The 72,089-nt window shown below is 38.7% G+C and overlaps 1 protein-coding gene across 1 annotated transcript; it reads right to left on the reverse strand.

Annotated features, from left to right (window-relative positions):
* Positions 1 to 10,271: 10,271 nt before the first annotated feature.
* On the reverse strand, positions 10,272 to 56,707 carry LOC138074323 (medium-chain specific acyl-CoA dehydrogenase, mitochondrial). The gene is made up of 12 exons (XM_068966449.1): positions 56,593 to 56,707; positions 53,322 to 53,409; positions 47,045 to 47,142; positions 46,862 to 46,931; positions 45,633 to 45,733; positions 44,771 to 44,851; positions 33,243 to 33,373; positions 31,025 to 31,133; positions 28,738 to 28,878; positions 28,084 to 28,179; positions 12,800 to 13,048; positions 10,272 to 11,195 (listed from the first exon to the last, which is right to left on the reverse strand). The coding sequence occupies exons 1-12, from the start codon at positions 56,620 to 56,622 to the stop codon at positions 11,124 to 11,126; spliced, it is 1,266 nt and encodes a 421-aa protein (XP_068822550.1). The 5' UTR covers positions 56,623 to 56,707; the 3' UTR covers positions 10,272 to 11,123.
* Positions 56,708 to 72,089: the final 15,382 nt, after the last annotated feature.

Raw genomic sequence — 72,089 nt, forward strand, 5'->3', positions numbered from 1 at the left:
GTTATGGGGGGGAAAAAACACCCACTCACGTTCTACGTTCTGAATACTATTTGTTATATTCATAAAAAACATATCCGAGCTGTTTCAATTTCTAAGACAAATCACTTTTTAAAGAATAAGCAACTGATATTTCTGCATAACCTATTTTCTGCAGACCCTACGATGCTACCAAAAACTGAAATAATACTGTATGTGTGTGTGTTTGCGTTTGCACATGCATATGAATTTATTAAACTCCCTGACACATCCTAAACTGTACACATATTCTAAGGATGGCTGTGTATGATTTGGAAGATAATAAAGCATCGGGTCCCATCACTTCATGGCAAATAGAAGAGGAAAAGGTAGAAGAGGGATGGATTCTATTTTGTTGGGCTCCAAAATCACTGTGGACAGTGACTGCAGCCATAAAATTAAAAGATGCTTGCTCCTTGGAAGAAAAGCTATGACAAACCTAGACAGCATAATAAAAAGCAGAGACATTACTTTGCTGACAAAGCTCTGTATAGTCAAAACTATGATTTTTCCAGTAGTCATGTATGGATATGAGAGTTGGGCCATAAAGAAGGCTGTGTGCTGAAAAATTGATGCTTTCAAGCTGTGGTTCTGGAGAAGACTCTTATGAGTCCTTGGACAGCTAGAAGTTCAAACCAGTCAATCCTAAAGGAAATCAGTCCTGAATATTCACTGGAAGGACTGATGCTGAAGCTGAAGCTCCAGTACTTTGGCCACCTGATGGGAAGAGTTGACTCATTGGAAAAGACCCTGATGCTGGGAAAGACTGAGGAGAAGGGAGGGGATGACAGAGGATGAGATGGCTGGATGGCATCACTGACTCCATGGACATGAGTTTGGGTGAACTCTGGGAGTTGGTGATGGACAGGGAGGCCTTGTGTGGTGCGATTCACGGGGTTGTAAAGAGTCTGACACGACTGAACAATTGAACTGAACTGAACTGAAACATTACTTCTTTAAAGAGACCAGTCCTATTGATGGAAAAAAATGCCTACTTTGTAGACGAAGAATAGAAGGAATTGTGTAATTCACAAAGATACCCCAAATGCCTTCATTAAAGAAAATGAACAAACACATTAATATCAGTGATTACGTTAACATTGTGTTTACTTAAGGCATTAATTGGGACTTCCCTGGTGGCTCAGATGGTAAAGCGTCTGTCTACAATGTGGGAGACCTGGGTTCGATCCCTGGGTGGGGAAGTTCCCTGGAGAAGGAAAAGGCACCCCACCCCAGTACTCTTGCCTAGAAAATCCCATGGACGGAGGAGCCTGGTTTCCATGGGGTCACAAAGAGTCTGACATGACTGAGCGACTTCACTTTCACTTTCAAGGCATTAATTAGTATCAGTGATAATGATTCCTCATATTCTTAGATATCCAACACATTATTCATTTCTCCTTTGGCTGCTACATGGGAAAAATCAGAGGGACTAGTTTTTATGTAGTGACTTACAAGAAAAATAGATTATTCATTAAGATAATAGGTGAATGTTAAATGGAGGCATTGTTGCTTCACTGTTTATTTTTCCTGATGGTTTATTTTCTTTATTGTTCCTTTTTTTGTTTGTTTGTTTACAATGTAATGTCTTCATGTGAAGTTGAGGGTATAATGAGTGTGAATATCAATATCTTTACTGGATATATCAATACACTAAGTGGAAGTTTAGCACATAATAATTTATGTGGCCTCTTGTACTTAACTTTTCATATGGGCTAGTGCATCATGAAGCTAAGTAAAGAATTAATAATTTCTTCTTAGAAGTCACAAGTGATTTGTTTTGCTTATTAAAAGTAAATCTACTGCTAGAAAATTGGGATACTTGTTATTCGTTCCTAAATATCTTTCCTTGAATATTAAAATCTACTTATTTTATGTTAGCTTCTTTGACAAATTATTTTCTGTTATCTTTAGATTTCTTCACTTGCCACTGTGTTCCATTTATTCATTCACTCACTGTATTACAAAAGGTGTGATCAAGACTACTAACAAGAGATAAACCATTCAGTTTGAAGCTAGCTTCTACTTGCCAAAATAAATCACTGCAAATGGTGACTGCAGTCATGAAATTAAAAGACGTTTACTCCTTGGAAGAAAAGCTATGACCAACCTAGACATCATATTAAAAAGGAGACACATCACTTTGCCAACAAAGGTCCATATAGTCAAAGCTATGGTTTTTCCCGTAGTCATATATGGATGTGAGAGTTGGACTGTAAAAGAAGGCTGAGCACTGAGAATTGATGCTTTCAAGCTGTGGTGCTAGAGAAGACTCTTGGAGAGTCCCTTGGACTGCAAGATCACACCAGTCCATCCTAAAGGAAATCAACCCTGAATATTCACTGGAAGGACTGATGGTGAAGCTGAAGCTCCAATACTTTGGCCACCTGATGCAAAGAGTTGACTCAGTAGAAAAGACCCTAGTGCTGGGAAAGATTGAGGGTAAGAGGAGAAGTGGGCAGTTATCATCTCATGTACATTAATTTGAGCAATCTCCAGGAGATAGTGAAGGGCAGTGAAACCTGACGTGCTGGAGTCCATGGGGTTGCAAAGAGTTGGACACAACTTAGCAACTGAACAACAAAAATGCTGCCTGATTCTGATATTTCAGGGGCTTAAGCCTGAAGAAGCCCAGACTTTAGGACAAACAAACAAATAACGTAGCTGTAGATCTTGTATTTTCTAGTTTATGGTCTTATAGTTTGTACAAATGATGACAGAGTATCTGGTTGCTGGCTGGCTGTTTCTCTTTTCATTCCAACTGTTTTGGTTGTAAACACATTTTAGTAAGGCAAGAGTTATGAAGCAGAAATCTTGAGAATCTTTACTTTCAGGCTACTAAAGCTCTCTGACCCCTCTTTTCCTCAAACACCTGAATTTTTATTGTCTGTTATTCTGTTCTCTAAATTCACAGTATAAAATCCAGGCTTATTTTCAATGATCATATATCAAGCGTCTAGAACAGTGCTCACTAAATTACATAATAGGTGTTAAACAAAGACCTTCTGAATGAATGGATTTTTGAATAACTCTGCCAGTTACTGAGCTAAGCACTTTATATACACTATTTTATTTAATCACTAGGGCCACCCTGGGACACATGCATTAACCTCTTTTTATTGAGGACCACAAAGATTAAATAACTTGTCCAAAGTTACAGAATAAATGAAGTAGTATATGAAGCCAGGATTTATCCTCAATTTATATGTAACTCTAAAGGCTCAATTTCTCAAAGCTGGGTTTGAATGGGAAGAGAACTAAGCTGCTTTAGGACCTAACTAGGTTGAAAGTACGTGGAAGAAGAGACACTGATTTTGGATTTAGTATAAGGAGCAGAGGCAAATAATTAGCATTTAGGGAAACTGCTTCAATTCGCTTTGCTTCTAGTCCTATGGGGACAGAAATAAACGCTAATGGTTATCAGAAGAGAAATAAGAGACCCCACAGTCTGAGCTCTATGGATGAGAAAACATGGGTTAGTATCTTTCCTCTAAATTCATTGCTATACTTATCTCAGTGGTAAACAGTGAGGGTTTTGTTTTTATCCCCTTAATGTTGTTGGGTTTTTTTTTTCTTTTTTCATTTAAATGCTTTCTTTTCCCTAGATTCTACTGGTGTAGAAAGTATTGGTAAAATTATTTATGAGAAGTATATCATCTATACACAAACATTTACCAATTTAAATCTGAGGGAAAGATACAGATTTCTGCCAGTATTACCATCCTTGGAACACAGCCACGTTCGTTTACACATTGTCTATGGCTCCTTTCACACCGTAACAGCGAACTTGGGAAGCTGCAACAGAGATCATATGCCTGCTAAACTGAAAATATTTACTCTGGCACTTTGCTGCTGCTGCTGCTAAGTCGCTTCAGTTGTGTCCGACTTTATGCAACCCCATAGACTGGACTATGCAGCCCACCAGGCTCTGCCGTCCCTGGGATTCTCCAGGCAAGAACACTGGAGTGGGTTGCCATTTCCTTCTCCAATGCATGAAAGTGAAAAGTGAAAGTGAAGTCGCTCAGTCGTGTCCAACTCCTAGCGACCCCATGGACTGCAGCACACCAGGCTCCTCCGTCCATGGGATTTTCCAGGCAGGAGTACTGGAGTGGGGTGCCATTGCCTTCTCCAACTCTGGCACTTTACAGAAGGAAATAACAAAACAAATATTAATAAAATATAAGTTTCCGGATTTCTTGCATCAGTTCTATCATTTTTCTTGATATATTTGAAAATACATTCTCTAAATTCTAGAACAAGCTATCTAAGGTTTTTGTTCTTGTTGATCATATAACTAAAAACATCTCAACGGCTTAAGTCCAAGGAAAATATGGTCTTCAATCTACTAAACAGATATCATTAATTCAAGCAAACATATTCTAGTAGAATTAACACCCATTTACTAGTTATTAAATACTAGAAGATTTTAGTAGCATTGAGATGTCAGTCATGAAATCCTAAAAGAGTTTAGCATAAAAGTTGAGAGGAAAGAAATTTTTTGATTTATGTTTTTAGTATCTGAGTTAACAAGTTAAAGTTTACGGAACTGTTTGGAACAAGGAAAACAACATTCACACATTCACATACCAAACAGACAAAAAAGCAATAATTGTACACTGTCATTACTTTCCAATTTCTCCTTTATATATTAATTACCAAGTAGTAAAACCTGGAACATTTGCTTTTGATCTTCCAAGCAAACAAGTCTGATACATAAAAAAGAAAACTTCAAACTTATTACACATTTTAAAATTGTGTAATCTATTTTCCCTCTCCCATCAAAAGATTAGTTGGTTTGTAACTCATAAAAGATCACACTTTATTTCACAAAATTAAAAAGAAAAAAAACCACAACTCTTCATTGTATATATACATGATATGAAAATCCTTTTTATAATACAGCCCAATACAGAAATCTTTTAAGTTCCTCAAAGGAATATTTAGATGTTCCTCATGTTTCACAAACAAAGTGATAGGCTATACTATTCAGAATGACACTTAGAAAAGAATTTTAGCAAGTTAATAAAAACAAGTATAGAAACACGCTGCAAAGGAAACAGGAGAAAGACTGAGTACAAAATGAGGTAAACAACTTTTTTTCTTTAAATATTTTATTTCAAGAAGTCAATTTCTACATTAAAAGATGAGCCAATCCAAGACACTATTCATTAACATTTCATCAAAAGCACATAGTTCATTTAACTTAGATTTTAACAGGGCTCTCAACTTAAACATCTCTACCTACACTTTTCATATCTTTGATCTAAAACTTCCTACATGAAAATTTTAAGATATTTGTTTCCCAGAAGCTTTTCCTTAAAACAAAAAAAATATTTCCACATTAACGGTTTCATATTTTCTCAAAATTAAATTTGCTACATTAAGAAGTGGAAACCTATCCATGAATCATTTCTATATACTATTAAATTTTAAGCCTAAGGCTTTTTCCATTTTTCTCTAAATTTCATTAAAAAAACACAAACACTATAGTCACACACATTTTAGTAAAACAAAAATTTCTTGTCCACACGTTTGAAGGAATTAGGTTTCAAATGTTATATATAAGAAAGCACACTACTCTCTTTAAGGGTGAGAACTTTCTGTGGCAACTGACATAAGCATGATATTAGCAATGAAATTATATAAAACACTTGATTTTTAAAAATTGTATTGTATCTTTTTAATATGGAATGAAAGCAAATCTGATCACACGTCTATAATCAGACCTGTGATCTCTTTCTTAAAATATCAGTCATCAGATAATCTCTAATAGTAAAACAATCCACAGTATTTCAAATTGCAAATAAATGTTTCCTACCTTGCCTTCTTCTCTTTCTACTGACTCCATTCCAGCCTTCAGATCCATGAGGCACTTCAATATACTTACATTTGTCCGTACTTCACTTATGTAACAAGTTCATTCTGGTTACTTGTGACTAAAATCTCTTAATTGATAATCATATAATCGCTCAACATATCATCAAAGGTACTTTAATATTTTCATTATATGGCTTTAGAATACAATTAAATGTCTAGAAGCTTTATGTAGGTGAATTTTTTAACTTAGGTAAATGCAAATTTACATTTGGAACATACATATTACATGTAACTTGTAATTTCAATGTTCAGTTCAGTTCAGTTGCTCAGCAGTGTCCGACTCTTTGCCACCACATGAACCGCACTGCGCCAGGTCTCCCTGTCCATCACCAACTCCCGGAGTCCACCCAAACCCATGTCCATTGAGTGGGTGATGCCATCCAACCGTGTCATTCTCTGTCGTCCCCTTCTCCTCCTGCCCTCAATCTTTCCCAGTATCAGGGTCTTTTCTAATGAGTCAGCTCTTTGCATCAGGTGGCCAAAGTATTGGAGTTTCAGCTTCAACATCAGTCCTTCCAATGAACACCCAGGACTGATCTGATTTAGGATGGACTGGTTGGATCTCCTTGCAGTCCAAGAGACTCTCAAGAGTCTTCTCCAACACCACAGTTCAAAAGTATCAATTCTTTGGCACTCAGCTTTCTTTATAGTCAAACTCTCACATCCATATATGACCACTGGAAAAACCAAGAGGAACTAAAAAGCCTCTTGATGAAAGTGAAAGAGGAGTGAAAAAGTTGGCTTAAAGCTCAGCATTCAGAAAACAAAGATCATGGCATCTGGTTCCATCACTTCATGGGAAATAGATGGGGAAACAGTGGAAACAGTGTCAGACTTTATTTTTTGGGGCTCAAAAATCACTGCAGATGGTGACTACAGCCATGAAATTAAAAGACGCTAACTCTTGGAAGGAAAGTTATGACCAACCTAGATAGCATATTGAAAAGCAGAGACATTACTTTGCCAGTAAATGTCTGTCTAGTCAAGGCTATGGTTTTTCCACTGGTCATGTATGGATGTGAGAGTTGGACTGTGAAGAAAGCTGAGCGCCGAAGAATTGATGCTTTTGAACTGTGGTGTTGGAGAAGACTCTTGAGAGTCCCTTGGACTGCAAGGAGATCCAACCAGTCCATTCTGAAGGAGATCAACCCTGGGTGTTCTTTGGAAGGAATGATGCTAAAGCTGAAACTCCAGTACTTTGGCCACCTAATGAGAAGAGATGACTCATTGGCAAAGACTCTGATGCTGGGAGGGATTGGGGGCAGGAGGAAAAGGGGACGACAGAGGATGAGATGGCTGGATGGCATCACCGACTCAATGGACGTGAGTCTGAGTGAACTGCGGAAGTTGGTGATGGACAGGGAGGCCTGGCGTGCTGCGGTTCATGGGGTCACAAAGAGTTGGACACGACTGAGCAACTGAACTGAACTGAACTGAACTGAAGAGGAAATGTATTTGGTCTTTGTGCTCAGTCCCTGGGTGAGCTTGTAACCAAAATTGTGGTGTGCCTGTTGCCACTCAAAAGCCAATAAAGAAGAAAGTTGGGTAGAAAACAATAAATGCTGGAGAGAGTGTGGAGAGAAGAGAACCACCCCCCCATACTGTTGGGAATGTAAATTGGTACAGCCACCATGGAGAACAGTATGGAGGTTCTTTATAAAACTAAAAATACAGCTAAACCTATGACCCTGTATTCCCATTCTGGGGCATATATCCAGAGAAAACATGATCCGAAAAGACACACGCACCCCAATGTTCACTGCAGCACTGTTTACAATAGCCAACACGTGGAAGCAACCTAAATGTCCATCAACAGAGGAATGGATAAGATGTGATATGTACATATACAATGGAATTTTACTCAGCCATTAAAAAGAATGAAATAATGCCATTTGTAGCAACATAGATGGACCTAGAGAATGTCATACTAAGGGAAGTAAGTCATACAGAGAAGGAAAAATATAGTGTATGACATCCTTCTATGCAGAATCTAAAAGAAATGATACAGATGAACTTACTTGTAAAACAGACTCAGACTTCAAGAATGAACTTACAGGTGCCAGGAGGAAGGGACCGTTAGGGAGTTAGGGATGGACATGCACACAATGCTGTATTTAAAGTGGATAACAAATAAAGACCTCTGGTATAGCACATGGAACTCTGCTCTATGTTATGTGGCAGCCTGGATGGGAGAGGAGTTTGGGGGAGAATGGATACATGTATATATATGGCTAAGTTCCTTCACTGTTCACCTGAAACTATCACAACATTGTTAATCAACTATACCCCAATACAAAATTAAAAAGTTTTTTTTTTTTTAATCACCTAAAAACAACAAGAAAAAAAGAAGCAAGTTTTGTGGAACGTTGGCTTTATTTTGGATGCTGGAAATGGCTGGGGTTGGGGGCAAGGAGGAGGGAGACACATATAAAGCCTGACTCACCACAACCTGACAATCAGGGAGAAAGAGATTTTCTAGACAGAGAGGGCCACATGCAGAAACAGCAGTTAGCTCTGACAGTCATCTTGAAATTGGTCATGCGGTGGTCTGACCAGTGTCATCTTGATTGCTTTAAATACAGTTAATCTTCCGTTCCAGGGTCAGTTTATTTCTATTTCCTTGAGACAAATTCTCAGAATTGTGGCAGCTTAAGTCATGGCTACAGTCTGGTCATTTTGTAGTTAACTTCTTTCACCTGGTGGGGCTTTCAGACTCTATAATACAGCTCACAGGATATGGCTCAGAATACTTTCTATAGCTTTGGAGGAGGAACTAAAGGTTCTTGACTTTGCTCACTGATTAAACAGTTACTGTTTTGTCCTGTTTGACTGCTTTTCTTTGCTTCTGCATCTTCTCACTTCTCTGATTAATAAACTTTTTCTTCGGCTAAAGCTTCCCACAGACAACAGGCAGGTGGAGGACATGGGGAAGTGGGGGTGGTGGTGGGTAAGGACCATAAGGTCCTGATTCCCTTTCTGTTTTTTTTCCCCAATATTTGGTCATGCCTGCTCTAAGTTCATCAATTCCTTGGAATTTCCTGAGCAATAGAAGTATGTTATATTATTCCTAATGAGCTTCTTTCAAAAGATCAAAGTAGAGTTACGCTAATGAGGTGACAGTTTGGGACCCCTAAAGAGGCTCAGGATGGGGCTGATCACCAAAAAGACCAAGTAATTAGAGGGTACTGTTGTGGTCTAGAATGGTGCCCACAGCACACCTCCCCCCTGCCATCCAACATATGCTGAAGCCCTTAACCGTTCTCATGTGAGCATATTTGAAGCTTTGGACTTCAGAGAAGTAATGAAAGTTAAATGAGGTCATAAAGGTATGGTTTTAATCTAATAAAGTTGGTGTTCTTTAAGAAGAAGAGACACCAGTGCCTGCTGTCTCCCTACAGTTGTGCACAGACATGAGGCCAGTGAGAACACAATGAGAAGGTAGCAGCGTATTACACAAAACAGGATGAGAGGCCTCACCAGAAACCAACCGAGATGGTACCTTGGTCTTAGACTTCTAGCCTCCAGAACTGTGAGAAAAAAATTTTCTGTTGTTTAAGCCACCCAGTCTGTGACATTTTGTTACAGTGACGTTAGCTGACTAATGCAGGTGGGAATTTCAGCCCCACCTGACATCTGGGGAGGAGAGGAAAGCTGAAGATTCTCCATAAAAACTTGAATGATGAGATTCAGGAGTTTCCAGATTACACACTGAACTATGCTTCCAAGGAACACACTGAAGTACTGGAGGGGTGGTGCATTGGGAGAAGTTATGAAACCCTGGTGTCTCTCCTTATACCTTGCTCTTTGCATTTGCTCCTTTGTAATAAACCAGTAAGTGTGTTTCATCTGAGTTCTGTGAGTCATTCTTGCAAATTATCAAACCTGAGGGCAGGGACATGGAATACCCAAATTTGTAATCAAAGTGGACAGAAGTGTGGGTAGCCTGGGGATCCAGGATTTATAAGTGGTGTTGAAAGTGAGCTACCACTTCAGGCAGAGTGGGCCAGAGTTCTTAAACCTGTGGAGTCTGATGATATCTATTCTACATTATTGTCAGAATAAGATTGAACTGTGGATGCCCAGGTGGTATCAGAACTGGAAAATAAGTGACATAAGAAATATCATCTGGTATAACATATTTTAGCGGTATTCAACATTTAGAATTACAAACAAATAGTAAATTCACATTTGGTCCTTTCATTATTCCATCTTGATATTTTCTGTGATATCTAATAATGCAATCTAATGAAAATATGAATAGCTAACTTTATGCAGTTCAAAATCAAAACATGAATTTTTTTCCCATCATAGTAAATAAGTCAAGTATACACTATTACATGAAATAATAAGACTTTTGAAAAGAATACAAACATACACAAATTGAACAGATACATAACACAGAACAAATTTAAGTTTATTTTTAGAATGTATGTGCATGAAATCAGGTTGTACACAACACACCAAAGGTTAACCATAGACCAACAGAGTCATATAAAAATAATTTAAGGGAAACTGTATTGATGTTTTAAAAATAAGGCAAGTGAAATGTGGGCTCAGAATTATGTGGGTTCAAAATTTAAAACTTCTATGTAACTTCTGGTCACTGTTTAAAGGGAGAATATGAACATCAAATTTTTTACTATTACTGTACAAAAGAGAAACCAAATCCTTTCCAAATTGCAGTAAAATTAACTCCTCTAATATAAGACCATTAAGTCTACAAAGTCACTGACAAGTTATTTAAATCTTAGAATATTTTTTCAATGTGAATTTTGGAACATTCTGAATACTTTATAAACCTTCTTTTCTGTCTTTGGAAAACCACTGAAATTCCAAGAAATTTCTGTTGCTCTAATTTTCAGAGGTTCAAACAACAAACTAAATGTATTTTTCTAGGTTAATGTAATTCAGGTACAATGAAACTAAAGGAAAACACATAACTTTAATAAAATCAAATGCATTATGGAAAAGGCAAGTCATAAAGTTAAACAAAAGTAGAAAACTTGGGTTGGCCCAAAAGTTCATTCAGGTTTTTTCATAACATTACAGAAAAACCCAAACAAACTTTTTGGCCAACTGAATACTATTAGAATCAGTTATACAGATTTAGTACAAGAGAATCTATGTTAAAACTTTCACTGGAAAAACAACCTTAAAGCCCTTCCTCTTTCCTGGAGTTTAAATCTAGATCATATTCTAATTACTCAAGAATTATTAACACGGTGATCTGGTTACTTTTTATACCTGCCAATGTGTTCACGGGCTATAATAAGCCTTTGAATTTGTGCTGTACCTTCATAAATCTGGAAGAAAAAGAAAGTAGGTTAAATATAGTTCATATGTAAGTCCTCAGAATTTTAGACAGTACTCTAAACTCCATTCCAATACTAAACTGAATCAAACCACACATATGGTCTATAATCTACAGTGATTCTGAAACCTGATTTTCTGAAAACCATGAAAATACATAATTCTCTAAAGATTAGTTAAAATTATTATAAGAACTCTACCAAAATTTTGGAGGACAGTCTTAAAAGGATATTGACTTTCAAAAAGTATTTGGGAAATCTAATGTTTAATGTTGCTGAAATATTTAATCAACTTTTTTGAGCTGTTTTAGCTAGTAGTCACCTTCAGTCATTTTCTAGTCTTACTCTCAAACCTGATTTTTACTTTTTGTTCCTAAGGAACTGAGTTGCTAATGAAAAAAGATCCTGGAAGGATTTGTTTTGTTCAGTTAAGTATTCCTAGAAGACAGCCCTCACTTCCAGTTTAAACTTCTAGCTATTTGTTCAGATGCCAGAGAAAAGTAAAAAGGTAATAATTATAGGCTCCAGGGAAGGGAAAGCATTATCAAATAAACTTGGAACTTTAGATAAGGCACAAATTATGGTCCTCAGTTTTTTCAAATCTAAATTGAGGGGCTGCTGCTGCTGCTAAGTCACGTCAGTCATGTCCGACTCTGTGTGACCCCATAGACAGCAGCCCACCAGGCTCCCTCATCCCTGGGATTCTCCAGGCAAGAACAGTGGAGTGGGTTGCCATTTCCTTCTCCAATGCATGAAAGTGAAAAGTGACAGGGAAGTTGCTCAGTCGTGTCCAACTCTTCGGGACCCTGTGGACCGACCACAGCCTACCAGGCTCCTCTGTCCATGGGATTTTCCAGGCAAGAGTACTGGAGTGGGGTGCCATCACCTTCTCCGAACTGAGGGGCTGTTGTCTAAATTTCTTTCTTTAACATTCTATGATTCTACCTCTGGATTTTAAATGACTAGATTTGTCAAATAATTTCCTGGGGCTTGAGGGAAGTAATGGAGGAGATATTGAGAAGCATGGCTTATAAATACTTAAGATACATGTGGCATGAGCATTTATATCTTATTTACTAAATCACTACTATCTCTTCACTACTATCTCTAAGTTTTCTTAACCATCAATTTAATTTAGAAGACAGAGTCATATCACATTCTCTTCATGTTTTTTTACCTCCCAAATATGACCTCAAGAGTTGTCAGGTAAGATTCAAAATAAAATAATTTAATTAGTTTACATGATATGTAAACTTTTAGGAGAGCAAAGAGTGGGTTACAATTAGCTAGGATGTTAAGAATCAAAGAAGCGTTATTCAGATAAATCTACATGTCTACCCTATTTGCTTTGTTAAGTAATTACTTTGTAATTACTTTGCAAAAGTAATTTGCTTTGTTAAGTAATCTTGCTCACTCAAGGCATTTACTTCAAAGTAACATTCTTCTTTGTGTTAATTAGTTCTAAAAATTTAGGCTCACAGCCACACTTATTATGATGATTTATTATTACCTGTGACATAAAATCTTTAAATAATCAGAGATCTGATTTATTAATATTATGTTTCTTAAAAATCAACCATAATCATTTTTAACATTACCTGATAGATCTTGGCATCCCTCATTAATTTTTCTACAGGATATTCGGTATTAAATCCATTGCCTCCAAAAATCTGAACAGCATCAGAAGCTAACTGATTTGCGATATCTCCAGCATATGCCTTTGCAATAGAGGCATAATAGGTATTTCGGTGACCAGAATCAACTTCCCAAGCTGCTCTCTGGTAACTCAATCTAGCTAGTTCAACTTTTATTGCCATTTCAGCCAGCAAAAATGATATTCCTTGGTGCTAGAATTAAACAGAAAAAAGTTTAAGGTATTTATTGAATAATTTAAAATTATTTCCCCTGAAACTTTTTTTAACTTTAAAAACTAATTTTAGACTTACAAAGTTACACTCTGCTTCCTCCAGTGGTAACATATTACAAAACTGTAGTATAATTAACATTGGTAAAATATTATCAGCTAAACTATATACCCTTATGGCAGAAAGTGAAGAGGAACTAAAAAGCCTTTTGATGAAAGTGAAAGAGGAGAGTGAAAAATTTGGCTTAAAGCTCAACATTCAGAAAATGAAGATCATGGCATCTGGTCCCATCACTTCACGGCAAATAGATGGACAAACAGTGGAAACAGTGTCAGACTTTATTTTTGGGGGCTCCAAAATCACTGCAGATGGTGACTGCAGCCATGAAATTAAAAGACGCTTACTCCTTGGAAGAAAAGTTATGACCAACCTAGATTGCATGTTCAAAAGCAGAGACATTACTTTGCCAACTAAGGTCTGCCTAGTTAAGGCTATGGTTTTTCCAGTAGTCATGTATGGGTGTGAGAGTTGGACTGTGAAGAAAGCTGAGCGCCGAAGAATTGATGCTTTTGAACTGTGGTGCAGGCGAAGACTCTCGAGAGTCCCTTGGACAGCAAGGAGATCCAACCAGTCCATTCTGAAGGAGATCAGCCCTGGGATTTCTTTGGAAGGAATGATGCTAAAGCTGAAACTCCAGTACTTTGGCCACCTGATGTGAAGAGTTGACTCATTGGAAAAGATTCTGATGCTGGGAGGGATTGGGGGCAGGAGAAGAAGGGGACAACAGGGGATGGATAAGATGGCTGGATGGCATCACGGACTCGATGGACGCAAGTCTGAGTGAACTCCGGGAGTTGGTGATGGATAGGGAGGCCTGGAGTGCTGCGATTCATGGGGTCCCAAAGAGTCAGACATGACTGAGCGACTGAACTGAACTGAACTGAAACTATAAACTTTATTGAAATTTGGCCAAGTTTTCCACCAATGTCCATTCTCTGTTGTAAGATTGCATCCAGGATTCCAACTGAATTTAATTGTTATTTATTCCTAGTCTTTCCAAAGCTGTTAAGATTCCTGTGTTTCCTTCTCTTTCATGACCATTGTGCACTTGTGAAGAATACTAATTGGTTATATTTTGTAGAATGTCCCATAGATTGGGTTTGCATGATGTTTTCTCAGGATTGGAATGAGGTTATACATTTTTGATTAAAAAAAAATACCACAAAAATTATATGGATACTTCTGAGAGCTCCTGGGATTTTTAAAAGAAAATTGCCATAGACAGTGAAAAATAATGTGGCACTGTTATCAGGTGCTGATGGGAAAATGATAAGGACAAATAAAATATGTTTTTTATCCTCTAGAGGTTCATAATCAAACAGGGAAAGTGTTAGTCACTCAGTTGTTTCTGACTCTTTGTGACCACATGCACTGTAGCCCACCAGGCTCGTCGGTCCATGGCATTCTCCAGGCAAGAATACTGGAGTGGGATGCCATGTCCTTCTCCAGAGAATGTCGCCAACCAAGGAATCAAACATAGGTCTCTTGCATTGCAGGCAGTTTCTTTACCATCTGAGCCACCAGGGAAGCCTGATCAAATAGGAGACTTATGTAAATATTTTCAATAGGAGACAATAAGTTACCTGTGAGTTATATGGCCAAGATATGTTATAGAATGGAACTATGTCCACCATACCTTGATATGTGAAAGTTTCAAATATGAAGTATGCTTACAGCTTTGGAAAAATATATTCATGACCCCAAAAGAGCAGAGTACACATTCTATTTAAAGAGTTAATGAAACATTCTACATGATAGATAACATGTCAGACCACAAAAAAAAGTCTTAATAAAGGTAATAAGGTTGAAATCATGTCAAATGTCTTTTCTGACCACAGCGGTAGAAACTATACATCAAAAACAGAAACAATCCTGCAAAACACATGAAAAATGTGGAATGTAAACAACATGCTATTTATAAAAGAAAAACAATGGATCTCTTAAGAAATCAAAGAGGAAATTTAAAAAAATACCTGGAGACAAATGAAAACAGAAACATAATGTTCCAAAATCTATGGGACATAACAAAGGCAGTTCTAAGATGGAAGTTTATGGCAATTCAGGCCTTCCTCAAGGATTGAATGAATTAATGCATGCACTACTATTTGTTGAGAAGTTCACAGTGCAAAACATATCATAAGTGCTAGAAATATAAAGGTTTCCAAAACAGAAATTTACTACTTGTGCGGAGCTTACATTCTAGTGAGGCAGTAAGAAAGATAGCAGACAAACGCATCCATGATATAATGTTGGGCAGTGCTAAGAGCTATGAAGAAAAAAAGGGAGATCTTCCCAGGTGGCACTAAGTGGTAAAGAATCAGCCTGCCAATGCGGCAGACACAAGAGATACAGGTTTGATCTCTGGGTTGGGAAGATCCCCTGGAGTAGGAAATGGCAACCCACTCCAGTATTCTTGCCTAGAAAATCCCATGGACAGAAGAGCCTGGCAGGCTACCATCCATGGCATCACAAAGAGTCAGACACGACTAAGCACACATACATCAGTCACAGTCATCATTATATCAAATGTTTCAGGTGTTACTTTACACAAGATAATCAACCAGACAACCTGCCCTGCCTCTTGAGAAACCTGTATGCAGGTCAGGAAGCAATAGTTAGAACTGGACATGGAACAACACACTGGTTCCAAATAGGAAAAGGAATACATCAAGGCTGTATATTGTCACCCTGCTTATTTAACTTATATGCAGAATACATCATGAGAAACGATGGGCTGGAAGAAGCACAAGCTGGAATCAAGATTGCTGGGAGAAATATCAATAACCTCAGATATGCAGATGACACCACCATTATGTAAAAAGCCTCTTGATGAAAGTGAAAGAGGAGAGTGAAAAAGTTGGCTTAAAGCTCAACATTCAGAAAACGAAGATCATGGCACCTGGTCCCATCATTTCATGGGAAATAGATGGGGAAACAGTGGAAACAGACGTTACTTCTTTGGGCTACAAAATCACTGCAAGATGGTGACTGCAGCCGTGAAATTAAAAGACGCTTACTCTTTGAAAGAAAAGTTATGACCAACCTAGATAGCATATTCAAAAGCAGAGACAGGGGGGCGGTCCTAAGATGGTGGAGGAATAAGATGGGGAGACCACTTTCTCCCTCAAAAATTCATCAAAAGAACATTTCAACGCTGAGTAAATTTCACGAAACAACTTCTGAATGCTGGCAGAGGACATCAGGCACCCAGCAAAGCAGATCATTGTCTTCAAAAACAGGTAGGAAAAAATATATTAAGACGAAAAAAGAGACAAAGGAGGTAGGGAGGGAGCTCCATCCTGGGAAGGGAGTCCCGTCCCGGGAAGAGACTCTTAAAAAGAGAGGTTTCCAAACAGCAGGAAACATTTTCGCAGCTGAGTCTGTGGCGAGCTTTGGAAGCACAGAGGGCAACATAACAGGAAGGAAAAATAAATAAATAATTAAAACCAAGAGATTACGAGCCCAACAGTAACTCCCCCAGTGGAAAAGCAGTGCAGACTCCTGCATCCGCCACTAGCAAGTGGGGGCTGGGCAGGGAGGAGCGGGATCGCAGCCGGCAGTGCTTTTTAAGAATCAGGCCACGGGAGGCGTGGGCTGCAGTGCTTTTTTTACAATCGGGCCAGAACACCCCACCTGTGGACAGAGCGAACTAACTTGGACTAGCAAACCAGACTGTGGGATAGCTACCACGTGAAACACTCAAACATAAGACACTGCCAGGACCACACACAGAACAAAGGACAGATCGGAAATAGCAGCTGCAGACCATCCCCCTCCAGTGACAGGCAGCCAGAGCCTTAAGGGCTGGAAGGGGGAAATCGAAACCCAAGAGAGACATTACCTACCAAAATGCAAGCAGGCTTCTTTGTTAACTAAGACTTCTGGGGGTTCTGGACAGTCATCATCCACCTGAGAAGGAATGCCAGCAGTACACCCAGAAAACTGAGCAACAGGAAAAGGCCATAGTCACAGCGATTGCGCTTGCCAAACTCCTGAGCTACTCGGACCTGGGAAGGGCACCAAACGCAGGCCCAACCAAATCTGCGCCTCTGAGGGCTTCCTGAGCGCCGAGCCTCAGCAGCTTAGACCGGGGAGGTGCATGAAGCCTAGGGCCGGCCTCAGACGGTTCCCCAGTGGAGCTACGTAGAGCCTGAGCAGTGTGCACCACGAGCAGGGGCAAGCCCAGAGTGGATGAGACACTGCAAGCACATGCCAGTAATATTTGTTTGCAGCATCCCTTCCTCCCCACAGCGCGACTGAATAGTGAACCTAGTGTGTCCACCACCTCCCTCCCTGTGTCAAGATGGAAATCAGAATCTGAAGAGCCCAGCAAACAGAGGAAGTTAAACAGAGGGAACTGCCTTGGAAGTGACTCCACACAACCCATAACACCAGAGAAAGGGCCAGATACACCTTTACTACTTTTACAATCTTTTTTTTTTTTCTTTTGAGTTGATGGGGTTGCATGATTGTTTTTTCTTCTTTTTTTGTTTTTCCTTTTTTTTAACTTTCTTAAAATTTTAAGTACTCTATTGCTCTAGTATTTTTAATAATTCTTGTAGCTTTGTTTTTTTGTTTTTTCTTATTTGTTTTGTTTGTTTTTTCTTTTTTTCCTCCTCTTCTTCTTTTCTTTAATATTGTATTTTTGAAAATTCAATCTCTACTCCAGATTTTTAATCTTTGCTTTTTGGTATTTGTTGTCAATTTTGTACATGCAAAAACCCAATCTTCAGTACCCAATTTTACCTGATAGCGAGATTACTGGCTTGACCACTCTCCCCTCCTTTGGACTCTCCTTTTTCTCCACCAGGTGGCCTCTGTCTCCTCCCTCCCCCTTCTCTTCTCTACCCAACCCTGTGAATCTCTGTGTGTTCCAGTCGGTGGAGAACACTCAGGGAACTGGTTACTGGCCGGATCTCTCTCTCTCCCTTTCATTTCCCTCTTTTATCTTCCTGGCCACCTCTGTCTACTTCCTCCCTCTCCTCTTCCCTGTATAACTCCGTGAACACCTCTGAGCGGTCCAGACTGTGGAGTGTACATAAGGACGTGATTACTGGCTAGCTTGCTCTCTCCTCTTTTGATCCCACCTCATCTCATTCCAGTCACCTCTAACTACCCCCTCCCTCTTCTCTTCTCCGTGTAACTCAGTGAACCTCTATGGGTAAACCTCAATGTGGAGAAACCTTTCATCTTTAACCTAGATGCTTTATCATCATGCTGTATAGATGGAGAAGTCCTGAGGCTAGGGTAAAAATAAAACTGAAAACCAGAAACAGGAGGCTTAAGTCCAAATCCTAAGAACATCAGAGAAATCCTGAATCCAGGGAACATTAAGCAATAGGAGCTCATCAAACGCCTCCATACCTAAACTGAAACCAAGCACCACCCAAGGGCCAACAAGTTCCAGAGCAAGACATACCACGCAAATTCTCCAGCAACACAGGAACACACCCCTGAGCTTCAATATACGGGCAGCTCAAAACTACTCCAAAACCATTGACGTCTCACAACCCATTACTGGACAATTCATAGCACTCCAGAGAGAAGAAATCCAGCTCCACCCACCAGAACTCCAACACAAGCCTCCCTAACCAAGAAACCTTGACAAGCCACTGATACAACCCCACCCACAGCGAGGAAACTCCATAATAAAGAGAACTCCACAAATTCCCAGAATATAGAAAGGCCACCACAAACGCAGCAATATAACCAACATGAAGAGACAAGAATACCCAGCTGGTAAAGGAACAGGAGAAATGCCTACCAAACCAAACCAAAGAGGAGGAGATAGGGAATCTACCTGAGAAAGAATTCCGAATATTGATAGTGAAACTGATCCAAAACCTTGAAATCAAAATGGAATCACAGATAAATAGCCTGGAGACAAGGATTGAGAAGATGCAAGAAAGGTTTAACAAGGACCTAGAAGAAATAAAAAAGAGTCAATATATAATGAATAATGCAATAAATGAGATCAGAAACACTCTGGAGGCAACAAATAGTAGAATAACGGAGGCAGAAGATAGGATTAGTGAAATAGAAGACAGAATGGTAGAAATAAATGAATCAGAGAGGAAAAAGGAAAAATGAATTAAAAGAAATAAGGACAACCTCAGAGGCCTACAGGACAATATGAAACGCTCCAACATTCGAATCATAGGAGTCCCAGAAGAAGAAGACAAAAAGAAAGACCACGAGAAAATTCTTGAGGAGATAATAGTTGAAAACTTCTCTAAAATGAGGAAGGAAATAATCACCCAAGTCCAAGAAACACAGAGAGTTCCAAACAGGATAAACCCAAGGTGAAACACCCCAAGACACATATTAATCAAATTAACAAAGATCAAACACAAAGAATAAATATTAAAAGCAGCAAGGGAAAAACAACAAATAACACACAAGGGGATTCCCATAAGGATAACTGCAGATCTTTCAATAGAAACTCTTCAGGCCAGGAGGGAATGGCAAGACATACTTAAAGTGATGAAAGAAAATAACCTACAGCCCAGATTACTGTACCTAGCAAGGATCTCATTCAAATATGAAGGAGAAATCAAAAGCTTTACAGACAAGCAAAAGCTGAAAGAATTCAGCACCACCAAACCAGCTCTCCAACAAATACTAAAAGATATTCTCTAGACAGGAAACACAAAAAGGGCATATAAACTCGAACCCAAAACAATAAAGTAAATGGATCACACTTATCAATAATTACCTTAAACATAAATGGGTTGAATGCCCCAACCAAAAGGAAAAGACTGGCTGAATGGATACAAAAACAAGATCCCTATATATGCTGCCTACAAGAGACCCACCTCAAAACAACGGACACATACAGACTGAAAGTGAAGGGCTGGAAAAAGATATTCCACGCAAATAGAGACCAAAAGAAAGCAAGAGTGGCAATACTCATCTCCGAAAAAATAGACTTTAAAACAAAGGCTGTGAAAAGAGACAAAGAAGGACACTACATAATGATCAAAGGATCAATCCAAGAAGAAGATATAACAATTATAAATATATATGCACCCAACATAGGAGCACCACAATATGTAAGACAAATGCTAACAAGTATGAAAGGGGAAATCAATAACAGTGGGAGACTTTAATACCCCACTCACACCTATGGACAGATCAACTAAACAGAAAATTAACAAAGAAACGCAAACTTTAAATGACACGATAGGCCAGTTAGACCTAATTGATATCTATAGGACATTTCACCCCAAAACAATGAATTTCACCTTTTTCTCAAGTGCTCAGGGAACCTTTTCCAGGATAGATCACATCCTGGGCCATAAATCTAACCTTGATAAATTCAAAAAAATCGAAATCATTCCAAGCATGTTTTCTGACCATAATGCACTAGGATTAGATCTCAATTACAGAACGAAAACTATTAAAAATCCAAACATATGGAGGCTGAATAACACGCTTCTGAATAACCAACAAAACACAGAAGAAATCAAAAAAGAAATCAAATTATGCATGGAAACGAATGAAAATGAGAACACAACAACCCAAAACCAGTGGGAAACTATAAAAGCAGTGCTAAGAGGAAAGTTCATAGCAATACAAGCATACCTCAAGAAACAAGAAAAAAGTCAAATAAATAACCTAACTCTACACCTAAAGCAACTAGAAAAGGAAGAAATGGAGAACCCCAGAGTTAGTAGAAGGAAAGAAATCTTAAAAATTAGGGCAGAAATAAACGCAAAACAAACAAGAGACCATAGCAAAAATCAACAAAACAAAAACCTGGTTCTTTGAAAGGATAAATAAAATTGACAAACCATTAGCCAGACTCATCAAGAAGCAAAGAGAGAAAAATCATATCAATAAAATTAGAAATGAAAATGGAGAGATCACAACAGATAACACAGAAATACAAAGGATCATAAGAGACTACTATCAGCAATTATATGCCAATAAAATGGACAACGTGGAAGAAATGGACAAATTCTTAGAAAAGTACAACTTTCCAAAACTGAACCAGGAAGAAATAGAAAATCTTAACAGACCCATCACAAGCACGGAAATTGAAACTGTAATCAGAAATCTTCCAGCAAACAAAAGCCCAGGTCCAGACGGCTTCACAGCTGAATTCTACCAAAAATTTTGAGAAGAGCTAACACCTATCCTACTGAAACTCTTCCAGAAAATTGCAGAGGAAGGTAAACTTCCAAACTCATTCTATGAGGCCACCATCACCCTAATACCAAAACCTGACAAGCCACAAAAAAAGAAAACTACAGGCCAATATCACTGATGAACACAGATGCAAAAATCCTCAACAACATTCTAGCAATCAGAATCCAACAACACATTGAAAAGATCATACACCATGACCAAGTGGGCTTTATCCTAGGGATGCAAGGATTCTTCAATATCCGCAAATCAATCAACGTAATTCACCACATTAACAAACTGAAAAATAAAAGCCATATGATTATCTCAATAGATGCAGAGAAGGCCTTTGACAAAATTCAACATCCATTTATGATAAAAACTCTCCAGAAAGCAGGAATAGAAGGAACATACATCAACATAATAAAAGCTATATATGACAAACCCACAGCAAACATTATCCTCAACGGTGAAAAATTGAAAGCATTTCCCCTAAAGTCAGGAACAAGACAAGGGTGCCCACTTTCACTGCTACTATTCAACATAGTTCTGGAAGTTTTGGCCACAGCAATCAGAGCAGAAAAAGAAATAAACGGAATCCAAATTGGAAAAGAAGAAGTAAAACTCTCACTGTTTGTAGATGACATGATCCTCTACATAGAAAACCCTAAAGACTCCACCAGAAAATTACTAGAGCTAATCAATGAATAAAGTAAAGTTGCAGGATATAAAATCAACACTCAGAAATCCCTTGCATTCCTATACACTAATAATGAGAAGGTAGAAAAAGAAATTAAGGAAACAATTCCATTCACCATTGCAACGAAAAGAATAAAATACTTAGGAATATATCTACCTAAAGAAACTAAAGACCTATACATATATTGAAAACTATAAAACACTGATGAAAGAAATCAAAGAGGACACTAACAGATGGAGAAATATACCATGTTCATGGATTGGAAGAATCAATATAGTGAAAATGAGTATACTACCCAAAGCAATCTACAGATTCAATGCAATCGCTATCAAGCTACCAGCAATATTTTTCACAGAACTAGAACAAATAATTTCCAGACTTGTATGTAAATAGATAAAACCTCGAATAGCCAAAGCAATCTTGAGAAAGAAGAATGGAACTGGAGGAATCAACTTGCCTGACTTCAGGCTCTACTACAAAGCCACAGTCATTAAGACAGTATGGTACAGTATGGTACTGGCACAAAGACAGAAATATAGATCAATGGAACAAAATAGAAAGCCCAGAGATAAATCCACACACATATGGACACCTTATCTTTGACAAAGGAGGCAAGTATATACAATGGAGTAAAGACAATCTCTTTAACAAGTGGTGCTGGGAAAACTGGTCAACCACTTGTAAAAGAATGAAACTAGATCACTTTCTAACACCAACACAAAAATAAACTCAAAATGGACTAAAGATCTAAATGTAAGACCAGAAACTATAAAACTCCTAGAAGAGAACATAGGCAAAACACTCTCCGACATACATCACAGCAGGATCCTCTATGATCCACCTCCCAGAATTCTGGAAATAAAAGCAAAAATAAACAAATGGGATCTAATTAAAGTTAAAAGCTTCTGCACAACAAAGGAAACTTATAAGTAAGGTGAAAAGACAGCCTTCTGAATGGGAGAAAACAATAGAAATGAAGCAACTGACAAACAACTAATCTCAAAAATATACAAGCAACTTATGCAGCTCAACTCCAGAAAAATAATCGACCCAATCAAAAAATGGGCCAAAGAACTAAATAGGCATTTCTCCAAAGAAGACATACGGATGGCTAACAAACACATGAAAAGATGCTCAACATCACTCATTATTAGAGAAATGCAAATCAAGACCACAATGAGGTACCGTTTCACACCAGTCAGAATGTCTGCAATCCAAAAGTCTGCAAGCAATAAATGCTGGAGAGGATGTGGAGAAAAGGGAATCCTCTTACACTGTTGGTGTGAATGCAAACTAGTACAGCCACTATGGAAAACAGTGTGGAGATTCCTTAAAAAATTGCAAATAGAGCTGCCTTATGACCCAGCAATCCCACTGCTGGGCATACACAGCGAGCAAACCAGGACTGAAAGAGACATATGTACCCCAATGTTCATGGCAGCACTGTTTATAATAGCCAAAACATGGAAACAACCTAGATGTCCATCAGCAGATGAATGGATAAGCAAGCTGTGGTACATATACACAATGGAGTATTACTCAGCCATTAAAAAGAATACATTTGAATCAGTTCTAATGAGATGGATGAAACTGGAGCTGATTATACAGAGTGAAGTAAGCCAGAAAGAAAAACACCAATACAGTATACTGACACATATATACGGAATTTAGAAAGATGGTAATGATGACCCTGGATGGGAGACAGCAAAAGAGACACAGATGTATAGAACGGACTTTTGGACTCTGAGGGAGGAAGAGGGTGGGATGATTTGGAAGAATGGCATTGAAACATGTACACTATTATGTAGAAATGAAGTGCCAGTCTATGTTCGATACAGGATACAGGATGCTTGAGGCTGGTGCATGGGGATGATCCAGAGAGATGATATGGGGTGGGAGGTGGGAGGGGGATTCAGGATTGGGAGCTTGTATACACCCATGGTGGATTTATGTCAATGTATGGTAAAACCAATACAGTATTGTAAAGTAAAATAAAGTAAAAAAAAAAGAAAAAAAAAAAAAAGGCAGAGACATTACTTTGCCAACAAACGTACATTTAGTCAAGGCTATGGTTTTTCCAGTGGTCATGTGTAGATGTGAGAGTTGGACTGTGAAGAAAGCTGAGCACTGAAGAATTGATGCTTTTGAACTGTGGTGTTGGAGAAGACTCTTGAGAGTCCCTTGGACTGCAAGGAGATCCAACCAGTCCATTCTCAAGGAGATCAGCCCTGGGTGTTCTTTGGAAGGAATGATGCTGAAGCTGAAACTCCAGTACTTTGGCCACCTCATGCGAAGAGTTGACTTATTGGAAAGGACTCTGATGCTGGGAGGGATTGGGGGCAGGCAGAGAAGGGGACGACCGAGGATGAGATGTCTGGATGGTATCACTGACTCGATGGATGTGAGTCTGAGTGAACTGTGTGAGTTGGTGATGGACAGGGAGGCCTGGCGTGCCGCGATTCATGGGGTCGCAAAGAGTCAGACACGATCGAGCGACTGAACTGAACTGAACTGAATCAAGGGTACATTCTTTAGTGAAATGAATGAGGAAGTGGATATCTGCCTGGAGGAATAAACATAAAAACAACAACAAAAGTCACTGTGGATGACAGAAGACCACTGCAAGTACTCTGGATTTTGATCTGAGTGTGATGAGAAGATATTGAAAGAATTTTGAGCATAAAGTGGTTAAAAAAGGAGATATAAGTTTTCTTTCTAAGTATAACTTATTTCAGCCTCAAGTCCCAAATAGTATTTCTCCTCATTCATTTTCCCACCAAGACATGGAAATCATGGGGAAAGAGGTATTGCCTGCTAGCGATAATAATCAATTCCAATGACGGTTACTCATAAGGGATTCTTTCATATCATCCCAAACTACTCCAACTTTAACCTGGATGGAGGATTTTGACGAGACAAAGGAGTAGGCAGTTAAGGCCTACTATTAAGAGATTTTATCATCCTGTAATTTGTTATCAGTGTTCCTAGTTTTACTTTTTGATAAGAAAAAGTACCATCCTCTGCTTTTGTCAGTTTTCTTTACCCACAGCAAGTTAAGCACTAGAGGATAGTGACACAGTGTTCTCTTGAAGAGAGAAGTAGTAATAACTGCAATGAGAAACATGGGAGTGAACAGGAGAGCTATGATTATAATACTATACTCAATAATGTCCCTTAAAACAAAACTAAAAAAAAAAAAAAATCTTTTTTTTTTGAAGTAACAGACCAAAGCTATGTATAAATCAGTAGCTTAATATCTCCTTTATTTAGCTTAGAAAAGTAGTAAGCAAAAACACACTTTCTATACTTAACAGTAAGAGCCCATAGAGGCAAAAATATCATTGTGCAGATAGTAAGAATACAAAAAAGAATCTTTAGAGTCTGTAAGAAAAGGAACATAAAATATTCTATTTTGAGTTGAAAATAGCCAGAAGAATATCAGATAGTTGGTGAGAAGGACCTGAAAATGATGTTATCTGTTTATGATTAAACTAAACTAATACTTAATAATAAACATACATTTCACTAATCTGTATACATATAGCTCTGGTGACATAAATGAGCTAATATAAACTCTTTTTGTCCATAAACACAAAGAAATGTTTGACTTAAAAACAAAACAAGGGGGCTTCCCTCATGGCTCAGTGGTAAAGAATCTGCCTGCTAATGCAGGAGACATAGGTTTAATCCCTGGTCCAGGTAGATTCCACATGCCATGGAACAACTAAGCAAGTGTGCCACAAATATTGGGCCTGTGCTCTCGAGCCCAGGAGCTGCAACTACTGAGTCCACGTGCCAACTATTGAAACCTCTGCACTCCAGAACCTGTGCCACGCAACAAGAGAAGTCACTCCAATGAGAAGCCCGCTCACCACAACTAAGAGAGTAGACCCTGCTCACTGCAACTAGAGAAAAGCTCGTAAGTATAGCAACAAAGACCTAACACAGTCAAAAATAAAGTTATTTAAAAAATAAAAGCAAAATGAAACAACTCAAAGGAAAGAAACTAATCTCCAAGGGCCTCCAAAAATTTAATCCTGATTGAGAAGCAATGACATGGGAAAGGAAAAAAAATCAGACTGAGATTTGAGTCTAATGTGATAGGAGTTGGAGTTTTAATGAACACAGAACAGGAGACATGTGAGAATGAAAAAGATGAGGGGCTGAAATTGAGATTCTCTGCCTATAAGAACTTCTCTTTCCTAAGGAAGAACTAAAAGTCTCAGCTCATCAAGGCAAGAAGGCCACAAAGAAGCTTATTTCTTGCCCAAGATTCTGTCTGGGAGATTTAAAAAAGGAATCTCTTTTAAGCATGTAGTCAATGTATACAGCTGTGGTATAGGATTTCACAAGTGGAGAAATTCATGTGAAAAAAACAGCTCTAACAATGCTGAAACCTCTGGGCTACCTGATAAAAAAAACTGGTCTCTTGAATACTTCCACAATGCATTGAAGGAAACTAATGAATGCTGCTGCAGATAAGCTTATAAGCAAAAATCAAGACAGGAAAAAACAGTCATAACAGAGAGATCAGATGAACTAGGCCAAAATATTAGCCACCCTAAGAACTTGAAATAACAGAAAAAAAATCAGAAAGTGAATATAACTGAAGTTTTATATAATTAAAGAGATAAAAAAGGAGAAAGAAAAGCTATGTTGAAAAACCAGGCCAGCATAAAAGAAAGGGTAGAAATGAAAAAGAACCAAACATAAATTCTATAAATGAAAGAAGTCATTAAATGGATTGAAGAGATTAGATGTAGGGTTAAAAAAAAACTGAAAAGCAAATCTGAGAAAGTTATCAGGATTATAGCAAAAATAAATTACATAACTGAGGTTGAGATACAGAAGTATACTAATCCAAGTTTCATCTATAGACCACAAATTGTTACTGGACTGGTTCATGATACACAAAGTGAGAGTAAGCATTTGTAACAATTTGATAGTGTTGTGACATTCTTATTTTATAAAAATAATGGTACACAGTTGACTGGAAATTAAAACCTATCTTCTACCAGATAGTTTGAGAACCACTGACACATAGGGATAGAAATAGGGACTGTCCACTGTGCAGTCAATAGTTACAGGAGTTATAGAAGAGAATACAGACAATGGGGAAGCATAAATGTTTGAAAAGGTAAGATTAAAAAGTTCTTGAGAACTGCCTGACAAGCCAGTGGTTAGGACTCTGAGTTTTCATTGCTCCAAGGGCCCAGGTTCAATCCCTGGTTGGGGAATTAAGATCCCACAATACATCCTGCGTGGCCAAAAAACAAACAACAATAACAAATAGTACTAAAATTGTTTGATTATTTGATAAACAAGAAGACATGAGAAGTAACACGGATTAAGAGCATGAAGTAGAACCCTGGATCTATGATTTCTAAATTGTGTGTTCTTGGACAAAGTATTTATTCTAAGCTGCAGCTTCCTGGTCTTTAATGGAAACTGTATAAAATACGGTGGCTCAGAGGGTAAAAGCGTCTGCCTGCAGTGCGGGAGACCCGGGTTCAATCCCTGGGTCGGGAAGATCCCCTGGAGAAGGAAATGGCAAGCCACTCCGGTACTCTTGCCTGGAAAATTCCATGGACGGAGGAGCCTGGTAGGATACAGTCCATGGGGTCGCAAAGAGTCAGACATGACTGAATGATTTCACCAATGGAAACTGTAGTACAAACAAAAAAGAGTGTACTGGTGGAATTAGATAATACAGGCACTTAAATATTAGGTGTTCTTTTTCTTCTTAATTAACATAAATCCCAAAGCAGACAACAGATATTAATAGTAGCAGAGTCTAAAGAAGATCTACTCTTGGGACTTCCCTGGTGGTCCAGTGGCTAAGACTCCGCGTTCCCAGTGCAAGGGGCTGGAGTTCAATCCCTGGTCAGATAATTAGATCCTACATGCTGCAACTAAGACCTAGTGCAGCCAAATAAATTTTTATACACACACACACACACACACACATGCAAATCTATTCTTAAAACCCACCCTGACACTTTCACTTCACATTATCTTCTTGTTACCAAAGCAGAAATAAACTATTTTTTATTTAAAAGATAGTTTTCAAATATTAAGTGAAAACGAATGGTTTCACATTTGAACAAAACAAGTATAGTATTATAATTACCTCTATAAGCAGCTTTCCAAAAGTTTTTCTGTCCAGGGCATACTTGGTAGCTTCATCCAAAGCTCTCTGTGCTAGTCCCACAGCAGCAGCTGCAACCTAGCATTACATTTTACAAAGCAGAAGTTCACGTTGTCTTTAAAACACACATATAATGGCTACTTACCTCAAATCTAAGTTAAAGTTTGCACAAAGAGAAGCTGACCTATACCTTAAGGCAATAAAGGGTGGGGGAAATGACAAGCATTTAAATTTATATTTTATATGAATTAAAGGTTAATGGAAGGCATTTGCAAGGCACAGGATCATGGCCTAGAGATAAATCATTCTTTCTGTTTAACAGGGGAAAGCTTCTCAGGGGAAATATTCCTAATGAGTGAGGCAAGAGGAATGAGTACACATCAGCAGGAATGATTAAATTAAATGTGAAATGCTTCTCTGTAAATCTAACAACTATAGTAATTTTGCTCTTACTAAAATAATTTCTGTAACAGCAATAATACTGAAGAATTCTTAGGAAAAAAAAAAAAAAACCTCCATCTTTAATAAAAGCAGATATTTAAAAAGAAATACAGACCAAACAAACAATGTTAAAACAAAACTATTCAATACAGTAAATGAAAACTCCCATAAAGGTTATTAAGCCATCTTACTTACTGGTGGTCTGGTTTTATCAAATGCTCCCATTGCAATTTTGAAACCAGCTCCCTCACCAATTAAAACATTTTCCTTAGGCACTCTCACATCTTCAAAGACAATTCCTCTTGTATCTGAACATCGCTGGCCCATATTTAATTCCTAATAAGGAAAACAATATGTAGTATGAAACATATTTTGAGCTAGCATAAATTCTTGCTTTAAGCACTGTTAAAGACTTTGAGATTTTCTGCAATTGCCTATTTATATGGAGGTGGACAAACTATGGTCTGTAATGCCTATTTTCTAAATATAGCTTTACAGAACTACAATCACACCTATTCATTTACATATTCTCTGTGGCTACTTTCTTGCTCCAATGGTAGAACTGAGTATTTGTGACAGACACCAACTGGCCCTCAAAATCTAAAATACTTGTGTATGCTATATCTTTGAAAAAAAAAAAGTTTGCGAAACTCTCATCTAAAACAATGTTTCACAAACTCTGAAACTGTTGACTACAAATTGTCACTTACCTGTCAATGACAAATGGCACTTGCTGAGAGCATCTGCCAGTGATTGAACAATAAGGGCAGTCGCCATTTGCCTCTGCAGAGATTGAACCCTGTGGGGCTGCAGCTGCTGACTTTACCTCCCCAGGGAGTTCAGGGTGGAATGAGGCACTCTGTGCTCCAGGGAATCTGGCAGAACAGGTCTTTAGATGTGTGCTGTGTGCTAAGTTACTCAGTCATGTCCGACTCTTTACGACCGCATGGACTAGACTATAGCCCGCCAGGCTCCTCTGTCCATGGAATTCTCCAGGCAAGAATACTGGAGTGGGTAGCCATTCCCTTCTCCAGGGGATCTTCCAGACCCACATATTGAACTTGGGTCTCCTGCATTGCAGGCAGATTCTTTATCATCTAAGCCACCAGGGAAGCCCAGAAAACAGTATGGAGGTTCTTCAAAAAAACAAAAATAGGGTTACCATATGATCCAACAATTCCACTCCTGGGCATATACCCAGACAAAACTTTAATTTGAAAAGACACATGTACCCCTAGTTTCTAGTGGCACTATATACAATAGCTGAGACATGAACCCAACCTAAATGTCCATCAACAGAGGAAAGGATAAAGAAGATGTGGTATATATATACAACTGAATGTTCCTCAGCCATAAAAAGAATGAAATAATGCCATTTGCAGTAACTTAGATGGCCTAGAGATTATCCTACTAAGTGAAGTAAGTTAGAAAAAGAAAGGCAAATACAATATGATATCACCCTAGATGTGGAATCTTGGAGTAGAAAATAACAACTCACTCCAGTATTCTTGCCTGGAAAATCTTACGGACAAAGAAGCCTGGCAGGCTATAGTCCATGGGGGTCACAAGAGTTGGACGTGACTAAGCACAGAGGTGCAATCTAAAATACAAGACAAATGAACATATCTACAAGACAGAAACAGACTCCCAGGCACACAGAACAGACTTGTGGTTACCAAGGTGGGTGGTGAGGGAGGGAAGGACTGAGAGTTGGGGATTAGCAGATGTAAACTAATATATCCAGAATGGATAAACAACAAGGTCCTACTATATAGCACAGGGAACTGTATTCAATATCCTGTGATGAACCATAATGGAAAAGAATATGAAAAAATATATATATATATATAACTGACTCACCCTTCTGTACAGCAGAAATTAACCCAACATTATAAATCAACTATACTTCAATGATATATATATATGAAAAAAGAAATTGCCAAGATAGTTATTTCCCCTCAATGTTTTGTTTTAAAAATTTTCAAACCAACAGAAGAACTGCAAGGAGTAAAATGAATACCTATATACCTTTGCCTAGATTCACCAATTATGGCACATTTGCTTTATTTCTGTGTTTTGTGTGTGTGTTTAACTATTAGCTATTAGCATTATTTGCTGAATTATTTGAGAGGAAGTTGTAGATACCATGACCCTTCTTAAGAGAAATATATGATCTGGTTTTTAATAAGCAGCATGAGAGCAGGAGTAATGAGAATATAGACAAAATGTAAACATAAAGAATTGTATATGTATACAAATTGTATACAATTTGGCCACTCTTTCAAATGACTTGAAACGACTATTCTCAACTTAAAAATCTTCAGGAAGGATTATTTTACCCGATAACATCAAATGCAGCTTTATTTTTATTGCAACTTAATACAAACAAAATGTTTTCAATAAAGGAAACTGAAATTAGTAATTTTTAAATTTATAGTTAAAACAATATTGGAGGCCTTGATCACTATAAGTACACACTTACCTTTCTTCCAATCTGTATTCCTGGGGTGTCTGCTTCCACAATAAAGCCAGTAAAGGCTTTACTAGCAGGAGCCTTAGGATCCGGATCAGAACGAGCCAATAAAAAATACCTAATAAACATGATGATAAAGATAACGGTATCAGCAGATAACAACATACAACATATGATGACTCCCATCTCAGTTAACCCTCCCAACAATCCCAATTATTATTACTCCCATTTTATAGAAGCAATGAAGCATCAGAAAAATTTAAAAGCTTGCCCAGGTCATAATCTTATGATGTGGCAGAGCTAGTATTTCAATCCACATCTACTTTTTTCCCAGAAAGATTTTAAAATGCAACATGAGGAGAAAAGCCAAAACATCCAAATATCCATGTAACCCATGTTCTAAATAGCCTGGAATAGGAGAATTTTTTTAAAATTCCTTAAACAACAAATTTATTTTCTGTGCTTAAAACTAATAAACTATTACTCATTCTACAGTTTTACTTAATAGTTTAAAAGAATAGTAAAAACTCCTTTTCCAGTTTCACATTTTACCTAATTTGTCTTATTACATAATGAGTTGTACTTAATGAATTCTTACAGTTGTGAAAGTTTCTAGTCCCATTATTGGATTTCTCTCACTTGTTACATTGTAAGCATTTCTTCACTTTTTTATTACTTGGTGATATTATGATAACTCAAAAATAACAATATCTGCTGCTGCTAAGTCGCTTCAGTCGTGTCCGACTCTGTGTGACCCCATGGACGGCAGCCCACCAGGCTCCCCCGTCCCTGGGATTCTCCAGGCAAGAACACTGGAGTGGGTTGCCATTTCCTTCTCCAATGCATGAAAATGAAAAGTGAAAGTGAGGTCGCTCAGTCGTGTCTGACTCGTAGTGACCCCATGGACTGTAGCCTACCAGGCTTTTCCGTCCATGGGATTTTCCAGGCAAGAGTACTGGACTGGGATGCCATCGCCTTCTCCAACAATATCTAGCACTCCATAATACTGAACACTCATAAAGTGATGGACATATTTAAAATAGACAGTAAACTCACTCTCAGGAATAATGATTTTCTTGCCAAAAAATAATGCTGAAAGAGCACACACATATATATTGAATCAGAATTTTTGCAGACAAGGAAAGAGTCCATTTTAGTTCATTATTCCAATCAGCAGAGAGAACTTCCTCTGTAAGTTTCTATGTATATACTTGTAATGATGAGTAAATACATTTTTCCCATGACAACTTACATATTAGACAGAACCACTATCGAAATGCTTGTCCTTATGCTGAACTATACTCTAAATTTGTCTCACTTTCACCCATTTATTCTAAACTGGCTTTCTGAAGCAAATGTATGAACCTAGTCTTCTTTGTATGAGACATTATTTCAAATTTTTTTTAATTCTTCCAATACAAATCTAATTCCTTCATTCTTTACAGGACATGTTTTCCGCCCTCAACCTAATCAAGAACATTTACTTGCTTTTGAATTTATTCCACTTTGTCAATGCCTGTCTTAAAAAGTGTTTCCTAGTACTGCTGCCATTTTTTCCTGTTTGTTTCATACTATACTTCAGCAAGAAACTACATTCACTTCTTAAAGGCAGATACATCGGACGGTTGATTCCTATTGACCCTTTTTTCATATTTTTTTTTTCACAAATAGTGCTATCAAATATGTTTCCCTTCAACATTTTATATTTATACAAGTGATTTTATGACATTCTGTTGAAATTCATGTCACTATTTTTGAACTTACATATTTGGGCCTTTTAGATTTTTTTAAGTAAAATTCTGTCCACTCTAAAAGATAATGCTTATTGCTCAGGATTAGAGAAATGTGCTATACCAGTGACTTTCCTTTTTCCCTCAGAGTCTTAGGGGAATGGCTCCAAGGAGATTCTGGTGCAGAGAATGGAGAGTAGGTGTAGTGAGCCAAGTAGATGGAGCTCTAGCTTTCCTAATTAGATTCAACGAGAGCAGGTGTTTTTGTTTTATTTTATTTTACAAATTAAACTTCTGAGACAATTTGAAGAAATAGCTCAGGAGTTAGAACTTTTGAAAATTACTCAATTATTTATAATCTTTTATGGACTATCCAGTTCTGTGAATAAAACTTATCTTAATTGTGGTGGTTTAATAACAAAGGAAAGGAGAGAGGGGGAGATTCTGAATATGCAGTAATGAAGAAACAATGTACGGAGATGTTTTAAACAACATACCAATTAGCTTTTCCTCCATTGGTTATCCACATCTTCTGACCATTAATAATATACTCATCTCCTTTCTTTTCTGCTTTGGTTTTTATACCAGCTACATCAGAGCCTGCTACAGGTTCTGTTACACAATAGGCCTTGAAGATATGGAAAAAAGGAAATAAATAAATGTTAATTATTAAATTATGAACATTTAGAACCAGAAAGGTATCTTATTTTCTGTCAATAATTTTAAATATTTTAAAATATGTAAAAATAAAATGTTCTTACAGAATCAAACTCTTTAAATGTCAAAACATTTAATATGTAATTTAAAACAAGATGTAGGATACCAATTATTGTTGTTCAGTTGCTAAGTCATGTCCAACTCTTTGCGACCCCATGAACTGCAGCACACTAGGTTTCCCTGTCCTTCACTATGAAGAATACCAATAATCTATGTCAAAAATTAAAATGTTAGGTATCTTCAACCAAGTTAAATTCAATTTCACATGAACTCATTCATTCAAACATGTACTGAGTAGTATCTACTATTTACCAGATTATAAAAGAGGAGATGAAAATATCTTGTCTTCAAAATTTGTGCAATGTAACAGTGAAGTGAAGTTGCTCAGTCATGTCCGACTTTTTGTGACCCCATGGACTGTAGCCTACCGGCTCCTCCATCCATGGGATTTTCCAGGCAAAGGTACTGGAGTGGATTGCCATTTCCTTCTCCAGAGGATCTTCCTGACCCAGGGATCAAACCCAGGTCTACCTGCATTGCAGGCAAACACTTTACCCTCTGAGCCACTAGGGAAGCTAGATGTAACAGCAGAGATGAATACTATAGAATACTATACTGTAATGACATATCTACGTATTATAGTCATACATACAGGGCTTAAAAAACTAGGTTTAGTTTTAGGGTGTCCAGAAAGCTTCCAGAGGTGATGCTTAAATTAAGTCTCAAAAAATGAAAAGGAATGCTTAAAAGATAATCAGATTCTATAACATGTATACAGATTCTATAGCATGTAAAGGAATGGTAGAAAATTAATCTGGGAAGAAAGGAAGGGAACAGATGACAAAAAACACTTTTATTATACTAAGTTAAATTTTTATCTGGTAAAAGAACAGGAGCCTCTTAAGGCTCTTCAACAGAGGTGTGACAAGATGTAAACAGTAAAGGATAAAGGGTTAAGTTCAGTTAAGTTCAGTCACACAGTTGTGTCCCACTCTTTGCCACTCCATGGACTGCAGCACACCAGGCCTCACCATCTATCACCAACTCCTGGAGTCTACTCAAACCCATGTCCATTGAGTCAGTGATGCCATCCAACCATCTCATCCTCTGTCATCCCCTTCTCCTCCTACCTTCAATCTTTCCCAGCATCAGGGTCTTTTCAAATAAGTCAGCTCTTCGTATCAGATGGCCAAAGTATTGGAGTTTCAGCTTCAGCATCAGTCCTTCCAATGAATATTCAGGACTGATCTCCTCTAGGATGGACTGGCTGGATCTCCTTGCATTCCAAGGGACTCTCAAGAGTCTTCTCCAACACCACAGTTCAAAAGCATCAATTCTTCAGCACTCAGCTTTCTTTATACTCCAACTCTCACATTCATACATGGATGTATGGACTAGTGGAAAAACCATAGCCTTGACTAGACAGACCTTTGTTGGCAAAGGAATGTTTTTGCTTTTTAATATGCTATCTAGGTTGGTCATAACTTTTCTTCCAAGGAGCAAGCATATTTTAATTTCATGGCTGCAGTCACCATCTGCAGTGATTTTGGAGCCCCCAAAAATAAACTCTGACACGGTTTCCACTGTTTCCCCATCTATTTGCCATGAAGTGACGGGACTAGATGCCATGATCTTAGTTTTCTAAATGTTGAGCTTCAAGTCAACTTTTTCACTCTCCTCTTTCACTTTCATCAAGAGGTTCTTTAGTTCTTCTTCACTTTCTGCCATAAGAGTGGTGTAATCTGCATATCTGAGGTTATTGATATTTCTCCTGGCAGTCTTGATTCCAGCTTGTGCTTCATCCAGCCCAGTGTTTCTCATGATGTACTCTGCATATAAGTTAAACAAACAGGGTGACAAGATATAGCCTTGACGTACTCCTTTTCCTATTTGGAACCAGTGTGTTGTTCCACGTCGTTCTAACTGTTGCTTCCTGATGTGCATACAGATTTCTCAAGAGGCAGGGATGGTGGAAGGCATACAGATTTCCCAAGAGGATAAAGGGAAGGTGGAAGGGCGAACAATAGGTTGCTGAAGTTCATTCACGTTTACTGGGTGAAGTTTCTCACCCTTAAGGTACTTAGTCCAAAGAGAGAAATCTTAACAGTTCATTTTAATTCAAAGTAGTAAGGGACCATAAGGACATCAGAAATGACTACTTAGACCTATAGAAGGGTGGGAGGTGAGTGATAAGGAGGGTAATAAGAATACGTTTGGAGAAGATACAATGAATACTCATTGGAGGAGATAAGTCTTGAAGGAAAAATAAATGAGGCAAGCAGATCTAGGCACAGAAGAATGAAATAGCATTGTGCAGGGCAAAGTACTAGCAGTTCAGGTGTCGTTCAGGCAGTAAGTCATGTACGACTCTTTGCAACCTCATGGATTGCGCATGCCAGGCTTCCCTGTCCTTCAATATCTCCCAGAGTTTGCTTAAAGTCATGTCCATTAAGTTCAGTTCAGTTCAGTCGCTCAGTCGTGTCCGACTCTTTGCGACCCCATGAATCGCAGCACACCAGGCCTCCCTGTCCATCACCAACTCCTGGAGTTCACTCAGAGTCACATCCATCGAGTCGTTGATGCCATCCAGCCATCTCATCCTCTGTCGTCCCCTTCTCCTCCTGCCCCCAATCCCTCCCAGCATCAGAGTCTTTTCCAATGAGTCAACTCTTTGCATGAGGTGGCCAAAGTACTGGAGTTTCAGCTTCAGCATAATTCCTTCCAAAGAAATCCCAGGGCTGATCTCCTTCAGAATGGACTGGTTGGATCTCCTTGCAGACAAGGGACTCTCAAGAGTCTTCTCCAACACCACAGTTCAAAAGCATCAATTCTTTGGCACTCAGCCTTCTTCACAGTCTAACTCTCACATCCATACATGACTACTGGAAAAACCATAGCCTTGACTAGACCGACCTTAGTCGGCAAAGTAATGTCTCTGCTTTTGAATATGCTATCTAGGTTGGTCGTAACTTTTCTTTCAAGGAGTAAGCGTTTTTTAATTTCATGGCTGCAATCACCATCTGCAGTGATTTTGGAGCTCAAAAAAATAAAGTCTGGCACTGTTTCCACTGTTTCCCCATCTATTTCCCATGAAGTGATGGGACCGGATGTCCGTTAAGTAGGTGATGCTTTATCTAACCATCTCATCCTTCATCACTCTCTTCTCCTTTTGCTTCAATCTTTCCCAGGATCTGGGTCTTTTCCAATTAGTCAGCTTTTGGAATCAGGAAGCCAAAGTATTGGATCTCCAGCTTAAGCATCAGACTTTCCAATGAATATTCAAGGCTGATTTCCTTTAGGACTGACTGGTTTGATCACCCTGTAGTCCAAAGGACTCCTAAGAGTCTTCTCTAGCACCACAATTCAAAGGCATCAATGGATTTTTTTTTTATCAATTATATAAGTCTAGCCAAAAATAATGTCTAAGAGATAAGTCCATGTAGGAAGGAAAAGGTCAGATTTAAACATAAATCATACAGATCATAGCATTAGCACTGTTGATTTATATAAAACACTCTTGACTTAAATTGCCAAATCAGTCTCCCCACTGGTGTTAAGGTTTGGTATACTCACTGAATAGCCTATTAAGTCTCCAGTTCCGGGCTTTACCTCTCCCCTGACCTTTACCCTCTTACATGGATTTATCTATTAGACATTTTTCTTGGTAATAAACACCTTAAGCAAAATGCATCCCAAACAAAATAATTTTCTGTCCACTCTTCAGAACTACTTCTCATCTAGATTATCTAAAAGTGGCACTAGTGGTAAAGAATTCACTGGCCGATGCAAGAGATGCTAATGATGTGGGTTCAATCCTTGGGTTGGGAAGATCCCCTGGAGTAGGGAATGGCAACTCACTCCAGTATTCTTGCTTGGAAAATCCCATGGACAAAGGAGTCTGGAGGCTACAATCTGCTGCTTCTGCTGCTGCTAAGTCGCTTCAGTTGTGTCCGACTGTGTGACCCCATAGATGGCAGCCCACCAGGCTCCCCCGTCCCTGGGATTCTCCAGGCAAGAACACTGGAGTGGGTTGCCATTTCCTTCTCCAATGCATGAGAGTGAAAAGTGAAAGTGAAGTCGCTCAGTCGTGTCCGACTCTTAGTGACCCCATGGACTGCAGCCTACCAGGCTCCTCAGTCCATGGGATTGTCCAGGTAAGAGTACTGGAGTGGGATGCCATTGCCTTCTCCGAGGCTATAATCTATGGGGTCACAAAAAGTCAGACGTGACTGACCATGGTATCTAAAATGAGAGTGATGAAACCATTCTACTCTGTACTTATCATACCATGTTAGAGTACTATATTTAACTCTATGATATTTTGGGTCAACTTTAAAAAGGTGATGGGACTTTATTGTGAAAAAAAGATGAGGAAAACTGGTTCTAATTAGCTTAGAAAAGATAAGATTCACATGATAGCCATAATGAAATAGCTGAAGGGTTATATAGGCAAGGGAAAGAATTTGACTTGATAGGAGAAAACTACTATGAAATTATTCAAACTTACTGAACACCTATTATGGTATCAGGTGGTGAAATGATCAAAAGAAATGACACAATCCTTTTCCTCAGAAGCACATAATCTAGAAAAGCGTTCTAATGGTCAGAGATACTCCCAAATGCAGCTGCTTCAGGAACCTATGACTCCCAGATAGGAAAACATGAGATAGATGGTCTTTTCACAGATATGTGATAGAGCAAATTCAGATGACACATAAAGTTAACTAGATTACTCTCCTACCTGGAGATTCAAAGATGTTTTCAGCATCATAACAACAATAAAAAAGTATTACACAAATGAACTGTTCAGAAAAAATAATGCTTTAAAATACCAAAATTTTAAATACTGATAACTTTGGAAATTTTTTCCTTAAAATGTGCTATTAGACATTTCTCTGGTTTATAACGTATAGTTTTTAGAGCTTATGAAGTGTATGGGTTTGTGCTTCTATACAAAATGGATGGTTTTTGTCTTATTTGATTGCCACAGAGTAATTTTATGTTTTTTTCGGCAGAAGACACTTTTGCTTCCATTGCAACTAGTCTTCATTCAGTTCAGTTGCTCAGTCGTGTCTGACTCTTTGTGAGCCCATGAATCGCAGCACTCTAGGCCTCCCTGTCCATCACCAACTCCTGGAGTTCACTCAGGCTCATGTCCATCGAGTCAGTGATGCCATCCAGCCATCTCATCCTCTGTCGTCCCCTTCTGCTCCTGCCCCCAATCCCTCCCAGCATCAGAGTCTTTTCCAATGAGTCAGCTCTTCTCATGAGGTGGCCAAAGTACTGGAGTTTCAGCTTTAGCATCATTCCTTCCAAGGAAATCCCAGGGCTGATCTCCTTCAGAATGGACTGGTTAGATCTCCTTGAAGTCCAAGGGACTCTCAAAAGTCTTCTCCAATACCACAGTTCAAAAGCATCAGTTCTTTGGCACTCAGCCTTCTTCACAGTCCAACTCTCACATCCATACCTGACCACAGGAAAAACCATAGCCTTGACTAGACGGACCTTAGTCGGCAAAGTAATGTCTCTGCTTTTGAGTATGCTATCTAGCTTGGTCATAACTTTCCTTCCAAGGAGTAAGAGTCTTTTAATTTCATGGCTGCAGTCACCATCTGCAGTGATTTTGGAGCCCAAAAAGATAAAGTCTGACACTGTTTCCCCATCTATTTCCCATGAAGTAATGGGACCGGATGCCATGATCTTCGTTTTCTGAATGTTGCACTTTAAGCCAACTTTTTCACTCTCCACTTTCACTTTCATCAAGAAGCTTTTTAGTTCCTCTTCACTTTCTGCCATAAGGGTGGTGTCATCTGCTTATCTGAGGTGACTGATATTTCTCCTGGCAATCTTGATTCCAGCTTGTGTTTCTTCCAGTCCAGTGTTTCTCATGATGTACTCTACATAGAAGTTAAATAAGCAGGGTGACAATATACAGCCTGGACATACTCCTTTTCCTATTTGGAACCAGTCTGTTGTTCCATGTCCAGTTCTAACTGTTGCTTCCTGACCTGCATACAGATTTCTCAAGAGGCAGGTCAGGTGGTCTGGTATTCCCACCTCTTTCAGAATTTTCCACAGTTTATTGTGATCCACACAGTCAAAGGCTTTGGCATAGTCAATAAAGCAGACATAGATGTTTTTCTGGAACTCTCTTGCTTTTTCCATGATCCAGCGGATGTTGGCAATTTGATCTCTGGTTCCTCTGCCTTTTCGAAAACCAGCTTGAACATCTGGAAGTTCACGGTTCATGTATTGCTGAAGCCTGGCTTGGAGAGTTTTGAGCATTACTTTACTAGCATGTGAGATGAGTGCAATTGTGAGGTAGTTTGAGCATTGCCTTTCTTTGGGATTGGAATGAAAGTTGACCTTTTCCAGTCCTGTGGCCACTGCTGAGTTTTCCCAATTTGCTGGCATATTGAGTGCACCATTTTCACAGCATCATCTTTCAGGATTTGAAATAGCACAACTGGAATTCCATCACCTCCACTAGCTTTGTTTGTAGTGATGCTTTAAGGCCCACTTGACTTCACATTCCAGGATGTCTGGCTCTAGATGAGTGATCACACCATCATGATTATCTGGGTTGTGAAGATCTTTTTTGTACAATTCTTCTGTGTATTCTTGCCACCTCTTAATATCTTCTGCTTCTGTTAGGTACAGACCATTTCTGTCCTTTATCAAGCCCATCTTTGCATGAAATGTTCCCTTGGTATCTCTAATTTTCTTGAAGAGATCTCCAGTCTTTCCCATTCTGTTGTTTTCCTCTATTTCTTTGCACTGATCGCTGAAGAAGGCTTTCTTATCTCTTCTTGCTATTCTTTGGAACTCTGCATGCACATGCTTATATCTTTCCTTTTCTCCTTTGCTTTTCACCTCTCTTTTCACAGCTATTTGTAAGGCCTCCCCAGACAGCCATTTTGCTTTTTTGCATTTATTTTCCATGGGGATGGTCTTGATCCCTGTCTCCTGTACAATGTCACAAACCTCATTCCATAGTTCATCAGGCACTCTATCTATCAGATATAGGCCCTTAAATCTATTTCCAACTTCCACTGTATAATCATAAGGGATTTGATTTAGGTCATACTTGAATGGTCTAGTGCTTTTCCCTACTTTCTTCAATTTAAGTCTGCATTTGGTAATAAGGAGTTCAAAATCTGAGCCACAGTCAGCTCCTGGTCTTGTTTTTGTAGACTATATAGAGCTTCTCCATCTTTGGCTGCAAAGAATATAATCAATCTGATTTCGGTGTTGACCATCTGGTGATGTCCATGTGTAGAGTCTTCTCTTGTGTTGTTGGAAGAGGGTGTTTCGAGCCAAAGCAAAAACAATACCCAGTTGTGGATGTGACTGGTGATAGAAGCAAGGTCCGATGCTGTAAAGAGCAATATTGCATAGGAACCTGGAATGTCAAGTCCATGAATCAAGGCAAATTGGAAGTGGTCAAACAAGAGATGGCAAGAGTGAACATTGACATTCTAGGAATCAGCGAACTAAAATGGACTGGAATGGGTGAATTTAACTCAGATGACCATTATATCTACTACTGCAGGCAGGAATCCCTCAGAATAAATGGAGTAGACATCATGATCAACAAAAAGAGTCCAAAATGCAGTACTTGGATGCAATCTCAAAAACGACGGAATGATCTCTGTTCATTTCCAAGGCAAACCATTCAATATAACAGTAATCCAAGTCTATGCCCCAACCAGTAACGCTGAAGAAGCTGAAGTTGAACAGTCCTATGAAGACCTACAAGACCTTTTAAACTAACACCCAAAAACGATGTCCTTTTCATTATAGGGGACTGGAATGTGAAAGTAAGAAGTTAAGAAACACCTGGAATAACAGGCAGATTTGGACTTGAAATGCAGAATGAAGCTGAGCAAAGACTAATAGAGTTTTGCCAAGAAAATATCTTCATTACCACACTGTATTTCAAGAAAATTAGTATTTATTTTTATATAAATATATTTAAATAACATTCTTAAAATAATAATATTAAAAGATTGTCTTAAAAGATATTAATTTAGTATTCTTAAGGATATTAATATTCTTAAAATAGTAAGAGAATATATTACAATAATATTCTTTTATTCATAACTATTTATTTATGATGAATTTATTTTGCATAATTGTATAAATTCTATGATACAATAATACAAATATAATAATACAATTTGGGTAAGGATCTGAGGGTCTACCAGTCTTTTGTAGCAGGAGCCTCGTTTTATTCACTGTTTTATTCTAAGTCCACCTGGTACACAGTATTCACAAATTTAGAAGAATGAGAATAACATTATAAGCTTATTAGTGATGATGCTGCCACCTTATTTTTGTAGATTTTACTAAGGAATTTTGCATTGTTCTCTATTAATTTACTAACTTGTTTGGTCTTACACTCTAAAGTGACTGGAGGTAGTTTATATATTACATGTTTTTTTCTTTTTTTTTAAATCACAGTGAAGTAAAAGTAAACTAGAAGAATAGTATACTATAACACATGCTTTGAGGTTCAGATAATTACTAACAGAGGGCTATAAAACTGGCTCAATACTTCCTACTTGCCAAAACAAAAAATTCTACCTGTAAGTGTAAACTGGCATATAGCAAGGAATTCAGATATTAAGTGAATGGATGGATGAATGAATGGCAGTTAAAGAGAAACAAAGTTTCCCCTGGTATTAGCTATGAAAGAAATTTCTCTATTATATTGCAAAAGGGACACTATGTGAAGATATTCTTATAAAAACATAAGTACTTTATCTTACTGTATGCTTCTAAGTTGTTATATGCCCTATTTTCAGAAGAGATTTTGAAGCTAAGTAACTATATAAGATCCTACTGCTACTACATTGCTTGAAGATAGGTCTTGGGACCTCAACTTCAGCATTGTTTCAGTTACATTTCAGCTATTAATACTTCCCAGTTCCACTGGAAATACATGGTTTTATGAAAAGAGTTTTCTTTACCACTGTTAGGTTTTTTCAGACACTTCAAAGTTCTTAGACCATGTTTGGACAAATAAGTTTACTGAAGGTCTTGCCTATGACAAGCTTATTCCAACAGTCTAATACTTGTTTCTAGTCATCTAATACTGTATATATTTTAGGTATATGCTGTTTAAAAAATTTAACCCTATTTTTAAAAAAGAAATAGGTTTCCTATTATTTTAATATATATATATACAATAATGCAATTAGTTTTGATTTTTGGAAAATTTTTCTGTACTAAGTGGTATTGAAAAATAATTATACAGCTCCTTGCTCTGTGATAACCTAGAGGGGTGGGATGGAGGGAGTAGGAGGAAGGTCTAAGAGGAGGGGATATATGTGTTGAGTACATATAGCTGATACACTTCAATATACAGCAGAAACTAACAAAACACTGTAAAGCAATTATACTCCAATAAAAAAAATAATTACAGTGTTACCCTTATTTATTTCTGTTCTCATATCCTCAAAAATAGTATAACTGATCACACGATCTGGCAAGAGATTAAATCTTACAAATATGTACTAACCCTGTAAAGTTAAACCCAAAGACTTATCTTTTTCTGTATAAATTTTTACCATGACATTATTTTTAAAAGCAACAATCTAAGGAATTTAAATATTCAATAATATGGACTAGTGAAATAATTTATAGTACATCAATTAGATAGCATATTATGTAGTAAAAAAATCACAGTATTTAAAAAGTAGAGTATAAAAATGCTTATTATATTAAAAAGGATATAAAACTGCACATATGACCATAACCGTGAAAAATACATCTGTATGTATTAAAAAATCAAGTAGAATATACAGTAATATAGTAAGACAGTTATACCAGTTAAATTCATATCTGAGGGATTACAGACATTTTTCTTCTTCTTCATATCTTTCTAAATCTTCTATATCATTTTTATAATCAGAAAAAAATTTTAAATATTAATTTCTAGAAAGTTTTAAAAAACACAATAGTACTATAATTTTATAAATATTATTGGGCATTAACTGAAACAGTATAAATTAAGCAATACTTTGAATTAATATACCTATTGATTATTTTCATTTTCACCACTGGCTTCATATTTGAGTATATCAATTGCAGTATATACATATGTGAGTATGTATTATGAGCTAGAAGAGGGAAAATGTACAGCAAATCATTATTAATTCAGAGATCAGAATACTTTAGGGACTAGAATGAATATATTTTTACATATATTAAAGATATGAATAACAAACAAAACTGTCAAAGGAATGTTTAAAATATTTAAACTACTTTTATAAGATTTTACTATTTTAGAAATACCTATTTATAACTAATAAGATAATTACAAATACTCTTATCAGTACATTCAGTTCTTCTAACCATCTCTCTATGCTATAATTTTTTAGCTTGTTTCTAACATTTTATACATTACAAGAAAAGAACATGGATGTTTCACACAATTCTTAGATAATATTGAAATTTAGCCTTCTAAGAAACTTTCATTTGTTGAAACAAATTGACAATTAAGTAGGAAATACATATAAATGTCTTTTATTAGTTTGCCTGAAATTTAGGCCCTGAAATAAACTTAAAATGTTTTCAAATGTTACCTTCTATTCTTTCAGACTGATTCTCACAAGTAGCTCAAAACTAATAACCATTTACTATGTTTCAGTATCACAATCACACCCTAGACTGAAATCTGTTTCACTAATACCCAGAAGAAAGAAAAAATCCTTATGTAAAGTCACTTTCAAAATAAAAACTCAGTATGCATGTGTGTAAAACGTATGAAAATATCTTTTTTTAAAAAATCCAATTTAAAAAATTAGTTGAGTAAATCTCAGAAAATTAAATAAAATCTATAACTCTCCTCCTGAAGTCACTCAGTGATTCAACAGTTATCTTGTCAGTCATATTAATTTCTTATTAGTTCAATAAACTATTAGTTCAAACACCTAGAATTATATATTCGATCTGAACTTCCTGACACACAACTACTCAGTTCGAGAGCTCCAGAGTGCTCCATCAAGTAGATATTTCTTGCCTGGAAATAAGTTAGAGGATTCTTATGATAATTTTCTGGCATCCTAGAAACATCATAAGTAGGTTTCTTTTTTCTGGAAACAGGCAAGAGAATAATTTTATGAAACTTTTTGGCATCCCAGAAACACTACTGTACTTAAATATGTTGCTTTTGTCTTAACATGTTATATAGCCCAATGTATATATACAGACTGAAAAGGAAAAAGAGCACGCTTATTCCTTTCTTCTTCTATTTTTATTCCTTTCTTAAATGTGAAATAAAGTAGCTGCTGCATATACTCACACACATTAATGGCTCCTCAGTCATTCTCCCCAAATATTTCTTTTGTTGTTGATCATTTCCAGCAATAATAACAGGCATTTGCTGTCAACCAAAGGGAAGTGACATTAAAAATCAAGATATTTGAAAATTAGGTATGTCAATTCTTTCTTTATTACTGGCCTCGCTGCACAGCTTGTGGGGTTTTAGTTTCCCAACTAGGGACTGAACCCAGGCCCTCGGAGCAGTGAAAACTCAGAGTTGAAACCACTGGACTTCCAGGGAATTCCTAGTAAATTCAAATATAACACTATAATTCAAAACAAGACAACTATTTTTCCCCAAGTGTAAGCCCAAAGAAATGGCCTTTATTCTGCCTCTAAGTCAGAGAGCTAACACCACAAGGATATAAATCTGTTAATCCAAGTATGCACACACAACTAAGTTATATAGGACTTGTTCATAATGTAACATGTAAACATCTACTGTAGTAAAATGCACAGATAAATAATTAAATTTATAATAAATGACATGGTACATATGATCAGGTCTCCTAAGACTTATTCACTAAACTTCAGCATTGCCAGCAGTGGCAGCAAGTCATCCCAATCCTTCTCCTGAATGACCTTACCTAAGAATTGCCACTGAAGCCACAGCCAAGTGTACAGTTTACCCACAAGGACAGGCAGGACTCCAAGTACTAACCACAACAGGGTCAGAACAATCAACTCATGGAGTAAAAATCCAGGCTTCACTGCAGAACCTTGTGTTTTTTTGTTTATTTTTTTTTAAAGAAGAAAACTGTATTCTGCCTATTAATCTAACCTAGCAGGATTTTTTCATTAACCACAGCCCGGTTACCCAATTAATTTTCTAAATAACTTACCCCTAGAGAATTTGCTTCAATAGCAGTCTGAACCCCTGTACATCCATAAGCCAATTCTTCACTAATTAAACAGCTATCAAAAGTTCCAAGTCCAAGACCTCCTACAATATCAAAATGTTTTAAGAGCCCATTGTAATACATAGCATATCTCAACAGAAATAAAGGCAAATTATTTAAATAGCTTGCAATATAACAATTAGGTTAACTTAATCTTAAAAGCAAATTTACAAATATAATATCTATAACACAAGAAATTAAAAGATTTTGGGCCAGTACAGTAACAAAATATACTTTGTTATATAAAGCTAAAATTAGTTTTAAAATTTCAAAAAGCTCTCTTACTATTTGTAATGTGGACCTGTCTTCCTGCTTCACCTTGATTTTGTAAAAATTTGATTCAACTTTGCTAAAAGTTTGACCCTTTGAGGAAAGGAGTGAAAGGCAGTCTCAATTAAATGTAAAATTGAAAGTAGAATTTAAAAGCAACAACTCAACCAACCTAGACAGAGAATTAACAAGGATTAAGTTAACATTGTGATTTAATCACTAGGTCCACTGGGATTCTTACAACCCCATGGGGTGTAGCCTGCCAGGTTCCTCTGTCCATGGAATTCTCCAGGCAAGAATATTTGAGTGGGTTGCATTTCCTTCTCCAGGGATGTTCCTGACCCAGGGATTGAACTTGAGTCTCCAGCATTGCAGGCAGATTCTTTACCATCTGAGCTACCAGGGAAACCCCACTTTGGAACCAGTTATAAAGAAGGAAGAATGCCTCTGATTGTTGAGTACAAGGCTTCTAAAAGCTGGCAAACATTGAAGTCTATACAGGGGCTGCTGCTGCTAAGTCACTTCAGTCATGTCCAACTCTGTGCGACCCCGTAGAAGGCAGCCCACCAGGCTCCCCCGTCCCTGGGATTCTCCAGGCAAGAACACTGGAGTGGGTTGCCATTTCCTTCTCCAATGCATGAAAGTGAAAAGTGAAAGTGAAGTTGCTCAGTCGTGTCCAACTCTTCATAACCCCGTGGACTGCAGCCTATCTGGGTCCTCTGTCCATGGGATTTTCCAGGCAAGAGTACTGGAGTGGGTCACCATTGCCTTCTCCACTATACAGGGGCACATAGGTACAAAACCATTTAATGGTGACAAATATTTGAAAGAATGACTGAATAGAGTTTTAGAGTTTTCTTGTTCATATGCATGCTAGGATTAAAAATGAAAAGAAAGCTTACCACAACTTTCTGGAATGTGTGTATTCATTAAACCAAGCTCCCAGGCTCTTTTAATTAATGGGACAGGGTACTGAAAGAAATATAATAATAATAGAGAAAAAAAGTTATATTTAAAATCTACTTATATTTAAAATCTTGTAAAATTTGTCAAAGACTTTCACTCCTAAAAGTGTATATACCTACCTCGCCGGTTTTATCATATTCTGCAGCAACTGGAATTATTTCCTCCCTGGCAAATTTACGAGCAGTAGCTTGAAATTCTTTCTGTTGTTCAGTGAATTCTAAGGGAAAGTTATTTTTAAAACATTTAAATAGGACAATGAGTTGAGAATATGAAGTCAGTATGTGCTGCTGCTGCTAAGTCACTTCAGTCGTGTCCGACTCTGCGACCCCACAGACGGCAGCCCACCAGGCTCCCCTGTCCCTGGGATTCTCCAAGCAAGAACACTGGAGTGGGTTGCCATTTCCTTCTCCAATGCATGAAAGTACAAAGTGAAAGTGAAGTCGCTCAGTCCTGTCTGACCCTTAGCGACCCATGGACTGTAGCCTACCAGGCTCCTCCATCCATGGGATTGTCCAGGCAAGAGTATAGGAGTGGGGTGCCATTGCCTTCTCTGAGTCAGTATGTAGTTATAACGGAGACATTCACCTTTGATAGCCAGAAAGTTACAGTGCAATGTGCTTTCAGACTACTCAAGATTTCACTGTACCATATAATTAAATCTATGTCAATATTAATACCAAAAAGGTAGGTAAGATTTCTCGCTTTTACAAATGAGTAACAGATACAAACAAGTTTTTCTCTTCCCAGTATTAAAGCAAAAACAATTTTTCTTATTCTTAACTCTGAAGCAGAATCATCATATGTTTACTAATACTGAAATGAAACTAATATGTAAGACATATCCTGACCTCAAGAATCAATCTATTAGGGAGGTAAGACATGACAAGTGACCATACACCAATTAAACTTGTACAAAATATCATAAGAATACCATAACTTCAATTTTACTCCTCCTTTAAACTCAGATAACTTAAGTTTACAAAGGAGCCCAAAGCAACTGACAAAAGTGGTGGGAAGGCTTCTTAAATTAATGAAAGAAATAGGGTGGCTGGACCAAGCACAGAAGCCAATTACTACTGATTTTTTTCAATTCCACACTAACATGCAGTTTTATTACAGTTGCATCCAACATTAAAGGATAGGTAAAATTTAAGAGCGATATATGATGTTTTGGGCAAGAAGAATGAAAGAAAAGACAGAAAGGTAAGAATGAAAAATAAGAATGTTTAGGACTATAGCAATAATTTGTATAGGGATGTGTGAAATAAAATATAAAAGACATTAGAAATTTGGTATTCAATAACCTAAAATCAAATCTCTCATTTTACAGATAAAATCCAGAGTTCCAGAGAATATCAAGAAGAGAAAAGAAAGCCTTCTTAAATGAACAATGAAAAGTAGAGAAAAACAATAAAATAGGAAAGACTAGAGATCTCTTCAAGAAAACTGGATATATCAAGGGAACATTTCATGCAAGGATGAGCATGATAAAGGACAAAAATGGTAAACATCTAACAGAAGCAGAAGAGGTGGTAAGAATACACAGAAGAACTATACCAAAAAGGTCTTAATGACCCATATAACCACAATGAGGTGGTCACTCACCTAGAGTCAGATATCCTGGAGTGTGAAGTCAAGTAGGCCTTAGGAAGCATTACCACCAACAAAGTTAGTTGAGGTGATGGAATTCCAGCTGAGCTATTTCAAATTCTAAAAACTGATGCTGTTAAAGTGCTGCACTCAATATGTCAACAAAATTTGGAAAATTCAGCAGTAGCCACAGGACTGGAAAAGGTCAGTTTTCATTCCAGTCCCAAAGAAGGGCAATGTTCAAACTACCATACAATTGCATTCATTCTGCATCCTAGTAAGGTTATGCTCAAAATCCTTCAAGCTAGGCTTCAGCAGTACATGAACTGAGAACTTCCAGATATTCAAGCTGGATTTAGAAAAAGCAGAGGAACCAGAGCTCAAAGTGCCAACATTTGTTGGATCATAGAGAAAGCAAGGGAATTCCAAAAAATATCTACTTCTGCTTCATTGACTACACAAACATCTTTGACTGTGTAGATCACAACACACTGTGGAAAATTCTTAAAGAGATAGGAATACCAGACTACCTTACCTGTCCCCTCAGAAACCTGTATGCAGGTCAAGAAGCAATAGTTAAAACCTTACATGGAAGAATGAGCTGGTTCCAAATTGAGAAAGGCGTATATCAAGGCTATATATTGTCACTGTGTTTATTTCACTTATATGCAGGGTACATCATGTGGAATACTGGACTGAAATACTGGCTGGATGAATCCTAAATTGTAATCAAGATCACCGGGAGAAATATCAACAACCACAGATACGCAAATGATACCACTCTAATGGTAGTAAGTGAAGAGGAACTAAACAGTCTCTCTTTTTATTTATTTATTTATTTTTTAATTTTTTTTAATTAATTTTTTTTATTTAATTTTAAAATCTTTAATTCTTACATGTGAGGGTGAAAGAGGACAGTGAAAAAGCTAGTTTAAAATTCAGCACTCAAAAAATGAAGATCATGGCATCCAGTCCCATCACTTAGTGGCAAATAGAAGGGGGAAAAGTAGAAGCAGTAAGAGATTTTTTTTTTCCCTTGGATTCCACTGCTGACAGTGACTATAGCCATGAAATTAAAAGATGCTTGCTCCTTGGAGCAAGGCTTCCCTGGTGGCTCAGATGGTAAAGCATCTGCCTACAATGTGGGAGACCCAGGTATGATCCCTGGGTCAGGAAGATCCTCTGGAGAAGGAAAAGGCAACCCACTCCAGTACTCTTGCCTGGAAAATCCCAAGGGTGGAGGAGACTGGCAGGCTACAGTCTATGGGGTCGCAAAGACACGACTGAGTGACTTCACTTTCTTTCTTTCTGCTCCTTGGAAGGAAAGCTATGACAAACCTAGGCAGCATATTAAAAAGCAAAGACACTATTTTGCCCAACAAAGGTCCATCTAGTCAAAGCTATGATTTTTCCAGTAGTCATGTATGGATGTGAGAGTTGGACCATACAGAAGGCTGAGTGCTGGAGAATTGGTGCTTTTGAATCGTGCTGGAGAAAATTCTTGAAGAGTCCCTTGGAGAGCAAGGAGATCAAGCCAGTCAATCCTAAAGGAAATCAGCCCTGAATGCTCATGGACGGACTGATGCTGAAGATTCAGTACTTTGGCCACTTGATGCAAAGAGCTGACTCATTGGGAAAGACCTGGATGCTGGGAGAGATTGAAGGCAAAAGAAGAGTACAGCAGAGGATGAAATGGTTAGATAGCATTTCCAACTCAATGCACAGGAATTCGAGCAAACTCTGGGAGACAGTGAAGGACAGGGAAGCCTGGCGTCCTGCAGTCCACAGGGTCAAAAACAGTCAGACACAACTTAGCGACAGCACAACAACAACATATCAAGATTGTGAGTGGCAAAGGGGTAGGGAAGGCTAGGATCTATTATGTATTGTTTGAGAACGTACTTTGATCCCATCACTATATGCTAGGATTTCACCTATGTCATATAATTTAATCTTCAAATAAACCTTGTCTTACAGATAGGTGCAACTGGTCACAGGTGTTATCACTATTCCTTTACTTGATCTCCACAATCTCCCTCTGAAACACTTATATCTATCTCATCCTCTGTCACTCACCATATCGCCACAGATTTCTACTGCTAGTCTCTTACTACTGGGTATGAATCTGTATGTGACAAACTGAAACTAAATAGCAATGATACCAAACCTATGTTAATATCTCAATAAGAAAATAAGAAGATACAGGGTCCCAAACTGCTATCCTCACACTGATGTGAAATTTTCACTTAAATCTGTTGAAAAAACTTTATATGGATGCTGACAATCTTAAAAAATAAAAACTGAAAATGTTAACCCTAGGGAGTTTTGAGTTTGTTATTTCTTTCAGGGTATGACTTCATTATCTCAGCTGCCTTTTAACTTTTTTCTGAAACCAGGTGAATTGAGAAAATGGGTTTTTAAACTAGAGAAACGGTAATACTTCTGAAGCAAGAAGCACTCTAGGGGGCAAAGGATACTGAAGAAAAGTGTTATTATTTCATATTCTTTGCCTGGTCTTCATTTTCGAAAGAAAAGGGGAAGGCAAATGTTATTCTGTTTTCCCCCAACACCACATGGCTCCCCAATCCCAAGACTAAGAACCACATTTAGCACCAAACTGCTGTTCCATATAACGGCCAAACTAGACTCTGGCTTATTAGTAGAAACCTAGAAATGTGTATCTAATAGTGTTTAAGAAGTATTTGTTGCATTCTTTTCTAAGTTGAAGACTATTCACATGAAACAGTCGATTTGTTATTTATGAAGATATTAAGAAAAGGTGGCAAGAATACACCGAAGAACTGTACAAAAAAGAGCGTCACGACCAAGATAATCACCATGGTATGATCACTCACCTAGAGCCAGACAGCCTGGAATGAGAAGTCAAGTGAGCCTTGGAAAGCATCACTATGAACAAAGCTAGTGGAGATGATGGAATTTCAGTTGAGCTATTTCAAATCCTGAAAGATGATGCTGTGAAAGTGCTGCACTCAGTATGCCAGCAAATTGGGAAAACTCAGCAGTGGCCACAGGACTGGAAAAGGTCAGTTTTCATTCAAACCCCAAAGAAAGGTAATGCCAAAGAATGCTCAAACTACTGCACAATTGCACTCATCTCACACGCTAGTAAAGTAATGTTCAAAATTCTGCAAGTCAGGCTTCAGCAGTACGTGAACCGTGAACTTCCAGATGTTCACACTGGTTTTAGAAAAGACAGAGGAACCAGAGATCAAATTGCCAACATCCACTGGATCATGGAAAAAGCAAGAGAGTTTCAGAAAAGCATCTATTTCTGCTTTATTGACTATGCCAAAGCCTTTGACTGTGTGGATCACAATAAACTGTGGAAAATTCTGAAAGAGATGGGAATACCAGACCCTGTACCTGCCTCTTGAGAAACCTATATGCAGATCAGGAAGCAACAGTTAGAACTGGACATCGAACAACAGACTGGTTTCAAATAGGAAAAGGAGTACGTCAAAGCTGTATATTGTCACTCTGCTTATTTAACTTATATGCAGAGTGCATCATGAGAAACGCTGGGCAAACACTAGGCTGGAAGAAGCACAAGCTGGAAGCAAGATTGCCGGGAGAAATATCAATAACCTCAGATATGCAGATGACACCACCCTTATGGCAGAAAGTAAAGAGGAACTAAAAAGCCTCTTGATGAAAGTGAAAGAGACTGAAAATGTTGGCTTAAAGCTCAACATTCAGAAAACTAAGATCATGGCATCTGGCCCCATCACTTCATGGCAGATAGATGGGGAAACAGTGGAAACAGTGTCAGATTTAATTTTGGGGGGCTCCAAATTCACTGCAGATGGTGACTGCAGCCATGAAATTAAAATACACTTACTCCTTGGAAGGAAGGTTATAACCAACCTAGACAGCATATTGAAAAGCAGAGATATTACTTTGCCAACAAAGGTCTGTCTAGTCATGGCTATGGTTTTTCCAGTGATCATGTGTGGATGTGAGAGTTAGACTGTGAAGAAAGCTGAGCACTGAAGAATTGATGCTTTTGAACTGTGGTGTTGGAGAAGACTGTTGAGAGTCCCTTGGATTGCAAGGAGATCCAACCAGTCCATTCTGAAGGAGATCAGTTCTGGGTGTTCATTGGAAGGACTGATGCTGAAGCTAAAACTCTGATACTTTGACCACCTCATGTGAAGAACTGACTCACTGGAAAAGACCCTGATCCTGGAAGGGATTGGGGGCAGGAGGAGAAGGGGATGGCAGAGGAAGAGATGGCGGGATGGCAGAGGAAGAGATGGCTGGATGGCATCACCGACTCGATGGACATGAGTTTGAGTGAATTCCAGGAGTTGGTGATGGACCGGGAGTCCTGGCGTGCTGTGATTCATGAGGTCGCAAAGAGTCGGACACGACTGAGCGACTGATATACTTAAAAATGGCAGGAATATATATACACGCTGCTAAGATAGATGTATGTATAGGGTACTACAGCTGAAGAAGAAAACAAGATCAGAAAGGATGGATATGACTAACAGTGAACAATCTACAGATGATGACAGATGTAAGTAAGTTTGTTTACAAACATATTCCAGATAATTACATATAAAAAGTCACATATATGGACTTCTCTGTTGATCTAATAGTTAAGACTCCAGCTTCCAGTGCAGGGAATACAGCTGTAATCCTTGGTCAGGGAACTAAGATCCCATATGCCATGTGGCAGCCAATAATAAATAAATAATGAAATTGAAAGTCTTTTTAAAAAAGTTTCATATATATATATAACAAATACAAGTTTAAAGTCAAAACACAAAACAAAATATATACCAAAACTAAATCCTGATCCTGGCTCACGTTGTACGACAGTTTTTGTATGTTGTGATCTCCAGTCAAAACGAGAAAGACTTCTCAGTACCTGTAAAGAATAATTTTATTACAACAAATTTGGGAATTTAAACATCAGTCAAGTAGAATACTGATAAGTATTTACAAGTAAACAGAGCAACTTGTTTGACCATATTCAGGAACACTGTTTAAGTCATTACTTAAATGCCTTCAACCATAATTTGATTTTTGTATTAAGTCAATTATCAGATATTTTAACACCTATCATAAAGGAAATTTTTTTTGTAAAAAATGCAATGCAAATAAAACTAATCAGTAGCTTTGTACTACTAAAATGGAATATTTCCAAGACAAGTAAGAGTCGGGGACAGTAGTAGACTTAGAACCACTGTTCCAGAAATCTCACCTTCCAGCACCAGAACACCTTGTAACTTGGGAATTGCAATGGGGGGCAAAAATGAATAGTATCACTATACATTCAAGAGTTGCCTTATTTATCAACTTTGGTTCCCTGTCCCTGGCAGACTCCCAAGAATGTCTCTGGGAATCTTCCCCTTGAAGAACTCCATTTTCTAAGACATCTCACTTGAACAAAACAAATTAGCCTGAAAGCATGTTATATATTTTCTGCTGTTGTCTGTAAGTATTCTTAGAATGTTCTGAGCCAAGGGTCAGCACACTATGGTTCCCCCCAGTTTTGTAAATAAAATTCTGTTGGAACACAGTCAGACCACATTGTCTATTGCTGCTATCACAGCAGAGCTGGGAAACCACATGGTCCACAAAGCCAAAAATATTTACTCTCTTTACAAAAAAGTTTCCTAACCCTATTTTAAACCATTACTCAACTATTTGTCTTAATTTCTGAAATCTACTCATATTTCTTCAAAAAGATATATAAAAATATAATCAGATATTATTTGCAACCTATTTTTATACTCATAGAAAGAAAGGATATAATCAGATATTGTTCCTTTGCAATCTATTTTTATACTCATAACAGTTCAGTATACACAAAAAGTAACCAGTTGCATTTATTAAAGTTATCAAACTGGAAACCATATTGGAACTCTTGAGTAAATGTTTAAGGAGAGCCAAAATTACACAATTTACAGTTCAAGGAATTTGACAGAACTAAATTTTACTAAGCTAGACACTGAAAGAAAAGAGAAATTCAACAATCTACTAAAAGATGAAGGACTGAACTTGCTTATGTTTTTCAAAAACTGTGAAAAGAAACTGTCAACTTTGTAGATAACAACTTCAACTTGTAAACAGAATTACCTGCATGTAAAGTGACAACATAGACTATCAAATGTATTAATTTAAATAACCCTTTCAATAATATATTTTATACTACAATTTTTAAATTACAGAATAAAAAAATTCACATTTTCTTTGTAATTTTCATTAATTTTATTTTGGAGTTAAAACATGGTTTCTCAGGTACTCATTCTCCACCAAACCTATTCTTGTTCAGTCACATTCCATGTATTAATGCACCTGAATCTGAGTCAATCCTAAGACTAAGGAATTATTTTTATTCCTATTTTGTATATGAAGAAACTGTGGCTCAGAAAGGTCATGTAAAATTGGCCAAGGTCACTCTATTAGGAACCAGGATTATTACCTTAACATTTATGATGAAGAATTCGTGCCATCAATCACCTTGCTATACTGCTCTTTCAATTTAAGTATCCTAATTTGCTATTAGATTCTATAAAGAAAAAACATTGCACGAAAAATCAAACTAAAAACCTCTTCTAAATATGTGTTTAGACAGCATGGTACAAAATCAGACCTCACAATATAGTTTAAATAGGGAATTATCAGTGTATTTAAAATAATTTATAGAGTTTACATATGACCCTACAGGAAAATCTGTTACATAAAACAAAGTATAAAGGTAGTTACAGCCAGGGAACAATGTCCACAAACTTGTTTATTAACTTCTTTCCAAGCCTGGAAAATGAGGTTAACCTTACTGGTTAACTGTCGAGATGATCAAAGTAGATTAATGTCTTGGAAGCAAAACAGTCTATAAATGTTATTAACTCTGGGTTCTCCGCCAGAAATACGGAATTCAAAACCTCCAAGGGTAGCAACTTTAATCAAACATTAACTTTTCAATAACACAGCTATAACTGAAAACTTTTGCATATTTCTTAGGAATTAAAAGTCTGAGTTTTATGGGAGTGTCAAAGTGGCGTAAATTTTCTGGATCAGGTTTTTCTGTATCTATTTCGTCCCTGCAACAACACTCCGCCCCCCGCCCTCGCCCCCGCCCCGAGATTGAGAAATCCTGGTCTTTTTTCCTGGTATCAGCATTTAAAATCATTTTTAAAATCCCTCAATTTCTGCCTTCAGCACTCATTAACTTGTATAGCAATGACCAATACTGGGCAATAATCCATTAGAATTACTCTAAACCCGACACTATTTTGGTACAAGACATGACTTTCTCAATTATAAATAACATATAAATGGCAATAATATTTAAGATAGCCAACTGCATCTAGTAGCTGAGACAATTTAAAATCTGTGAGACACTAGAATAAACAGACGAGCTTCACAGAAAATTCTGCTCTGGGATTTTCTTTTCTCCTTTATTTACGTACACAACCTGGAAGCACCTCCCTCCATACCGTAAAACCAACTGGGTATTAAAATATATTAAGTATCCTAAGGAGCACCTGCTCCATTTTCCTTTTCCTCGTTACTTGGCAGGCACCCAAGGGAAAGACTATCTGAATTCTGCACTTTGTAGTATATACATCACAGAAGACTTCCTTCTTAGTGTAGGGACTGAGAGCCAAGAGAGTGTCCTCCAAGAGAAAATAAACTAGTTCAGCAAAGACACGGTTGTAATTTTTAGGCCCTGGCCAATTAAAAGACGGGTTTACTTCAGGATATGACAAGACTCCTCCGGGAAATCTTTGGAAGGTTCTCGGGCCAGAGAAAGAAAAGAGATATTCTGAAAAGGGGACGCAATCTATATACGGGGCAATTGCCAAGGAGATACAGGAAACTGAAAACCCAGACAGCGTTCCGTCCCACAGTGCGAGGAATGGGTGGGCGCGAAAGCCAGGCGAGGGTCCGGAATCCTGGTTCCTACCAGGAGCGGGGTAAGCGGGTGCCAAGGCGCCTAATGATTGGGCTCTTTTCTTACAGCAACTCCCCACCCCGCCCGGCCTCCTCCCGAACACCACAACCTCCACTTCCCACCCGCGCCGAGCCCTGCTCTTCCTCTCACCCCGCAGCTTCGCCTAAACAGCGGGATCATGATGTCTGCCGGTCTGGTTATGCAGTCTCTAACCCGGTTGTGACAACTCCGTCAACGCGCCAGGCTAGGCACTCATCTGCCCCTGCCTATATTATGTCCCCGCCCACACTCAAAAGTTGTGGGCGGGGCCTCAGTTGGAAGGGACAGAAAGGAAAACGAAAGACGTAGGAGGCGGCAGCCTGCGCGGCTTAGTTGAACGCATGCTCAATCGGCAACGGCCCCCACTTTGCGGCCGCCGCCATCTTGGAGGGAGGTCTAATGTGCTCTAGGTGCCTGAGGGGACGCAATGAGTTTCCCTGAAAAAGCATATCTTCCCGTCAGTCCTTTGAATTCAGTCGACGAGCCCTGTTGGGTGAAGACTGGGGCTGACAGCCGTGCGGAGACAACCTGAAGGGCGAACGGTGGCGGAGGCGGGGACTGGGCGGACTGCAGGCGCCCAGCCCCGAGATTCAAGGGTCACATAGCAGGCTGAGAATCTAGGTGAGAGGGCTTGGCGAGGAGTTTGGCAGAAAGGCGTCTGTTGGTTTTCGATCTTGACTTTTATCCGGAGACACCTATCAGACTCAAATCGTTTCTGCTTCGAGGGGTCAAAGGGTACTTTTCTCTGAAACACTGGACCCAAAGCAGAAGGGTGTTTGTGATTTAAATCAAAGAGGAATGTAATCACTTGAGAGATCACAACATTTCTGAATCTTCCCAAGGCTATTTATTACTACGACTTCCCTGGTGGCTCAGACGTTAAGCGTCTGTCTACAAATGCGGTAGCTCTGGGTTCGATCCCTGGGTTGGAAAGATCCCCTGGAGAAGGAAATGGCAATCCATTCCAGTATTATTGCCTGGAAAATCCCATGGACAGAGGAGCCTTAGGCTACAGTCTGCAGCTGCTGCTGCTGCTAAGTCACTTCAGTCGTGTCTGACTCAGTCTATGGGGTCGCAAAGAGTCAGATACAACTGAGCGACTTCACTTTCACTGAGATAATCATGGTGTTACAATGCCCGGCAATTTGTAAAGCTGTGTATTTGTGAAAAATAATAAAAGCCCAGTGCGAGTCGAGGGTATGAATGCTTCCCAGGGTTCCTAGTACTTTTCATTTTTGTTGGCCCCATCCTAATTGAGGGGCCTTCCCTGATGGCTTAGATGGTAAAGAGTCTGCCTGCAGTGGAAGAGCCCTAGGGTTGGATCCCTGGATTGGAAAGATCCTCTGGAGAAGGGAATGGCTCCCCACTCTGGTATTCTTGCCTGGAGAATTCTGTGGATAGAGGAGCCTGACAAGGCTACAGTCAATGGGGTCTCCAGAAGTAGGACATGGCTGAAGGATTAACATTTTCAACACTTTCAACTTTCATCCTAATTTAGGCCCTCATCACTCACCCCTAAATTTTGAAGACCCAATACAGCCTAAATAAATAAATACTGTTTTTAAAATAAAATATCTCAACAAACTAGGTACAAAGAGAATTATCTAGGCATCATAAAGGCTTTGTTTATCTTTCTAAAATCACAATCTGAAGGTTGCTAATTTTATCATCTTCCCTGTCTTGTTATTTGTAGGATAGAGTTGAAACCTAATTGTCTAACAGGAAAGAACTTTTAATTTCTAGCCCATCTGATTGCTCCACCTCCTATTTCTCGTACTTCTCTAGCATGTTTTTGCATGAACTAATCCCTCTGTACATAATACCCTGCCTCTTGGATCTCCATCTGATTTTTATTTGTCCTAAGGAAAGGCAGCTCAAATGTCACCTTTGGTGAAATTCCCAGAGCTATCTATCAAATAAAATAATTTCTCCTGTATGCTCTTTGTACAAACCTTTTTTTTTTTTTTTTAACTTTTAACTTTGTATTGGGGTATAACCGATTAACAATGTTGTGATAGTTTCAAGTGAATAGCAAAGGGATTCAGCCATACATATATATGTATCCATTCTACCCCAAACCCCACTCCCATCCAGGCTGCCATATAACATTGAGCAAAGGTCTAAGTGCTATGTAATAGGTCTGTGTTTGTTATCCATTTTAAATATACCAGCCTTGTACAAACCTCTTTTATAATATTAATAAAGGGTTAGGCCTCACATAGCCCAGTCGCTACACAGTTATGTATGCATAGTATAAAAATGAAAGTATTAAATAAGAGGAATTGTACTCTTTTACTTATATCTCTCCAAGGAAATTGTAGACATTCTTTATAATCCATGGTTATGATCTGTTAAATCCCCTTCTCTTCTATCGATCTTCCATTCTGAAACCACATCTAAATGTCTCTCTATCCCTTCCTTTATTCCTTATTGTGCAGAAAACTACCAATAGCAGCTCTTGCTTTTCTCAGTGTTTTCATTTTCTTTCCTCTCCTCTTATCTACAGTACCTTCCTCTCTTCCATCCCCTCTCTCTTGTTTTTCTTTATAACTTCAGTTCAGTTCAGTTCAGTCGTTCAGTCATGTCCAACTCTGCCACCGCATGAATCACAGCACACCAGGCCTCCCTGTCCATCACAAGCTCCCGGAGTTCACTCAGACTCAAGTCCATCGAGTCAGCGATGCCATCCAGCCATCTCATCCTCGGTCGTCCCCTTCTCCTCCTGCCCCCAATCCCTCCCAGCATCAGAGTCTTTTCCAATGAGTCAACTCTTTGCATGAGGTGGCCAAAGTACTGGAGTTTCAGCTTTAGCATCAGTCCTTCCAAAGAACACCCAGGACTGATCTCCTTCAGAATGGACTGGTTGGATCTCCTTGCAGTCCAAGGGACTCTCAAGAGTCTTCTCCAACACCACAGTTCAAAAGCATCAATTCTTCAGCACTCAGCTTTCTTCACAGTCCAACTCTCACATCCATACATGACTACTGGAAAAACCATAGCCTTGACTAGATGGACCTTTGTTGGCAAAGTAATGTCTCTGCTTTTCAATATGCTATCAACAGACACAAATAGAAACTTCTGTGCACTCAGAACTTGCTCAGAGAAGAGGCATTTGCTAGGTGCCAGTATGACAAGAATTTCAGAGCCTTGGAGAATGTGGCTCTCTGCATAACAGAATTATTGCCTTCTTTTGGGATTCTGAGGTAGCACTAGTGGTAGAGAACCCACCTGCCAAAATAGGAGATATAAGAGATGCTGGTTTATTCCCTGTGTCAGGACGATCCCTTAGAGGAGGGCATGGCAACCCACTCCAGTATTCTTGCCTGGAGAATCCGTGGGCCGAGGAGCCTGGCAAGCTAGTCTGTGGGGTCAGACGGAGTCAGACATGACTGAAGCGACTTAGTATCCTGCACATTGGTGTTGTAAGTTGTTTCTGGTTTTTGATCTGGCTGTTATGAGGTCCACATTCTTTTCCAACCTGGAAAAGACAGGAAGGCTGCAGTTGCAATGAACTTTGAATGAACTTCTGTGGAATGCATTTAAAGCATGGGGAGCTGCATTCTCTGACCTCTTTTTTATTTTGTTTTTATCAACAGCAGTGTATTTACTGCTTTGGGAGTAAACAGAAGTAAAAGAAACCTTGAATAACAAAAACAAAGAAAACTTGAACGGAAGCCAAGCTGTTTTTTTACCTATTCTCAAACTTAGACCTGACAAACTGCCCTGTATGATTGCTACTGCTAATACTGTTACTAAAAGGTACAGAATATGATAGATGCCTCCTCTTTTCAAGTCAAGGAGAATTTTTTTTTTTAGGAGTCTACTTGGTGAGTTTTATGCACATCTCTAGGAATGTAAGGGTCTTATCAATGATTATTCTAAAGGTGAGATGCTGTAGCTGGAATGGCCCCACCTGGTAGCTGAACACACAGGTGGTTACGTTGAGACTGGACTGTCCTTCCTCCCATAGCGGGATAAAGGTGTATGTTTTTGAGGTTTGGTAAGGACTCTGTGGAAATGATACTAACCATGTGTGCTACCTGAGGAGCAGGAACGGAGAATAGGTTCCAGAAATCCAGGAGCCAGAGAGAAAGAAGGGCAGACCAGGCAACCATGGAATTTATAAAGAACTGACAAAAGTACCCCATAGTAAGCAATTGACTACTGCCACCTAGAGGGTCCTGTCGGTAGATTACAACCGCTCCTCCACAAAAACTGTGCCCCATGACCCCAGCGGGGCTTCCTTAGTAACTCAGACAGGAAAGAATCTGTTTCCAATGAAGGAGACCCTGGTTTGATCTTTGGGTCGGGAAGATCCCCTGGAGAATGAAACGGCTACCGACTCCAGTATTCTTGCCTGGAGAACTCCATGGACAGAGGAGCCTGGCAGGCTACAGTCCACGGGGTCCCAGTGTTGGACACCACTGAGCAACTAACACACACACACACACACACACACACACACACACACACCCATTACTTACCCTCCCACCCACCAGATATTAGAAACAGCGACTAGAAAATTGATGAGATGGAGCCAGAAAAGAAGACAAGCTAATTTTGACCTGCTATTCCACCTGGGTTAGAGGATGTTGTTGTTTAGTCGCTAAGTGTCTGACTCTTGCAACTCCATAGACTGTAGCGTGCCAGGCTCCTCTGTCCATGAGATTTCCCAGGGAAGAATACTGGAGTGGGTTGCCATTTCCTTCTCCAAAGGAATCTTCCTGACCCAGGGATTGAACCTGCATCTCCTGCTTGGTGGTGGATTTTTCTCTGTGGCTTAGTGGCTAGAAGAAATTTAAATTAGAATGGGTTTGGAGTTTGAAATTACACTCAATAGAGCTATCTCTGTGATTTCTAGCTTTTTTAGTGCTAATACAGTATTACATGGTTCTCAGCTTTTCTATTTGCATTCTCCCTTTTAATCTTTAATACTGCTTTACCCCTTACTTTTAAAAATTAATTTTATGTTCTCATTAATGTCGCTATGAGGAAGAATATTTTCTTTTTGGGGCTCTGCTAACTTCCAGAATGCTTTCTTCATCTGTGTTCTCCTTTCCCATATTTATTTATTTTTACCAATATGTGTTTGCAAAGTTATTGTGCCCTTTCTTTTCATCTTTTTTATATGGCATATGAACAGCTTCTATTTGCTTTGCTATAGTGCAGATGAATTCCACTTGTTTAGCTATTACCTTCGGAGAAGGCAATGGCAACCCACTCCAGTACTCTTGCCTGGCAAATCCCATGGACTGAGGAGCCTGGAAGGCTGCAGTCCATGGGGTCGCTGAGGGTTGGACACGACTGAGCGACTTCACTTTCACTTTGCACTTTCATGCTTTGGAGAAGGAAATGGCAACCCACTGCAGTGTTCTTGCCTGGAGAATCCCAGGGACGGGGGAACCTGGTGGGCTGCCGTCTATGGGGTCACACAGAGTCGGACACGACTGAAGCGACTTAGCAGCAGCAGCAGCTATTACCTTAGGTTCAGAGAGGAGGGAAGAGCTCAGCTGTGGCTGTGTACAGCCTTTGTTGGGATACCTGCACTCTGCCCTCCTGGGATTTCGTGAAATATTTCCTATGCTAAACTCTGTCCCGCCACTGGAGTTTATTTCTATCACACTAAGACTATCAATGGGCTTTGGATTATTCCTTCTGGTCATCTTGGAGCCCTGACTTCTTTGTTTCCTTTAGTAAAGGTAATCTAAAATTTTGCTTTGTTTAGTTTAGTTTTTTTTTTTTTTAAAACTGGAGTCTACTTCAATGCTATCAATTTTTGCTTTCCACAAGCACCCATTTCTTCCAATCAGCAGTTTCTCTTCCTCCCAACCCCCACTCTGTCTTCCTCCGAGGAAAACATGAGTCGAACAGGAGAGTTTTGTCTTGTATCAATAACACGTGTAGGTTGCTTCCCTACAGGCATTAAGAATGCCTCTTCTGTACTTTGCCTCCCTCAGAGACTCTTGTCCTACTTATTCCCTTTTTTTTTCTTCCTTTCTGCTAAATCCCCATTTATTGTTGGAAATAATCAACTCTGGCTGTTTATGATTGTTCTGCTATCCTCTCCATTTTCCCCCAGCTGAAAGAGAGTCAAAAGGTTCCCTTTTCTGGCAGGACAAAAAAGGTAGTTAGGGCAAAACTTGGGCATCTTTGCAAAGTTCTTTGTCTTCATATCTCATCTGAATCTCTCTTTCCCAGGTTTCAGGGCAGGTTGGGAGGGTGGTTTAAAGTTTTCAGGATCTTGTTCATTTATCTTCCCTACATAGTTTGGAGGTTGATGTTAAAAGGCTTGCTATACTGCTCTGAGCTTTGTTCTGTACATTTTTGGAAACTTGTGTATTTTTCTTTGATAGTCCCCAATTTTTGAAGGTTATGACATGACCTTTCCCCTTGTTTGGTGGCTGTTGATATGTTTTTGCTGCTTTAAAAAGTTGCTCTTTTCCATTAACTATTCAAGTAATTAAGCTATGTGGAAGGGAGATTTTTAAATTTAACTGAACTCTAGAATCTAAATCTTAAATTCTCATCCCCATTCATCAGTTATATAAATCAAAGATCATAGTGTTTAAGTGAGTTACTTGAAACACAGCTTGCAATATCAAAGAAAATGACAGGGAAGAGCCATGATTTGAATCTAGACCTGTCTCTTATCCTTTAATCATTATTCTATTCTGGAAGCCAATGAAGGATAGTCAGGAGTTTTAAATTAAGTGACTGATGAAATGAGACATTCATTTTAGGTTAGGGAGGTGGCACGTGATCTTAGACATCTATGAGATGAATTTATGGAGAGGAAACTATGAAAGCAAGGAAACAAGCTAGGAAGGAAGGTTTTTATAAAATCAGATATAAAGCAATGAGGGCCTGAATTAAAGGGGAACCTCTTTTTTTTTTTTTTTTTTTTCTGTCTCACAGCCTGTGGGGCCTCAGATCCCCAACCAGGGATTGAATCCACACCATTGGCAGTGAAAGCTCAGAGTCCCAGTCACTGGACTGCAAAGGAATTCCTTCATATTTTAGAGTTCTGACTTTGGTCATCAGGGTATTGCTCCTCATAGGTTCCAAAATGCCATCAATTTTGTCTCACACACTCAAATGTGTAAAAATTTTGTATGAAACTTGGAAAACTTTGGATTAGGTAGCAATGGAAGGAATCTCTCGTAGGCTTTTTTTTTTTTTAACTGCTTACCTGGGATTTCCTGGTGACTCAGTAAAGAATTTGCCTGCAATGCAGGAGACCTGAGTTTGATCCCTGGGTCAGGAAGATTTCCTGGAGAAGGAAATGGCAACCCACTCCAGTGTTCTTGCCTGTAGAATCCCATGGACAGAGGAGCCTAATGGGTTACAGTCCACCGAGTGGAAAAGAACTGGACATGGCTGAGTTTTCATTCCAATCCCAAAGAAAGGCAATGCCAAAGAATGCTCAAACTACTGCACAATTGCACTCATCTCACACGCTAGTAAAGTAATGCTCAAAATTCTGCAAGCCAGGCTTCAGCAATACATGAACCGTGAACTCCCTGATGTTCAAGCTGGTTTTCGAAAAGGCAGAGGAACCAGAGATCAAATTGCCAACATCCGCTGGATCATGGAAAAAGCAAGAGAGTTCCAGAAAAACATCTATTTCTGCTTTATTGACTATGCCAAAGCCTTTGACTGTGTGGATCACAATAAACTGTGGAAAATTCTGAAAGAGATGGGACTACCAGACCACGTGACCTGCCTCTTGAAAAACCTATATGCAGGTCAGGAAGTTAGACCAGAAGTTAGAACTGGATATGGAACAACAGACTGGTTTCAAATAGTACATCAAGGGTGTATATTGTCACCCTCCTTATTTAACTTATATGCAGAGTACATCATGAGAAACACTGGGCTGGAAGAAGCATAAGCTGGAATCAAGACTGCCGGGAGAAATATCAATAACCTCAGATATGCAGATGACACCACCCTTATGGCAGAAAGTGAAGAGGAACTAAAAAGCCTCTTGATGAAAGTGAAAGAGGAGAGCGAAAAAGTTGGCTTAAAGCTTGATATTCAGAAAACTAAGATCATGGCATCCGGTCCCATCACTTCATGGCAAATAGATGGGGAAACAGTGGAAACAATGTCAGACTTTATTTTGGGGGGCTCCAAAATCATTGCAGATGGTGACTGCAGCCATGAAGTTAAAAGATGCTTACTCCTTGAAAGAAAAGTTATGGCCAACCTAGATAGCATATTCAAAAGCAGAGACATTACTTTGCCAACAAAGGTCCATCTAGTCAAGACTATGGTTTCCAGGAGTCACGTATGAATGTGAGAGTGGGACTGTGAAGAAAGCTGAGCACTGAAGAATTGATGCTTTTGAACTGTGGTGTTGGAGAAGACTCTTGAGAGTCCCTTGGAGTGCAGGGAGATCCAACCAGTCCCTTCTGAAGGAGATCAGTCCTGGGTGTTCTTTGGAAGGACTGATGCTAAAGCTGAAACTCCAGTACTTTAGCCACCTCATGTGAAGAGTTGACTCTTTGGAAAAGACTCTGATGCTGGGAGGGATTGGGGGCAGGAGGAGAAGGGGACGACAGAGGATGAGATGGCTGGATGGCATCACTGACTCGATGGACATGAGTCTGAGTGAACTCCGAGAGTTAGTGATGGACAGGGAGGCCTGGTGTGCCGCGATTCATGGGGTCGTGAAGAGTCGGACACGACTCAGCGACTGAACTGAACTGAACTGAGCAACTTCACTTTCACTTGCTTATACACCAAACTGTTTCAAGTTATTATGTTTCAGTTTCCTTATGATTAACCTGGAGAAGTTGAATTAGATAGACTATAATTTCCCTTCCAGTTCATAGTAGACAGAAGCAAGAGAATGATGTCAGCATCGTAAGACAACCCACTTTTGTCCCCTTCCTTTTAAACAATTTAATTAGGCATCTATCTATGAACAAAAGTACCTCTGTGGGATTCAACACAATACTTCACGGGGCTGAGGAGGAGTCTGCGCATTGGGTAATAGGCAGACATACCTTGGTGCCAGCAGTGGAACAGGAGCTTATGAAGTAGCCATAGTCCATTATGATTCTGGTGGAGGAACACCAAGATAGACTTAATAAAAGTCCAGCCTTCCCAAAGAGAGATTACAGCTCTTCATTTGGACAGAAAAGAATATAAGTTTTGATGTATCACAGAGAAGAAGAGCTTTGCCTGGCCTCCAAAGCAGCACAGCTGTGAAGCTGAACTAGCCAGTGGTGACCTATCCCATGGAGGAAATAGAATGGTGGGTGAGTGCCTGGCTACCTCAGCTATGTGGAACACTGCTGGAAAAGCTGGTTACTGTTCTGTGGCACCCGGAGCATTGAGGTTGGACCCCCATGACTTGAGGGAGGGAGAAGATCAAGAAGGAGGCAGAAGGGAATATCAAAGGACTAATTAAGGGAGTGAGATTCCTGCTGACTACTATCAGGACTCCAGCAGGAAGCTCACTTGTGAGACGCTAGAAAAACCTCATCCAAGGCTAACCCAGCCTGGCCCATGGGCACCCTCAAGGCCCTGAGAGCTAAACCAGCACTTCCTCACACTCTGCAGCTGACTCCTGGTGCCGGTTCCTCAGTAGAGAAAGCAAGCTCACCTGAACAGGGAGTCCCTTCAGAAAACTGGCCAGGGTCTGTGGGCAAGAGAGAACCCACAAACTTGAGTTTTAGTGTCACCTTCTGGAAAACAAAAGGAAGGTTGTCAACAGCCAACTAGTGAGTTCTAAGAACCAGAAAAGACATAAAATTTAAGAATTCTGCCACAAGAGGGAGCAAGAAGAGTGAAGCAGGTATGTCCATACACAGCTGGAAAAAGCAGCTCACATAAGCTGGACCAACAAAAAAACCTGCCACCAGAAGTCAGTAAGTAAAGTTTTGAGGAGGTATCTGCCACCTCAAAGGCAAGAACAGAAATGCAACCCCCCACCCAGGAACATGAACAATCAAGGAAACTCGTTATTATCAAAAGATCACAATAATTCTCCAGCATGCAAATTCAAAGAAATGGAATTTTGCCATTTATCTGATAAAGAATTCAAGGTGGCTGTTTGAGGAAACTCAATGAGTGACCAAAAAGTACGATTCAATGAAATCTGAAAAACAGTACCTGAACAAAATGAGACTTTTATTGAAAATGGAAATAATTGAAAAGAATCAAACAGAAACTCCAGAGCTGAAGAAGCCAATGAAGGTAATGAAAAATGCAATAGAGGGTGTTCACAGCAGAACAGACTAAGGATAGAATGAATCAAGGATCTTAAAGGATGGAAACTTTGAAATAATCCAGCCAAAGGAGAACAAAGTAAAACGAATGAGAAAGAGAGAAGAAAGCCTGCATAATCTATGGGACATCACGGACAAATATTAGAATAATTGAAGTTCCAGATGGAGAAGAGGGGAGAAAGGGGCAGAAAGGCTTTTTAAAGAAAAAAAAAAAGTTGTTGAGAATTTCCCAAGCCTGGGGAGAGACTTAGACATACAAGTTCACAAAGCGAATAGATTACTCCATTATCTCAGTGCAAAAAGGCCTTCTCCAAGGTACATTATAATGAAACTGTCAAAAATCAAAGACAAGTATAATCTTAAAACCAGCAAAGGAAAAAAGGTTGTAAACTCCAAAAGAACCTCCATTAGGCTATCAGTAAATTTCTCAGCAGAAACCCTATAGACCAGGAGAAAGTGGACTGATACAGTCAAAGTTTAAAAGAAAAACATGCCAGTCAGGAATACTTTATCCAGCAAGAATATCCTTCAGATATGAACAAGAAAAAGGACTTTTCCAGACAAAAACTTTCTGAGAGAGTTTATCCTACCTTGCAAGAAATGCTGAAAGAAATTCTTCAAGCAGAAATGAAAAGATTCTAATTAGACATGAAAACATATGAAAATGCATAGCATACTTGTAAAGATAAATATATAGTCAGATTTAGAAGGCTAATTCTGGGCTTCTTCGTGGCTTAGTAGTAAAGAAGCCGTCTGCCAATGCAGGAGACATGGGTTTGATCCCAGATGCCGCAAAGCAGCTAAGCCCATGGGCCACAACTATTGAGCCTGTGCTTCAGAGCTTGGGAACTGCAACTACTGAAGCCCGTGTGCCCTATAGCCCATGCTCCACAACAAGAGAAGCCACTGCAATGAGAAGCTCGTGCACTGCAACTAGAGAGTAGCCCCTGCTCTCCGCAACTAGAGAAAAGCCTGCATAGCAACGAAGATCAAGCACAGCCAAAAATAAGTAAACATTTTTTAAAAACTCAAAAAAAGACTAATTCTGTAACATGAGGGTATGTTAACCATTTGACTATAGTACAAAGATTAAACACAAGTTTTAAAATAACTATAGCCACTGTAACTTAACAAATACACAGTATAAAAAGAGATAAATTGTGACATCAAAGTGATAAAAGGAAGGAAGCAAAAAAGTGAAGTTTTTATATGCAATTGAAGTTAAGTTTCTATCAGGATAAAATAGATTATTTTATCTATGTTTTGGGTAAGTCTCATAGTAACCATGGGCTTCCCCAGCGGCTCAGTGCTAAAGAATCTGCCTGCAATGCAGGAGACTCATGTTAGATCCCTGGGTGGAGAAAGTTCCCTGGAGGAGGGTATGGCAACCCAGTCCAATATCCTTGCCTGGAGAATCCCATGTACAGAAGAGCCTGGCAGACTACAGTCCGTAGGGTTGCAAAGAGTGGGAAATAACGGAAGGGACAGGCATGCACATGTAATCACATGGTAACCATAACACAAAAACCTATAATAGATTTATACAACATAAAGAGAGAAAAATTAGACATACCACCATGGAAAATCACCAATTCACAAAGGTTGGAAGGAGAAAAAAAAAATAATGGAAATACCAACTAGTCAGAAAGCAATTGGTAAGACATCGTTATAGAGTCCTTAAACATAAATCAGTTTACTTCAGTTCAGTCACTCAGTCGTGTCTGACTCTTTGCAACCCCCATGGACTGCACCACGCCAGGCTTCCCTGACCATCAACAACATGTTCAAACTCATGTCCATCAAGTCAGTGATGCCATCCAACCATGTCATCCTCTGTTGTCCCCTTCTCCTCCCACCTTCAATCTTTCCCAGCATCAGGGTCTTTTCCACTGAGTCAGTTCTTCACATCAGGTGGCCAAAGTATTATAGCTTCAGCTTCAGCATCAATCCTTCCAGTGAATATTCAGCTCTGATTTCCTTTAGGATTGACTGGTTGGATCTCCTTGCAGTCCAAAGGACTCTCAAGTGTCTTCTCCAACACCACAGTTCAAAAACATCAATTCTTTGGCGCTCAGCTTTCTTTATGGTCCAATTCTCACATCCATACATGACTACTGGAAAAACCACAGCTTTGACTATATGGACTTTTGTCAGTAAAGTCATGTCTCTGCTTTTTAATATTCTGTCTAGGTTTGTCATAACTTTTCTTCCAAGGTGCAAGGGTCTTTTAATTTCTGCAGTGATTTTTTTTTTTTACCTCTGCAGTGATTTTTGAGCCCTCCCAAATAAAGTCTGCCACTGTTTCCATTATTTCCCCATCTATTTGCCATGAAGTGATGGAACCAGAAGCCATGATCTTAGTTTTCTGAATGTTGAGTTTGAAGCCAGCTTTTCCACTCTCCTCTTTCAGTTTCATCAAGAGGATCTTTAGTTCCTCTTCACCTTCTGCCATAAGGGTGGTGTCATCTGCATATCTGAGGTTATTGATATTTCTTCCTGCAATTTTGATTCCAGCTGTGCTTCATCCAGCCCTGCATTTCACATGATGTTCTCTGAATATAAGTTAAACAAGCAAGGTGACACTATACAGCCCTGATGTACTCCTTTTCCAATTAGGAACCAGTCCATTTTTCTATGTCTGGTTCTAACTGTTGTTTCTTGACCTGCATACAGATTTCTCAGCAGGCAGGTAAATATCAATAATTACCCTAAAAGTAAATGGATTGAACTCAATAATCAAAAAGCACAGAGCAGCTGGATGCCAAAAAAACTCAAGACCCAAATATATGCTGCCTACAAGAGACTTCAGGGACTCCCTAACCTAATCCCAAGGTGCCCCATGCCTCAGGCCTATCTTTTACTGCTCTGCAGAAGGGAATAGCTACCCACTCCAGTACTTTTGCTTGGAGAATTCCGTGGACAGAGAAGCCTGGTGGGCTACAGTCCCTAGGGTCGAAAAAAGTTGGAAACACCTGAGTGACTAACACTTTCACTTTTCATTTTACCACTCTAGCCAAGGAGTTGTTCATCAATAAACAATGAGCTAAACTCTCATTACAGTGGCTAAGAACAAAGTCTCCACCCTAATGGACCATCTAGTTTAGTAGGGATATAGACATCCACACACTTTACCAAGATATGAAATTAAATATTAAAATATTTAATAAATATTAAAAGAAATAATAAAATATATATTAGTGATAAGGCACAAAAGTCATGCTATGTAATGCACAAAAAGGAGCAATTACTTGTCAGCAGGAGATTGGAGTGAATACCATATAGGCTAGGCCTTACGGGATAAATAAGACTCTATCCCTTAAGTTGAAGATGGAAAGTAGAGTATTCAATACAGAAAAAACAATGTGAACAACAAATATGAACATATATGACCTATTTAAGGAATTGTGAAAAGCGCAGTTTGATTAGAACATTAAGTGCTGAGGGCAGAGTAGAGAGAGAGGGAGCTGGAAAGGTAAACTGAGGCCAGACAGTAGACAACTTTACGCGACATGGAGAGCTTGTACTTTGTTAAATAAGCTTTCAGAATAGAAGAATAATATGCTTTGCTTTGTGTAACAGTAACATAACCAAGGCATTTGTGAATGTGAAGATGAATTAAGGAGATGAGAGAATGGAGGCAGAGAGACCGATTAAGCTTCAAGGAGAAGAAAAGATGAAAAAATTAACACTGGGTGTTGCTAATAAGAGAGAAAAGGGGCCAGGCTACTGGAAAATGACCTTGCAGAAGCCAAAAAGATTTGACTATAAAGCCAGCCTGGGGGGATGTACATGGGAAAGGAATGGAATAAAATTTATCAAAAACTATGTACTTCGCTTCCTTTCTTCTGGCCCACTTTGTGCATGGCTTCAGTGAAGAGCACAAAAGGAAGAGTGACACCAGAGGAGGCTAAAAACAGTCATGGGTCAGATCATTCCCATGTTGGCATGTTGAGGATTTGGATGTTCTTCTATAAGAAGTGGAAGCCCATCGCAAGGATTTTTAGTAGTAGAATGAGCTGATCGGTTTCCTCCCTTCATCCTATCCATCCTTATTCTGGCTGGAATCCAGAATACATCATTTTCTCTTCAACTTCTTATCTTCACAAATCCTTCCTACAAAGCATACACTAAAGATCAGTTTAATTGCCTGCCTTTTCTGGTCTTATGCATTGACTGAGTAAAATAAAGTAATTCCCAGCTTGATTCTCGTATACATAACATTGTCTTCAACACTGTCTTGCCATAACAATGCTCAGAATTCTTTCAGCATCTCTTGTTATCTCTTTCCCTTAGTCTCCACAATAGGTAGGCCACATTGTTCTATTTTTCTCAGATGTTCTTCCCCACAATTTACTCCCTCAAACTAAGCTTTATCTTATCTCTTGTAGACACTGTTAGAAAGTTTCTCAACATCCTGCCACCAATATCTGCAAACTCACCTGCACTTACATCCACTTGTATCAGTTTAAAAAGTGACTGCACCTGGAGAAGGAAATGGCAACTCACTCCAGTATTCTTGCCTGGGAAAGTCCATGGACAGAGGAGCCTGGCGATCTGCAGTCCATGGGGCTCTATGACTGAGCACGCGCATGCATGAAGGTGGAGAGAGACGGGTTGGTAGCAATAAACTTGTAGAACTAAAAAAAAAAGAAAGAAAAAAAAGTTGACTGCAAATATCGAAAAGCACAATAGCAGTTTAAATTATAAGAGATTATGTTTTCTTTCTTTTTAAATTTCTTTTTTTAAAGAAAAATTTCTTGCATGAGACAGGGTCCTCAGGGCTGGTGCACTGGGATGACCCAGAGAGATGGGATGGGGAGGGAGGTGGGTGAGGGGTTCAGGATGGGGAATACATGTACACCCATGGCTGATTCATGTCAATGTATGGGGAAAACCACTATAATATTGTAAAGTAATTAGCCTCCAATTAAATAAATTTTAAAAAAGTAAAGTTTCTCTAAAAGTTTTTAAAGAAAAATGTTAAAGTTGGTTTACAATGCTGTGTTACTTTCTACTGTACAGCAAAGTGAATCAGTTATACATATACATATATCCACTCTTTTAAAAATTCTTTTCCCATTTAGGTTATTATAGAGCACTGGAAAGAGTTCCCTGTGCTGTACAGCAGGTCCTTATTCGTTATCTACTCAATACTAATTTATCCCTCCTCTCCATTCACACCAGTAATCATAAGCTGTTTTCTACATATGTGACTATTTCTATTTTGTAAATAAATACAATTTATTCCATTTTTAAAGATTCCACATGTAAGCAATATCATATGATATTTCTTTTTCTCTTTCTGACTACTTTACTCAATCTCTAGCTCCATCCATGTTGCTGCAAATGACTTTATTTTGTTCTTTTTAA

This window comes from Capricornis sumatraensis, chromosome 2, assembly GCF_032405125.1.
Source record: "Capricornis sumatraensis isolate serow.1 chromosome 2, serow.2, whole genome shotgun sequence".
In the NCBI taxonomy this organism is placed as follows: domain Eukaryota; kingdom Metazoa; phylum Chordata; class Mammalia; order Artiodactyla; family Bovidae; genus Capricornis; species Capricornis sumatraensis.

Excerpts from the sequence above, each read along its gene's own strand:
- LOC138074323 (XM_068966449.1), bottom strand. The coding sequence starts at position 56,622 with ATGATCCCGCTGTTTAGGCGAAGCTGCGGG. Across the intron at positions 47,143-53,321 it reads AGGATCAGGATTTAGTTTTG|AATTCACTGAACAACAGAAA; the intron begins GTATATATTTTG and ends ACTTTCCCTTAG. Across the intron at positions 45,734-46,861 it reads ACACATTCCAGAAAGTTGTG|GAGGTCTTGGACTTGGAACT; the intron begins GTAAGCTTTCTT and ends TTGATATTGTAG.